Source organism: Lipotes vexillifer, unplaced genomic scaffold (assembly GCF_000442215.2).
Source record: "Lipotes vexillifer unplaced genomic scaffold, Lipotes_vexillifer_v1.1 scaffold1232, whole genome shotgun sequence".
Classification (NCBI taxonomy): Eukaryota; Metazoa; Chordata; class Mammalia; order Artiodactyla; family Lipotidae; genus Lipotes; species Lipotes vexillifer.
In genome coordinates, this window is record NW_006785089.1 from 527,513 (window position 1) to 599,601 (window position 72,089).

The window sequence follows — 72,089 nt, forward strand, 5'->3', positions numbered from 1 at the left end:
TGCGCCTGCGCCACCGCCCTCTCATAATGGTTTTGATTTTCATTTCCCTGATGATTAGTGATGTTGAGCATCTTCTCACCTGTTGGCTATCTGTATGTCTTCTTTGGAAAAATGTCTATTCAGATCCTCACCTGTTGGCTATCTGTAGGTCTTCTTGGGAAAAACGTCTATTCAGGTCCATTTTATACTTTTTAATTCATTTTTTCTTTTTGCTATTGAGTTGTAAAACTTCTTTATATATTTTGGATACTAATTCCTTAACAGACAAATGATTTGCAAATATTTTTTTCCCATTCCATAGAGAGCCTTCTCATTTTGTTGATGGTTATTGCTATTTTAATGTTCATTAAATTATTTTAATCATGCTTCTGCGTTTTTCAAAATAAGAACAAAACAATTGCTATAGCATTTATCAGAAAAGGAAGCAACTCCAGCCCCTTGAATACCTATCACCAGCTGATCGTTACCATCATTAATATTAAGGGACAGAAATGTAAAGGACCATGCAACACCTACTTTGCAATAATGAAGTAGAAAGTCAGGTAGGAACTTCCCAGGTGGTCCAGTGGTTAAGAATCCACCTTCTAGGAAAAAACCTACAATAACAAACCCAAAACAATTAAGAAAATGTTAATAAGAACACACATATCAATAATAACCTTAAATGTAAATGGATTAAATGCTCCCACCAAAAGACATAGACTGGCTGAATGGCTACAAAAACAAGACCCATATATATGCTGTCTACAAGAGACCCACTTCAGACCTAGGGACACATACAGACTGAAAGTGAGGGGATGGAAAAAGATACTCCATTCAAATGGAAATCAAAAGAGTAGCAATTCTCATATAAGACAAAATAAACTTTAAAATAAAGACTATTACAAGAGACACAGAAGGACACTACATAATGACCAAGGGATCAATCCAAGAAGAAGATATAACAATTGTAAATATTTATGCACCCAACGTAGGAGCACCTCAGGACATAAAGCAAATGCTAACAGCCATAAAACAGGAAATTGACAGTAACACAATCATAGTACGGGACTTTAACACCCCACTTTCACCAATGGACAGATCATCCAAAATGAAAATAAATAAGGAAACACAAGCTTTAAATGATACATTAAACAAGATGGACTTAACTGATATTTATAGGACATTCCATCCAAAAACAACAGAATACACTTTCTTCTCAAGTGCTCATGGAACATTCTCCAGGATAGATCATATCTTGGGTCACAAATCAAGCCATGGTAAATTGAAGAAAATTGAAATCATATTAAGTATCTTTTCAAACCACAACTCTATGAGACTAGGTATCAATTACAGGAAAAAATCTGTAAAAAATACAACCACATGGAGGCTAAACAATACACTACTTAATAACCAAGAGATCACTGAAGAAATCAAAGAGAAAATCAAAAAATACCTAGAAACAAATGACAAGGAAAACACAATGACCCAAACCTATGGGATGCAGCAAAAGCAGTTCTAAGAGGGAAGTTACAGCAATACAATCCTACCTCAAGAAACAAGAAACTTCTCAAATAAACAACCTAACCTTACACCTAAAGCAATTAGAGAAAGAAGAACAACAAAACCCCAAAGTTAGCAGAAGGAAAGAAATCATAAACATCAGATCAGAAATAAATGAAAAAGGAATGAAGGAAACAATAGCAAAGATCGATAAAACTAAAAGCTGATTCTTTGAGAAGATAAACAAAACTGATAAACCATTAGCCAGACTCATTAAGAAAAAAAGGGAGAAGACTCAAATCAATAGAATCAGAAATGAAAAAGGAGAAGTAACAACTGACACTGCAGAAACACAAAGGATCATGAGGGATTACTAGAAGCAACTCTATGCCAATAAAATGGAAAACCGGGAAGAAATGGACAAAGTCTTAGAAAAGCACAACCTCCCAAGACTGAACCAGGAAGAAATAGAAAATATAAACAGACCAATCACAAGCACTGAAATTGAGACTGTGATTAAAAATCTTCCAACAAACAAAAGCCCAGGACCAGATGGCTTCACAGGTGAATTCTATCAAACATTTAGAGAAGAGCTAACACCTATCCTTCTCAAACTCTTCCAAAATATAGCAGAGGGAGGAACACTCCCAAACTCATTCTATGAGGCCACCATCACCCTGATACCAAAACCAAAGATGTCACAAAGAAAGAAAACTACAGGCCAATATGCACTGATGAACACAGATGCAAAAATCCTCAACAAAATACCAGCAAACAGAATCCAACAGCACATTAAAAGGATTGTACACCATGATCAAGAGGGGTTTATCCCAGGAATGCAAAGATTCTTCAATATATGCAAATCAATCAGGGTGATACACCATATTAACAAACTGAAGGAGAAAAACCATATGATCATCTCAATAGATGCAGAAAAAGCTTTCAACAAAAATTTAACACCAATTTATGATAAAAATCCTCCAGAAAGTAGGCATAGAGGGAACTTACCTAAACGTAATAAAGGCCATATATGACAAACCCACAGCCAACATTGTTCCCAATGGTGAAAAACTGAAACCATTTCCACTAAGTTCAGGAACAAGACAAGGTTGCCCACTCTCACCACTATTATTCAACATAGTTTTGGGAGCTTTAGCCACAGCAATCAGAGAAGAAAAAGAAATAAAAGGAATCAAAATCAGAAAAGAAGTAAAGCTGTCACTGTTTGCACATGATATGATACTCTACATAGAGAATCCTAAAGATGCTACCAGAAAACTACTAGAGCTAATCAATGAATTTGGTAAAGTAGTAGGATACAAAATTAATACACAGAAATCTCTTATATTCCTATACACTAATGATGAAAAATATGAAAGAGAAATTAAGGAAACACTCCCATTTACCATTGCATCAAAAAGAATAAAATACCTAGGAATAAACCTATGTAAGTATACAAAAGTCCTATATGAAGAAAACTCTAAGACACTGATGAAAGAAATTAAAGATGATGCAAACAGATGGAGAGATATACCACGTTCTTGGATTCTAAGAATCAACAGTGTGAAAATGATTGTACTACCCAAAGCAATCTACAGTTTCAATGCAATCCCTATCACACAAAAACAGAAATATAGATCAATGGAACAGGATAGAAAGCCCAGAGATAAATCCACGCACATATGGTCACCCTATCTTTGATAAAGGAGGCAAGAATATACAATGGAGAAAAGACAGCCTCTTCAATAAGTGGTGCTGGGAAAACTGGGGAGCTACATGTAAAAGAATGAAGTTGGGACACTCCCTAACACCATACACAAAAATAAACTGACCTAAATGTAAGGCCAGACACTATAAAACTCTTAGATGAAAACATAGGCAGAACACTCTATGACATACATCACAGCAAGATCCTTTTCGACCCACCTCGTAGAGAAATGGAAATAAAAACAAAAATAAACAAATGGGACCTAATGAAACTTAAATGCTTTTGCAGAGCAAAGGAAAACATAAACAAGATGAAAAAACTTCCCTCAGAATGGGAGAAAATATTTGCAAATGAAGCAAGTGACAAATGATTAATCTCCAAAATTTACAAGCAGCTCATGCAGCTCAATATCAAGAAAACAACCCAATCCAAAAATGGGCAGAACACCTACATAGATGTTTCTCCAAAGACTATCTTCTTTGGAGAAGATTGCCAACAAACACTTGAAAGAATGCTCAACATCACTAGAGAAATGCAAATCAAAACTACAATGAGGTATCACCTCACACCAGTCAGAATGGCCATCATCAAAAAATCTAGAAACAATAAATGCTGGAGAGGGTGTGGAGAAAAGGGAACACTCTTGCACTGTTGGTGGGAATGTAAATTGTTACAGCCATTATGGAGAACAGTATGGAGGTTCCTTAAAAAACTAAAAATAGAACTACCATATGACCCAGCAATCCCACTACCGGGCATATACCCTGAGAAAACCATAATTCAGAAAGAGTCATATACCACAATGTTCATTGTAGCTCTATTTACAATAGCCAGGACATGGAAGCAACCTAAGTGTCCATCAACAGATGAATGGATAAAGAAGATGTGGCACATATATACAATGGAATATTACTCAGCCATAAAAAGAGACGAAATTGAGTTATTTGTAGTGAGGTGGATGGACCTAGAGTCTGTCATACAGAGTGAAGTAAGTCAGGAGAAAAACAAATACTGTATGCTAACACATATATACGGAATCTAAAAAAAAATGTTTATGAAGAACCTAGGAGCAGGACAGGAATAAAGATGCAGAAGTTGAGAATGAACTTGAGGATATGGGGAGGGGGAAGGGTAAGCTGGGACGAAGTGAGAGAGTGGCATGGACTTATGTATACTATCAAATGTATGATAGATAGGTAATGGGAAGCAGCTGCATAGCACAGGGACATCAGCTTGGTGCTTTGTGACCACCTAGAGGGGTGGGGTAGGGAGGGTGGGAGGAAGATGCAAGAGGGAGGAGATATGGGGATATATGTATATGTATAGCTGATTCACTTTGTTATAAAGCAGAAACTAGCACACCATTGTAAAGCAATTATACTCCAATTAAGATGTTTAAAAAAAAAAAAGATTCCGCCTTCCAATGCAGGGGACAAGGGTTTGATCTCTGGTCAGGTAACTAAAATCCCACATGCCACGGGGCAGCTAAGCCCATGCGCTGCAGCTACTGAGCCCTTGCTCTCTAGAGCCCACGTGCCACAACTAGAGAGAACCCTGCCCACCACAACAAAAGATCCCACATGCTGCAACGAAGATCCCATGTGCCGCAACTGACCCGATGCAGCCAAATAAATTAATAAATTTTTTTTTAAAAAAGAAAGTCAAGTAGAAAAATAGAGTTCTGGAAACATAACCTATAATGATATCAAATCATATTGTAGTTGTTTCCAAATCTAGAACAGTAAAACATTTATTAGAGTAAATCACTATTTTTTAAAAAGGGAGGTTGTTTTTACTTTGTTTTTGTTTTTCCCTTATCAAAAACCTGCCTCCAACTTATCTTAGTGTTTGAAATGTGGCCTTCATAGTTTCAGCTAAGACTGTATCACTAGCATACTGGATCATAAGTCTGCTGGTTTTGAAGGAAAAACTGAGTAAAAATGTTACATTGTTTCAGATGGCCTTTGTTTTGTTTTTTACTCTGGGGTTCAACAGTGACTGATTTAAATACTGGAACTTCACATGCTATTTTGCTGACTGTATATTCAATCACTTTTTTTGGGGTCAAATTGCCACTCTTATTTTTCCATCTGGTTTTCTTTGCACTGCCTGACCTTTTCACCCAATTAACAATTTTTTTTTTTTTGGTGGGGTAAAGGTTTAAAGATCAAAACATTGTTAGTAGCAGACTGTAAAGTTTGCTGGAACTTTTAAAAGACTCTGTCTCACTCACCAATATGATCGTATCATGTTTAAATTTTTGAATGGCTAAACAGAATGTGCCATTCTCCGGATGTAGATTTAGAATATGTGTAATTTGCTTTGTACGGTGGGCATATGACTTAGCCTGTGTAACATAATACTAGGTGAAACCATATTAACTAAGTAAGGGGGTCAGTAGGAACCCTAGGTTTGTGCATGTGTTAGCACGCGTTACAGTTTATTTGAATTCTATGTGCTAAAACATTATAAAACATCACAACCCTGATGTGTAGTTCAGAGAATAAATTGATGAGCATTCACCGTATGCAACTGAAGAAGTATTTATTCAGTGCAGCACTTTCTCAAACTTGAATGTTTATATGAATCACCTGGAGACCTCATTAAAATGAAAATTCTGATTCAGTTGTTGTGGTGCGACCTGAGATTCTGCATTTCTTACCAGCTCTCAGGAGATACCACTGCAGCTGGTCCATGGACCACACTTGGAGTAAGCAAGGGGTTAGAAACAAATTATCTATCGGGAATGCAGTAAAGAATTCACTAGAGAGCTCATGAAGCAGATTCCTGGCCCTACTCCCAGAGATTCTGATTTAACAGGTTTAAGGTGGGGCCTCAAGATTCCGTTTCCCTCACAAGCTTCTACGTGAAGATGATACTGCTGATCTTCTGACAGCAATTTGAGTAGCTCTGTTTTAGGACTCCCTGCATCTCTGAGATAAAGTAAAAGTTAGTTATAGTGGGATGGAACATGGCTTGGTGGAAAGTCTCTGAGATTGTATAGAAGGGAACTAGGTTCTCTGGCCTAAGCCTCCCCTATTGGTCTCAGTTTCCCTACCTGTAAAATGGAACTAATGATTACTTCCCCACCGGCCCCGTATATCTAGTATACAAAGCAGAAGGAACCCTTTTAATTCGACACATACACTTTAATTCTTTGGGCTGTGTCTCCCCTAACATTTGGGGACCCAGGAGAAGCGCACAAATGGAGACCTCTTGACATATGGGTCAACATTTAAAAGTTGTACGTCAAGCCGAAAAAACATGACACAATATATGAATTGTTTATTATTGGAATGTGTTCCGAAGCTGCCATGTGCAATTGTCACACATGCAACACAAATTCATGAACAGCACAATTTGATACGTGAAGAGAATTGGAATGGATATTTGTTTCTCCTAGGAAACAGCACTTCATTTTTTGAGAGTCTATTGCACTCATGCTAGTTTACAGGAATATTTTGAGAAGTTAATTATTTTTCCCTTACCTGAACACTTCTGCTAAATCCCCCTTCCACTCCAAGATGATGTCAATCTCTGTGGTCAGGGGTTGCACAGTCCACATCCCTTCATGATATTCAAATCCAGCCTTCGTTTATTTTGAGATAGATGATAAGCAATGTGGAGAATCCTTTCCCTGTGGTCTTAACAGTGTTAATTATGAGATCAGATGTTGAGGATGATACATCATACTCTACCAGTGCTAAATGCAGGATCCGAAGTGACAAAAGTAAATTGTCATGTGTGTTTGTGATGTGTGGGTACCTCTGAAGCACAGGATCCATGGAAGGGGCCCCTCTTGCCTGGATCTAGGATAGAATTGAAGTGACTGTCACTCAAAGATCATTCAATGTGCCTGATATTGGAGAGCGATGTTTGAAGGGCCAAACTAACAATTTATTTTTCTAGGTGCTCTAAAATATAACCATATAAAAATTAGATTATGCTGAAGTCATATCATTTTAGCTACATGGAGGAAAACTTGTGCCAAATCAAGACATAATCATATGCTCTCTGCTTCTTTGAAAACAATATAATGTCTCTATTCTGAATATTTCTGTATCACTTGCATGATTACTATTTAAGGCATCCACTGTGTCATACAATATCCCTCATATGAGAGTTAAACAAGGTAGTCTTCCTTAAATTCACTACTAGGTTAAGAGAAAGGAGATGGTCTCTTCAGACAAACTTGTGTATTTCTTGTTTTAGCTGCCTGGAAGCTCAGCACCAAATTTAATATTCACCTGCAATACTTGACCCAGCCCAAGGTCTATAGACATCACTGTTTCGTTTCTTCAGATGCCTTTGTTTTCTTTAAAATTATACTTTAAAGTTCATCTATTTTTTAATGCAATTGAAAATCATCAGTTAACTCAGGACAAAGCAGCAGCATATAAATGATTGAAAGAAAGAAGCAAATACTTGAGTGACCTACCTTGCAGAATTTCTAAAATGCAAGTGGAAAAATATTGTACATGGTAGAATTTTGTAAATTATAAAACTTCCTATAAAGGTATTATGATATTTTATACACCTCATGGCCCAAGATAACTGCTAGAGTTCCAGCCATCATCAAGTTTGTGTATATCAGTGCATAAAGAAAAAAGAAATGCAGAAGACCAAAATGATGCCATTCTAATCTTGCAGTTTTTCCAGAGGTCCTGCACAACACTTGGCCACATGACCACATCTATTGGCACAGACTGCTGGGAAATGTAATATTTTATTCCTGGTAGCAACAAACTTAACTATATATTAAGTTCTTGTTGTTGAGAAGGAAGATGAGCAAGGAGGTAGAGGTGGAGAATTTTAATTGCTGCCACATTTATTTTTTATTGAAGTGTGGAACTTTTAAACTTTTGCTATAGTAATAACACTAATTTTTAAAATTATCATGAAATTTTAAAATATCAGGTATCCTCTGGGGTTGATCTTTATTCAAATACTTTCTACAATTTAAACATTCACATCTTACATCTCAAATTAGGATAATTTTAAACCATAAAGTAAATAAGATTTTTTACTAGGATGCAGATAACAACTTCCAGAATAGTTCAAGTACAATTTGGCTTTGTTTGCGAATTGAATCAATGATTTATTTTCATAAATACTGATTTTCTTTCCTGGTTGTTTATGAACTGCGTGGGGAAGACTGTTGTACTTAGTCTTAATTTTGTGTCCGTGTGTTCACAGAGTGCAGCAGTGATGTGGAGATTTCCCCAACTATTTGTATTTTAGACTAGCTTTTCACTGGTAAATTGGGCATGAGAAATATGTTATTAAATTGACCTCATTGCAAAGTGGCATTTGACATTTTCTATTTATAAACACGGTGCCTTTTATCCAATATCCAGGAAATTTTTGACGAAAATGAATTTCCATTGACTTATGTGTTAAATGCCAAAGCCTATTATTTATGTCTGAGTTGTACTAAACTAAGATAATTTCATCTTCTTTCCCAAGGTCAAGTGCATGAAAAGAGAATGTGCATTATGAATAAACATTATTAAAAAACAGCCATTGCATAGTGGCTTTTCATAATTAACAAAAAAAAATTAAGATGACTAAGCATAATTTTTACTCATTGAACTTTTAAAAATTCCATATTGAATTAATAATCCCACTTCTAAATATATATACATTATCTGCTACATGAAGATAGCAATTAATAGATATTGATTCTCATGTGGGTTATGGATGAGTGAATATGTGTGTCTGTGTGTGTGTGTGTAAATAGTATGAAACACTGTGGTTCAGGAAAGTCAAAATTGGAAATGGATTTGATGTCTGGTTTATCAATCAACCATGATATCAATAATCCACTTACTGCTTATTCTGTCCTAAACAGTAGGTTCACTTTGTTAAGGGTAATTTCATGGGGTGGGGGGAGTACTGGAAATTTCCATCATCCAAGTTCCTCACCATGATCAGCAAACATCTATCACTGATGTTTTTAACTCCTCAACTAGTTTTCACAATTTGTTGTCCTGTAAAGTAATAAATGGCCCAAATTTTCTACACACTAATTAAAATTCCATTTCTCATGAATTCCTTAATTGAGTGCAAGTCATTATGTGCTTTGTTGACTCTTAAGTGCAAAGATAATTGCAATGGGCAGCATGAAAAGGGTTTGATTATTGCCTGTCGACTCTTGTGAATTCTAATAGGTCTAATTGTATAGCATCAATTCATCATCTCAGCATCACTTCTTTTTATTATTAGCTCTTCGAATTGTAATGTGCTCATAAAGAAGTGTTGTAGTATATCAGAGCTGACATGGTACCTGGCCTATTGTAATTTTCAGCCCTTACCTTGTGCAACTGTTGAAATTAAAAGTTTATTATGGATTGCCCTTTTTCTGAAACTAATTTTAAAATGCTCCCATACGATGAAATGAATACTATCCAAGAATCTGCATATGAATTTGCCTTTGTAATACTACCATTAAATGACTGCCAAGACCTTTTTTGCTCAGATTGTTCCTATAAATTCAGAACATAATGTGTTAGTTGGAAAACATTTATTAGGCTTTTTAACGGGAATTCTTGGTGGCATTTCTCAGGGAGTTTCTATACTATAGTGACTGTTTTAAAGGCTCTGGAAAGAGGGAGCTTTCACTGAATATTGATATGGAATCTTGCGGGAGCCCAATTATATGTATAGAGGACCCCCAGCAATTGAGATGCTGAACACCCTGTCATATGCACTAGGGAACAGAACAGCCCTAGTGTAGAGAAGGAATGTAAACCTTTAATCACTCTGCAGATAAACTAATGCTCCATATGTGTGAGAGAGCATATACCTAATATTAATGGCTGCAAATTTGCGGACTCAGACCCTGTGTCAAGCACTGTACTTTCACTGTTATTTCTATTAATCTCAAGGGTCCTTATGAATAAAGTATTAATGTGACAATTTTACAGATGAGGCTCAAAATTTCACTCAAGATCACCAGATGGTATATGGCAAAGCTAGAATTTAAACACCAAGACAGAGACTGCCATAGCTTGTATATGATTTTTGACATACATTATGGCATAATCCAGGTGGGTGAAAACCAGTCATAATCAGTGACAGTGAACTTTGGAAGATGGACTGTATCCTATTCTCAAGTCTGACTCCAAGTCAACCCCGAAGTTAAATCAAATGTAGAACCTCAGGTACTTCTACTTCCTTTAGGATAATGTAGTCGGAAGTGATTATAACCCATGTTAGGGAGTGAGTCAGTTTCATGTTATCACTTTCTGGAAAATAAGCAAACTGAACAAAAATGTCTCAGTTATTTACTGCTGTGCAACAAATCATCCCAAAACTAGGTGGGGTAAGTCAACAACTATTTTATTAGGCGTGCAGATCTTGTGTGACGGTAATTCAAATGGCCTGTCTCTGCTCCATATCGTGTGGTCCTTATTGGGAAAAATGTAAATGATTGGGGGCTGGAATCATCTGGAGGCTTCTTCACCCACATGTCTAGTGACTGGAATGGGATGGCTTATAGAACGGGCTCTGCTGGGACCGTCCACCAGAGTGTCTGCACGTACGGTTTTGGCTTCTCACAGCATGGCATTGAGTTCCTAGAGGGAGCATTCAGTTACCGAATATTGCAAGAGACCAAGGCTGTTTTGACAGGCTTCTTCTCACCTTTCCTTGGAAGTCCCATAGCATCACTTCAACACACTTTATCGGTGATAAGCAAGTCACTACAGCCATCTGAGGTTCATTGTGAGGGGATTTATGCTCCAATGAAGGAGTGGCAAGGCAAGGTCACACTGCAGAAGAACACATAGGATGGCAGATATTATTGTAGCCATATTTGGATAATATAGCCTGCTGCAGGGAATGAGTCAACTTTGTGTTATTTCTTGCTGGGCAGTAAAGCAATTTGGAGGAAAACAGTACCCTGGCAGGTATAAATTATTTTCTTAAACATCCCTCTGAAAACTACTTTAATAAGGAGATACCTCTTTGCTTCACCTGTGTATGTACCTGATGAAAAGCAAGAATAAAAATTATTTTTCTAAAGCAAATGTTTAGTTCTTTTAAAAAGACTCTTCAAATTTTATGGTTTAGATATAAATATTTTATTAAGTAAATGGGTTCATTTCCAAATATGAAGAATTAGAAGAGCAAATGTTTATCCTACATTTGCTGTACCCTGTGAAATGTGGAATATCACCTATATGAACAAGGAAATAAATGTTAAGTCACAAATATCCATTGCTTACATTCTGCTTTGAAAATCATAGATAGAGCAGTGACATAAATGGAACTTGTGCTTATTATATTACCATACTTTTTTCTTTTAATTGAGATAAAATATACATAGAGTGAAATGCACAGACCTTAATTAAGTATATAATTTGGTGAGTTTTGACAATGTATACACACACACCAATTAATATGGAAAATATTCCCCTCACACCAGAAGCTCCTCATGCCCAATACAGTGAGTCCCCATCTCTCAAAGGCAAACACTGTTCTGACTTCTTTCATGATGTATTAATTTTATCTGTTCTGTTTTTTAAAAAGTAATTATTTATTTTTAGCTGTGTTGGGTCTTTGTTGCTGCACGCAGGCTTTCTCTAGTTGCGGCAAACAGGGGCTACTCTTGGTTGTGGTGCGTGGGCTTCTCATCGCTGTGGCTTCTCTGTTGCGGAGCATGGGCTCTAGGCTCACAGGCTTCAGTAGTTGTGGCACGCAGGCTAAGTAGTTGTGGCTTGCGGGCTCTAGAGCACAGGCTCAGTAGTTGTGGCACACGGGCTTAGTTGCTCTGCGGCATGTGGGTTCTTCCTGGACCAGGGCTTGAACCCGTCCCCTGCATTGGCAGGCGGATTCTTAACCACTGAGCCACCGGGGAAGTCCAATTTCGTCTGTTCTTGATATAAATGGAACCACATAGAGTATATATGTAATCTTTTGTGTCAGCTTGATCTCGGATGGCCTCGGCCTGCAGCGGCTTGAAGCATGATTTTGGTTCCCCAGCCAGAGACTGAAGCCAGGCCACAGCAGTGAGAGCGCTGAATCCTAGCCACTAGACCTGTGGCCAGTGACAAGGCTCTGGCCCATCGGCTTTGTAGAAATGGATTCCCACAAAGAGGCGGAAAGTAGTGAAACAAAGTGTTTATTAGGAGGAAAAAGAGAATGTGTGAATAGGCTCACATGGGTGGGCTCAGAGAGAGTCAAGTCAATCAGAGAGATTCAGTTTGAATCACTTATGTGGGGCATTTCTTCCAGGTTTCCTTTGGCCAATCGTCTTGCTTTGCCTGGCTCTGACTTCGTATTTGGTTTATCTCAGGGTCCTCCCCTGTGTGCATTCACATCTCTTAGCCAAGATGGATTCTAGCGAAGAGGCCTATGGGTAGGTTGACGTCACCTACTGTGGGGTGGCGCCCCCTCACTTTTTGGCCCCTGAGGAGCCTTTCTACACATGTATAGTCGGGAAGGTCTCCTTGACCTCGAGGATGAGAAATATGTGGTCTCTTTATCTCTTATCTGGGCAGGGCTCAGCTCCTCTCTCACTCCTGCTATTTTGGAGTATCTGTCCACAGGCGACAGACTCCAGTGGCTCAGTCTGAGGCCCAACTATCTCCTGCCTCAAAATTTCTTTTGTTTAGTATGAAGGCTGTCACATCCATTCATGTTGCCACATGTAACAATAGTTTATTTGTCATTAGTTCAGGCACAGTTTACTTATCCATTCTTCCATATTTTTGCTCTTTTATTCTTTCCCCTTTCCTTATGCTCTAAAATTTCTTCCTTTATTATTTCCTCTGTCTCAAGAACTTCCTTTAGTCATTCTTGTAGGTTGGGTCTGGTCTGCTGGTGACAAATTCTCTCAGTTTACCTTTGCCTTAGAATGATTTATTTCCTCCTTCATTCCTGAAGGATAATTTTGCTAGAAATAGGATTCTATGTTTGATTGTTCTTTTCTTTCATCACTTCCTTCTGGCCTCCATGATTTCTGAGGAGAAACCCATAATCATTGAAATTGTTTTTCTCCTATGTAGTCAAGGTTTTGTCTCTGTCTTGTTGCTTTCAAGATTGTTTCTTTGTCTTTAGTTTTCAAAAGTTTGATTATGCTGGGTCTTCACATGAATTTTTTTGAGTTTATCTGGTTTGGAATTTACTAAACTTCTCGATCCTTTGGTTATATATTTTACCAAACTTGGAAAATTTTCAGCCATTATTTTTTGAATACTTTTTAAACCTCGTCTTCTTTCTATTCTCCCTCTGAGATGCCAATGATACAAATGTTAGATCTTTTCTAATAGTCCCACAGGTCCCTCAGGCTCTGTTCATTTTTTAAGTGTTTTCTCTCTGTTGTTTAGACTAATTTCTATTGTTCTGTCTTCAAGTTCATTGACTCTTTCCACTGTCCTCTCCATTATGCTACTGAGCCCAGTCACTGAGTTTTTTATTTCACCTATTGTATTTTCCAGTTCTAAAGTTTCCATGTGGTTCTTCTTTATATCTTCTACTCTTTGCTGAGAGGTTCTATGTATTCATTTGTTTCAAGCGTGTTCATCATTATTTATTGAAGTATTTTTATGATGGTTGTTTTAAAATCTTAGCTGTGTACTTCTAACATCTGTTGTCTCTGTTTTGAGCCTATTGATTATCTCTTCTAATTCAAGTTGAGATTTTCCTGGTTCTTGGTATAATGAGTGATTTTGCATTGTATCCTTTATGGTATGAGACTCTGGATCTTATTTAAACCTTTTGTCTTAGGAGACCTCCTCTGATACCCCAACAGGGAAGGGATGTGCTGCCTCATTACTGCCAGGTGAAGGCGAAAGTCCAGGTTCCCTTCTCAGCCTCCTTTGACACCCCAGGGAGGGAGATGTGCCTTGTTTCTGCTGGATAGAGTTGGGATTTCAGGCTGGGAGAAGGAGGATTGCCTTGTTACTGCTCCTCAGTTATCCTCCACTGACACAGCAGTGGTGGGGGCGGAGGGGGGGACTGCAGAATTATAGTAAAAGTTCCAGCTTTCCTCATGGTATCCCCTAAAACCACTGCAGGGCAAGTGAGGGTGGCAGCCCAGTATCTCCACATGATTTATACTGACATTATGTGGGGAGGGGTTTTGTTATCACCATTCAGGGATGAAAGTCCTGACTTCCTACTCACCAACCTCTGATACCACTTGGATGGGGAGTACCTCATGATAGCTGGGCAGGGGTGGAAATCAAGGCTCCTCAGTTGGCCTTTGCTGACAGGGGGTGGGATGGAGCCATCGTTTTGTCTGGAGTAGGACAGTTATTGTCTTTCTGTCTTATTAGGTTGGCCTTTCCTGGTTTTCTGACTAGAAAAAGCAGGCCATTCTTGGGGTTTTTTGGTCTCCTCTTGGTGGCATTTCCGGGTCCCTGGCTCCTCCAGCACCCAATCCAGGATATATGAAACACAAAGAAAACCCAGTGAATTCACCACCATGTCAGTCCTTAAGTCCCAATGCCTGCCTTTTCTCGCCACCTTTCAGAGTCTTCTTATATTTGTTTCACGTACAACTTCCAAGGTTTTAAGCTCCACTTAACCGGAGGAACAGGGAGAAGTCCATCTGCTCAATCTTCATCCAGAACAGGATCATCTTTGCTTTTTTATGCATGTTTTCAGTACTAGGTCTTGGTGAATACCAAAGGTATGGAGAGATTAAAATAGCCTTAGATTTAGAACAGTAGTTGCCACATGGTGAGAATTCAGTGAAGAATAGCTGTTATTTTCTTCGTATAATCTCAGTGTCTCTGAAAGTCCAATCTTCTCTTTTCATAGGACAGGCTATGCTCAGATTTGGAGGAGAGATGGGGAGGGAGATGTATCCAAACCCCTCACCTCACCAGTGAGTGCAGGAATCTTCACAACATTTTTTTCTGGCTGCACTGGGTCTTCTTTGTGACGTGTGGGCTCTTTGTGGCTGGCTTCTCTCTAGTTGTGGCACAGGGCTTCTCTAGTTGTGGCGTGCAGGCTCCAGAGCACATGGGCTCAGTAGTTGCAGCATGCAGGCTTCTCTCTAGTTGCGATGCGTGGGTTTAGTTGCCCTGTGGCATGTGGGATCTTAGTTCCCCAACCAGGGACCAAACCCATGTCCCCCAAATTGGGAGGCAGATTCTTAACCACTGGACCACCAGGGAAGTCCCCACAACATTTCTTAAGACACATAATGGAGTTATTTATTCTGGCCTGTCCATGAGGCTGACTGTACATGCATATGTATAAACGCACCTAAAAACCCTCTGACTTTTGCCTATTGACGAAGGCAAACAAAGCTAGGGCCAAAACATACAGACTCTGAAAATCTTGCTAGAAGGATATGGGAAGGATTCTTCTTCACTTCCTAAGAAGATGGTAACTTTTGCCTACAAATGCTTGAAGTGAAGTCTTCTCATGAAAAGATGGTTCTCCATAGAGTTTATTTGTGAAACAAAACATTATACTTTGCATGGAATCTTTGTAATTCTGGTGAAGGCCCTGTGATTGGATAACATGACCATGTCTAAAGACTTCAGATCTGATGGAGAACTGAATGTTTGTGATACCAAGCAGAGTTTATCTCTCTCTGCTTATTATTTATGACCTTCACATACATTTTATGTGCTTGGACAATTGACTAGTTTGCAATGAAATATTCAGGTAAGCTTTTTGAAAAATGGAAGTGGCTCTCAGTCCTTAGATTCATGGGCAGTTCTGAGTGGCAAGTAGTTCTCCTAATCTGTGTTTTGATAGTTGTTGGTAGGAGATGAAGTCATAGAGGGTCTGTGCTATGGGATACTAATCGAAAAGTTCAACCTGAGCCTTCCCAGTTGCACAATAAGTACCCCCATAGACAGATGTCATGGGGTGACAAACTCCATTTTCCAAGTCTCATTTTAGAGTGTTGCTTTTCATGATTTTGCATATTCTGGACACAGTCAATATTAATTAATTAGCCATTTCAGGTATTCAGACAGCAATTTACCAAATATGTATTAACTACCCCATGCCTGAATTTCCTGGCATGTTCCAAAACCATTTCTTTCTTTCTGTTTTTTTTTTTTTAAGTGTATAATTCGGTGATTTTGGTATATTTACAGAGTTGTACAACCATCACCACCACTATTTAATTTCAGAATATTTTCATCACCTTAAAAAGAAACCCTGTACTCCTTAGTGGTTACTGCCCACCCACCACCCAACCCTCCTCGGCAGCTTGGACATTTCCTATAAATGGGATTATACAATGCTTGGCCTACTGTGACTGGCTTCTTTCACTCAGCATAATATCTTCAAGATTCATCCATGTTATAACAGGTATCGGTACTTCATTCCTTTTTATGGCTGAATAGTATTTCATTCTTTAAGTATACATTTGGTTATTCATTCATTAATTGATAAACATTTGGGTTGTTTCCACTTAGGGGCTATTATAAATAACACTGCTATGAATATTTGTGTATGAGTTTTTATATGGGCATATGTTTTCAGTTGTTTTGGGTAGATTCCTAGGAGTGGAGTGACTGGGTCATATGGTAACTCTATATGTAACATTTTGAGGAACTGTCTGCTTTCCAAAGTGACATCTACATTCCCACCACCAATGTATGATGATTCTCATTGGTCCACATACTCACTAACACTTGTTATTGTCTGGCTTGATTATAGCCATCCTAGTGGGTGTGAAGTTGTATCTCATTATGGTTTTGATTTGCATTTCCTTAATGACTAAGGATGGTAAGCATCTTTTCATGTACTTATTGGCCATTTATATATCTTCTTTCCAACCATTTCTTTTTTTTTTTCCATCTCTGAAGAATTTATTCTTAAGAAATGCATGGAATCTCATGAGATAAATGGGAATTTACATATATTTCACATAAGTTTCTTTTTTTTTAATTGGGGTATAGTTGTTTTACAATGTTGTGTTAGTTTCTGCTGTACAGTGGAGTTCCCTGTGCTATACAGCAGGTTCTCATTAGTTATCTATTTTATACATATTAGTGTATATGTCAATCCCAGTCTCCCAATTCATCCCACCCACCCCCTTGGTGTCCATATGTTTGTTCTCTACGTCTGTATCTCTATTTCTGCCTTGCAAACAGGTTCATCTGTACCATTTTTCTACATTCCACGTATATGCTTTAATATATGATATTTGTTTTTTTCTTTCTGACTTACTTTACTCTGTATGACAGTCTCCATCCAACCATTACTTAATCCCTTCATTGACCCCTCTTTGAATCAATTCAAAGTCAAATTACTTACTTAACTAAACTTTTCTTCTTCAGTTTGGCCTGCTTGTTCTTTGGCTTAACTCAGAAGTATGCTTTCTTTAAACACTATTCTCAGTTACTGTGCACACACCCTGATCTTCTTATAATTTAAATAATTTCAATCAATGCCTCAATTAATGTTATTAATGTTCTGTTGACATTTAATCCAGAATGAGCTCTTTGTACTACAATATTTGTCCAAAATGTTCTTTCCTTTGTAGCTCTTTGCTATAATTTATGAGAGCTAGAGCTGAGATTGGACAAGTTTTGCTTTTGTATTATCTACATGCAAACATTCAAATCTGTAGATTGTCATTAGTGTGTGTAACACGTGAGCATGGCAGGTCAGGAGAGGCCATACAGGTCAACAGAACATGGTTATTAACACAATATATAAGCCAAAGATTATAGCTGGAGGTGCAGTTGGTATGTAAATCCATTTGGCACAAATCAAGGTCGGACCCTTGGGTGCCAAGTCAAAACTGAAGTAGCAGATCATGGGTAGAATTTTTGTAAGAGAGCTACAGGTTGCCACTATTGGTTTAGACTAATAACTGGTTCCTAGACCAATGTGGTTCCTAGACCAGCAGGACCAGGATCATCTGGAAACTTGTTAGAAATGCAAATTCTTTGTTCCCACCTCCACCTCATCCCAGACTTACTGAATCAGAAACTCTGGGAGTAGGACCCAGCAACCTGGGTTGTAACAATCACTCCAGATGATTCTGATGTACTCTCAAGTTTGAGAACCACTGCCCCAGATATCTTAGGAGGTGCAAAAGGAGAAGGTGGTTTGTTGACATAGCAAGAGTTTAGGATTAAGTGAGGGCACCCAACAAGGGCATGCCTGTAGCCAAAAGCAATATCTACAGGGAGGTCTTCCTGCCAAAGAACTGCCTTCAGAGGTCTCTTATTTTCAGTCAAGGGTTCTAATATAGACAGAGTTCACCCTGGGTAGGAAAATTCATGGTATGGGAAACCCAAAAAGTGAAGGTAAGCCAAAGCCTTGGCATAGGAGGGACTGTATGTCCAGGTGTGGGCTCCTCTGGTTCTAAGCCTTATTCCTTGAATGAAGGCATTCATGCAAGTTGGCAGGAGCATGTCATAAAGAATAATGAGGAAGATATCAGTAAAAGTTTGTGGTTTGTGAGAGGCCATATACCTCTGATGAGCCCATAGAGCCTTCACGGGAATGATATGATAAAGCCAGATTTATCAGAAGCTACAAATACAATCAGCCATGTCCTGGGAAGGAAGTTGCTCTTTCTAGCACAAGAAAAGTCCAAGGGAAATTTTCTCTTTCAACAACAGGAAAAACCTTTTATTTCCCCTTTAACCTTTTGTGTTTACTCCAGCTCCCAGGCCAAGACCAGATATGGCCTCATTCTTCTCTGGCTGTGTCCAGGACAGTGGTGACTTGAGCCATTTAGAGGAATGCCATCATTTGCTTCCAGCACGTGCAGACTTTGGCCTTTCACAAGCTTCTAGAACCTAAGTGAGGGCTCTGAGGGAATCCCAGGGATTCCTACCTCATGGATAGATTCTTAGGCCCAGAGTATACATTTGAAAAGGGACCAAAGTTGTCTTCGTGAAATTCTATAAATTGGTTGCATCTGTGTGTTCTTTATGACTTTTTCTCCATTTAATAAGAACATTAAAAGGCAAAAAATAACAAAAGATATTTGGTTCAATCCTATGGAAACTTCTGTACTATTTCATCAATAAAATTGTCAATGATAATTCCATTAGGTTAATTTTGTTGTTCTTTATTATACAGCAGTGTCTTGCAGTCCATTTACTGTAGTAGAGAGAACTAAGACATTAGTCTTTCAGAATGAAATAAGCAGTAAAATTGTTAAAACCCTATCAGAACATGCTATTGATGTTGTCTTCGTGTTTTTGAAATGCTGCACTGCAAGGATGCTTTAGAAAATAATTCAGCTGCTTGATATGTTTCTGCTTTAAATATCTCTGGACAGCTAAGTGTGTAACAAGGCATATAGGTCTACTAGTGAGGGCAAAAATAAATATTGCTTTTAGTTTAAGTAGTTTAAATAAGATTTGTAATTAATGCGTAATAATTAGTTATCTAAAAACAACTCTTCAAATTTGAACTATTCTCTTCTGGAAAACATGTAATCCATTTTTATTTAAAGTGTATAATATTTATTAAAAATGGGGTCTAAAATAGGTCTGGTTTGGAATGTTGTCATCATTTCTAAAAGAAGCACTATGAAATAGCTAGAATGATGTGGATGGATATGTTCTGAGTCATGAAAACACCGAATGTATTCCTTTTTTTTCTCTTTATTTTTTCCTGTGTGTTTTTGTGTGTGTGTATTTGCAGTTTGGAAGCATATGCTGTTTTATCATGTTGGGAAAATAAAATCATACCTTTTAACATTAAAAAAAACTGTGAAGATCTTAGCAATTTCTATAACCCTTTTGTTAGCTGCATGAGAAATACATTCCTTGTTAAAATGTCTACTTATATAATTCAGTCATCAATTACAACATTACAAATACTTTTCTTTCTTATTAGAGATGCCCTGACAAGGGATTAATTATTTGCATTATAAATAACAATGTGATGAAAATGCATATAATTTGTATGGGTCTCTAGAAGTATCAAGAAAAAAAGTGTGAAGGTGTATGTTAAGTGAATTCAGGTCCACTGAGAGAGAGCTATAACAGAGTATTAGCCTGGGCAACAAAAGGATTTATATACAGTAAAAAAGCTGTTAGAGAAAAGAATTATAGTCAATACATGTAGAAGTTAGAAAAAGATGTTCTAACAAGAGAGGGAGAAATAAAAATTCCAGGAAGTTAAAACAAGAACAGAAATTTCAAATGAAGGGATGCATAATGGAAAGGAAATAGCTGAAAACTTACTGATGCAAAGAATAAGTCAAAGAAATAGTCTAAAATGTGCAGCAGATAAAATATTATATTTAAGAGAAAGTAAAAACAATCGAGATTTACTCCCAGACATATACAGCCCATCTATTAAGACTTCTAGAATGAATGGAGAAAAGGAAAGAGTAGTAATAACTTCATAACTAAAAGAGAAAAAAGCATTCCTGTCCTAAAAGAACCTAGACAGAATTCAGAATTCCAAGTATAAATTGGAAGTTCCTAAAACTTCTGGGGAGGAAAAGAAATCCAACTCAACTTATGGAGGTGTAAAAATCAAACTAGCTTTTTCTCATGGTAGAAGGAAATGAAGCAAAATCATCAAAACTCTGAGAGAAAAATTAATTTGAACCTAGAGTCATATATGCTGGAAAACTAACATTCAGAAATGAGAATGAACTAAAAGCTTTTGAAAATCTAGTGACTGAGAAAATTCCCAGCTACAGACCACCTCTGAAAGAATTACCCAAATATTTGAGGAAAAAAGAGTTTAAGAAAGAGAAAACCAGGGATCCAAGAAATAGTAGAAGCAAAGAAGCCAGTAAAATATAAATTCTGACATAATCGGTTTCTATGAATAGTTATGAATTTTGAGAGTGTAATGATGAAATACTGATTAAATATGAAAGAGCTTATTGTTATCCTATTTATGCACACTGTGAATACAATTCACTACAAGTACTAACGATAATCAATCAAGTTGGAGTTCACCTACTACATGCCAGGTACTGTGCTTGATGCTTTCACATATAATGGCTAATTTATTCCCCATTATGAACCTGAAAAATAAATATTATTCTGTTTTTACAGAGAGGAGAGGAAAGGTAAAATCACTTTTCCCTGTAAAAACTTGCGGGTAAACTTCCCACAAGTTTACCCAGTTCATGAGTGGGATTTTCCATTGGGATGTGAAGACTTGTTTTCTTGCTCTTTCCTGATATCATTCTTTTTTTCTTTTCTTTTCTTTTCTTTTTTTTTTAACATCTTTATTGGAGTATAATTGCTTTACAGTGGTGTGTTAGTTTCTGCTTTATAACAAAATGAATCAGCTATACATATACCTATATCCCCCTATATCCTCCCTTTTGCGTCTCCCTACTACCCTCCCTATCGCACCCCTCTAGGTGGTCACAAAGCACCGAGCTGATCTCCCTGTGCTATGCAGCTGCTTCCCACTAGCTATCTATTTTACATTTGGTAGTGTATATCTGTCCATGCCACTCTCTCACTTTGTCCCAGCTTACCCTTCCCCCTCCCCGTGTCCTCAAGTCCATTCTCTACCTCTGCATCTTTATTCCTGTCCTGCCCCTGTTCTTCAGAACCTTTTTTTTTTTTTTTAGATTCCATATATATGTGTTAGCATACAGTATTTGTTTTCCTCTTTCTGACTTACTTAACTCTGTATGACAGACTCTAGGTCCATCCACCTCACTACAAATAACTCAATTTCGTTTCTTTTTATGGCTGAGTAATAGTCTCCTGATATCATTCTATCTGATTATAATTACACATTCTAGTGACCATCTTTAGACACTTCTCTATAATATAAAATATTTTCCTACTCATAATAAACTCCCCATTATTTTACTCTGCCTGTTTCTCTCATCATATTATCATATCACTCCAGCATGACCCCATTTCCAAATAAAAACTGGAATTTTTATTCATTGGCCTACACGATAGTATATTACTAGAGGATCAATCACCAGGTGTTATTTATTTATTTACATGTATTTCTTTCTTTTAAAATCTGGTATTCATTGCTTAATTATCAAAGCTTCCAGGCAAACATTCCATTGTTAGGATCTGAATTACTATGGAAAGAACTCTTGGTTTTCTTTGAGTGGTTTTACATTAATGGTTTCCACTAAATAATCTTGCAGAGGCACACCTTTGAATCTCAGCCTCACAATGAATCATGTTTGAAAGGCTCAGTGACATTTTGTCTTCCCCTGAGTGATTCTATGTCAGACCCAAAATAGGCAAGGAGGAAGGTAAAAACAAAGCACCTTGATACAGCAAAGTTAGTTACCTTCAACTGTACAAGTTTTGTTTGTCTTGCTAATTCTTCTCTTATTTTTGTCCCCTTTCTGCATTTTATTTTTATGTTAAGGATAGACTTTTAGAAGACTTGACAAGCACTATAATAAGTTGGACCTCAATTACTATATATTCTGATTTCCCCATTTCTGTCGTCCCCTCAGTCACCCAGAGTGGAGTTACTTTGGATGAATTTTGACTCTTCCCTTTCTTTTCTCCCACCCACCTTGAAAGCATCATCAAAATTGGCCAGAACCTTTAAGTTTCTTGAATTATCTGTGTCCTTTCTCATTCCTGCCAAGCTGGTTTAATGTTAGCTGGTCTCCTTCCCTTTAGTAGCTTCCAACTCATTCTATGAAGACGGAAACGTAAGGAAGGAAACCGTTGTCATGTTTTCTCTTGGGAATGCATGATCCTGAAGGATCTGTCTTTGCTTTATCCTGTGATGTCTGGTAGAATTCTTGTTTAAAAAGCTGTGCCTGCCATTTTCTTCTCTACTAGAATCAACTGATCTTGTAGCAGTCATCTTAGACTTTCTTCCTTGAGTCCTAGTTACTAGGACTGGATATTTATATTTAGGGGATATTTATATTTAGTTACTAGATCTGGACTAGTCTTAAGTAAGCAAACTGCTTACTTAAGAAGAGCATCTCTATTCTCAAGAAGCTGGCGAGTAGAAATGATCTGATCACTGTCTCACAGAAGTGGAAAGAGAAATTAAGTTCTAAAGATTGAGAATCTTTATATCCAAAAGACAAAAATTGCATTCAGTTAAGATTACTCTTTTAAAATCCCTTAACTCATACAAAAGTTGAAACAGAGAAATACCAATTCTTAACAAAACCAGTACGTCTGGTTTTCCCTATAGAGTTGAAAGAGATCACTGTTTCTTCAAACATGAGAACCAGATGAAATAGTTAATGGTGCCAATTTTCCATTAGAAGTGGGAATATTTATTTTTAGTTACTAGATCTGCACAGAAAGAAGCTCTAGTGTAGCAATTCTCAAAGTGTGATTTAGGGATACCTCTTTCAGGGGATTTATGAGGTCAATACCATGTTCAGAATAATATTCAGAGATTATTTGCATTTTTCACTTTCTTTCTCTCTTGAGTGTGCAGTGTGGTTTTCCAGAGGTTACGTGACATGTGATAGCATCATTTTCCTGATAGTTAATTGTATATGTGCTTTTGTTTTCTTGTGTGATAGATATGACCCACCAAAACAAAAGCTCTCACAGGTCCTCAGTTATTTTTGAGTATAAAGAGGTTCCAAAACCAAAAAGTTTGAAAACAGCTTCTATTTTGCACAAAGAGCCAGTCTTGTCTGAGAGGTAGGTGGGAATGCAGTCTGATCTCTTGGAGTCCAGCAGTGTAAGTTCATGTTCATGCTAGAGCAAACACTCATTGTGGAAGTGTTTAGTGAAATAGTCCTTATTATTTAAATATTTTGTCATTCTCACTCCTCCTAACCCCTTGTTCATATTGTTGAATTCGTATAAGTGAACTCATGAAAAATGCAACTTCATAGTATAGAAATTTCCATGTATTTTTTCTTTTAGAATCAATGTTAATCTCATTCTTAAAATGTTCTGTCCTTCTCAGTTGTCTTTTCTAAATAGAACTGTTCCTCTAGAAAATTAGATGTAGAACCTTGTGTGGATGTTTATACCATGAAAGTGCAACCCAGAAGAGAGTACAGGTGTAAATGTATGGAGTAGCTGTAGTCCAATGGAGTCTTATGAATGTACTGGTCTCAGGGAGAAATTAAACCTGGTTTGTTTTGATGGAGAGGTGGGTTCATTATACCCAAATGTCACTTTTTAAAGAAACGTGAAAAGTGATCCCATTAATTTTTTGAGAAGACGTAGAGAATCTGCAATTTTCCATTTTGTGATTTGAGAGCCAAAACCAATCTCTAGAACAAAGCCAATTTATTCTAAAATGAACCATGTGCAGATGAGGGAAGTGACACATTTTAAAAATGCATTTAATTATCTCTTGCAGAAAAAGGCAAAGGAGTCACTGCACACTTTTTTTTTTTCTGTTGGAAGTCTTGGGAAAGAATCTTATAACTTTTACTAAAAAGTGTGATGGTATTAGAATTGTGTGTGTGTGTGTGTGTGTGTGTGTGTTTAAATTGTAGTGCACTTATTAGGAAATCTTTGATCAGGCTTTGCTAAGTCTTTCTGTGAAGAAACAGATTCTTAGTTCTATAAAAATTTATGTTGAATGATCTGAACCAGTCAAACTACATTCCATTGCTTGCTCAGTCTAGTCTATCCATTTCACCTCATTGTTTCCTCTAATCCAGTTTATCATCTCTGATTAGATTGATTATATCAGGCCAACTTTTATTGAATCACTCACAAATTCACTAATTATCTATTAGGCAATTGTTCCCATAGAGTTCTTGGCTTTGCCAGGAGACTCAGACATAGATTGGTCATGTTTTCTGTGGTGGAAGCGTAGTCTCCACATGAAGACAGGAAACACAGAATAACATCACAGAGTTAGAAGGAATCTCGATGCATACATAGTCATATTTGATTGCCTCTGATGACAGGAAATTCCCTGCCTCCTCAGGCAGAATGCTGTGTCATTGGAGAGCTCTGACTGATGGAATCTTCTTAGTTGTGTGTACAGGAATGTTCATGTTAAAAGTCATGTAAATGGTCAAATGAAAGTGTTATTGGAGACCAGAAGAGGAGAATTGAGTTCAGTTTAGTTCATGTAGTGGGGTTCATGGATCATATCTTCAAGGAAGGTCAATTCTTTTTGAGTTTCATGGGATGGGAAGGATTTTGAGAGGCAAGGATGGAGGTGCTCTCTTGACACCAGGAAAGGCCTGTAGTCAGAAAAAACACAAGACCTGTTTGGTGTGAGTGAACAGAGCAATTACCTTATGTACCTGGCACTTAGTGGATTTATTTATTTAAAAAAGGAGAGAATTAATGACTAAGTGAATGATTGTAAAAAAGCCTTTCTAGTCCATACTTGTGGTGGCAAGGGAGCTATAAAGGAAGGTTGTTGACAAACAAGCACACTGACCCCTCTGCACACTTCAGTCCCAGCCTAGATTCCACATTTGTAGAGTTACCCTGTGGAGGGGACTGACGTTCATTTATTTTTACTCACTACATAGAATTTTTAAAGACTACTTTCCCCTTGTGTCTTCATAAAGTACTGGTTTTGCATCTCTCTGAAAAGGCTGCCAATTGCCATCCATCCCTTGAACCAGAACAAAGACCTTATTATTATTTTCCTTGAAAAAGTCACATTGTCTATCTGGACCTCCACCTCCTCTCACCCCTGCTATTGAAGTATTAAAAATGCCATGTATTTGACTCACTTCCTTCTAGGATGTGTTCTCTTTTGGTTCATTCTAAAATGATGGTGAAATGTTGGAATTTTGCAGAAAATTCAGCTTCCCACAGTCTCTCTGAGACCCCTCTCTGTTGGAAATAACACTATTGTAATGCAGATGCCCCCAATACCCTGTGGAATCTCCAAGATTCTATAAATGGCTGACCACAGGATATCCCTTTTATACAAATTTCAATCTATATTATTGCAAATAGACCCTTATGTGTAGGTGTCCAGTTGAAATAGGACACAGTCCCATCAATAGGACTGACCTAAAATAAACCTTTGGCAGAAGAGGTAGAGCTAGTAAAAAATTTTAAATGAACTTTGCCCCTTCCTTCTTTCTTTCTTTTCTTTCTTTCTTTCTTTTTTTAATATGGAGGATAACATTTTGGTAGAAATTGCTCAAGTATTATTTTAAAACTTGACCCTCACAACTTAAGTTTAAAACTTCACAACTTTGAAGTCAATGAAACATGAAACATATTGTCAGCACAAATGCCCGAAACGTGGCAACACTGTCACATTTTAATGTAAAAATGGGATTCAAACCTCAAACTGAGCTGGGTGTACTCCTTCAAGCTTTGACAGTGCGTTCAGTGTGCCTTTATCAGCTGTAAAATGCAAATGGTGTTTAGCTACTGTGTATTTAATCCTAGACGTAGACATAGGCGTAGACATTTTATTTAGGGAACCACAGCACCAAGGAGGCTAAGAGAGGTGATCTAGGGTGAACTAGAAGCCCTTTATAACCAAGAACACTGGAGGGAAATCTAACAAAACAGGCTCAACTCACAGACTCAAAGGAAAATGCACTAGAAAATAACATTGTTAAGTGCTGGTTTATCCCAAACTCATGCACAAAGCTGTATGACTAGTCTTTCTGAACATGGAAAGAAATCAAACATGCAGCTGAAGAAATGTATGAGAGAATAATCCAAATTTAGAAACATGCTGCAGCTGAAATACAATCTAACTGATGTCTGCTGTAGATTGAAAAGGAACATCTTATGGACAATTGATTGTTTCTTGAAATATAATAAAAACAAGCTCTGAAAATGTGTATCTGAAAACATTGACCTAAATGGAGAAAAAAGACAGCATTTACTTTGTAATGCTATCAGGTGGTAATTCAATTTCCTGTTAACCGAACTTCAAGTATTCTGTTTCAGGTTGCAGATTGGTGGTGCTCATCATATAAATTGGCCAATAAGATTTGCAAATAATACTTTTAGTGCTTGGTTTTGTGGTTGTAGCTCTAGAAAAGAAAATCAGTTTAATTCCATGCATTGGTTTTTCTCCTTAAAATTCATGCAATTTGAATATGATTGACAGGGCACAACATCATTATGCAGTCTGTTAGATGGACCGATTATGCTTATGAATACAAGAGTGGAGTGAATGAAAGCAACGTGTAATTGATTCTACTCCTGGTCTGACTCTTCATTAACAGTTTGAATGTAGCACAGTTGCTTCTCAGATGGAAAACGATGAGAGCAACCTATATGTGTTCCCTCAGTTGTTTTAAAATTCATTATGCTAATATTTTTTCGCAGAATGTTTTTGCTGCATTTGTTTTATCACGCGGAAGTCCGATCGAATCTTAGTAAATGATTCTCCTGCTTTCAATATTTAGTTGGCATTCCAATTGCACATTTTTCAATTTACACATTTGGAAGTGAAAGCATACTCCCTCCGGCACCCCCTTCAAAGACAACCTTCCATCCTACCCTCCTTTTCTATAGACTTCAGACTAATTTCCCAGGATAGAACGAGGTGGGGGGGAGCACAAGGTGGTGGTTATAGCTTCAAAACAAAAGAGCTGATTTATAGGCTGATTGATTTCAGAAATAGATGAACAAAATCAGGCTCGATTTGTCTTGCCACACTTTAGTCAGATAGAGTACTAAACGACCTGCCATCCCATTTTGCATACCTCTTCCAGGGCTTGCATTTGAGATGTTGATTAAATGTATAGACCGCATTTCTGTTTTCTTGGCTTTCCTCAGTTATGTAAGAAAGGGCTTCAAGTGCATGAAGGCTGCTCTTCCTTTCTGGAATGTGGAGCTGGACAATTCAGGGAAACAAGATTATTTTCATTGCTCACAGTGAGATACGATGCTGATTCTGTAGCAGCCATCCCTGCCCTTTCCTTTGCCTACAAGTTCCTGCCAGACTTTAAGACAGAAGAAACAACAAAATTAGTGCTGGGCCAGGCAGTTCTGTCTAGGAGCTACAATCGTACTGTGATCTCCAAATTAGATTGTATTTACAATTGATAAGCATATTAATTTCATATTCAGTCTTTCTCTAGCTGTGATTTTTTAATTAAATCAGCAGTTGACTTATTAAGATAATAGGTCTGAGAACTTCAAACTGGAAATAGATTTCTTTCTTCTGATGAGAACTTTTAAGATCTACTCTTTTAGCAACTTTCAAATATACAGTATAGTATTAGAAACTATAGTCACCATACAGTGCATTATATTTCCAGGACTTATTTATCTTATAACTGAAAGTTTGTGCCTTTTGACCTCCTTCATCCATTCACGCATCCCCTCCTGCCCCTAGCCTCTGGCAACCATCGATCTCTGTGTGTATGAGTTTGCTGGGTTTTTTTTTTTTTTTTTTTGGATTCTACATGTAAGTGAGATCATACAGTATTTGTCTTCCTCTCTCTGACTTATTTCACTTAGCATAATGCCCTCAAGTCCCATCCATCTTATCACAAGCGGCAGAATTTCCTTCACTTTTATGGCTGAATAATATTCCATTGTTTATATGTATAAAACGCATTTTTTTCTATCCATTCATCCATCAATGGACACTTAGGTTATATCCATATCTTGGCTGTTGTAAATAATGCTGCAGTGAACGTGGGGGTGCAGATATCTGTTTGAGGTGTTTTTCTTTCCTTTGAATAAACACCCAGAAGTGTAATTGTTGGATCATATGGTAGTTCTATTTTTAATTTTTTGAAGAACCTCCATACTGTTTTCATGAATGACTGCGTGGAAATAACCATATCAGTTTTTCCTATGATATCTTATTTATCTACCACAACACTTGGTATTTGATAAACATGCTAACCCCCAAAAAGCCCCAGGTGTCTGGGGAACCCTTCATTGTGCCCGTTTTAAACATGTCCACAGATGCTTTGCTACTTCTGCCATCAAGAGGTGAAGTCTGCATGATTCCACTTGAAATGGATGGAATTTTGTGACAGTTGCAACCAATCAGGGTACAGTGGTGGTAACACTGTGTCACTCCCAAGGCTGGGATAGAAAGGATAACACAGCTTCCACCTCTGGCGCACTTGGTCTTGGAGCCCTGAGCTGTCATGTGAGCAAGCTGACTGTTCTGAGGCTTCTGTAAGGAAACCCAAACTGGCCTCCATGGAAAGTCCCTGAGACCACAGGAAGAGGGAGAGATGTCTGGCCGGCCGACCCTTAGCTGCTGGAATCCACGCTATTCCACTGCCAGCCACTACCCAACTACAACCGTATGAGAGGCTCCATGCCAGACCCCCTAGTTGAGCCATTTCAGAATTGTTGATCCAGAAAAGCCATAAAAAATAATAAAGCGTTGTTGTTATCTTAAGTTATCATGTTTTGGGGTAATTTCTTACACAGCAATAGCCAATCAGAATTTGCATGTATACAAAGTATGAGGCTAAGGTAATGGAATTCATGATAAGCATGACAAACTTTATATATACAAATGTACGCCATTTCCTTCAATAAGTAGCCACACTGGGAAAAGTTTATTCATAATCATATTGTCTCTGTGATAGTGTGTCTCCCCACACTGATCTGTGACTTTGGGCATAGTTCTTTCTCCTGTGTATCCACTGAGCAAGGGAAAATAGATTAAGTTTTCTCTACTGTCCTTTTCATCTCTAAAAATTCTTGACCATTATACAAAATTCTTTGGTAACTGAGATACCTGAGAAGTATGTTCCTGTCCTACATATTCACTGTAAGGTATCTAGGACTCAGTTTGCATATTAAAATTATAGTAAAACTTTAAATATAGATATAAGCCATATAGGTAAAAAATGCCACTTTTCCTACCATTTAAACCCTGAAAATAATTGTTTTATATAAAGAGATTATTGAGAGTAGCAAAATAAAAGAAAAATATACCTAGTGGAGTTATTATTTTAAATCCCTTGAAATTATGTAAATATTTTTAAGTGTATTATTTATAGTGATATAAGATCATCTTTAGAAAGCACATTAACAGTCTTTATATGTTGTAGGAATATGGTAGATGGAATTCAGGAACTTGGTTTAACCATATGATCTTTGTTTTAATACTTAATTTAATTTTTGTATAGGTAACACATTCACATAATTTGAACATCAAAAATGTTAGTAAACAGTGAAGTGTCTTCTTCCCATATTTGGCCCTATCCTTGTAGTTTTCTTAGGTTAACCACTGCTGTTAATTACTTGTTTATCCTCCCAGAGATATTTTATGCATATATTAACTAAAACAGATATGCAGTCTTTTCTACACCTGTGGAGGTATTTTTACACTAATGGTACCATGCTTAACATTTCTGCATCTCTTTTCTTCCCTCTCTCCTTCCCTCCCTCCTTCCCTCCCTCCCTCCCTTCCTTCCTTCCTTCCTTCCTTCTCTCTCTTTCTCTCTATTTCTTTGTTTCTTTCTTTTTCTTCCATAGTAATATATCCTGAATATCTTTCCATATTCATACATAAATACCTTCATTGTCCTTTTTACAGAACCATAATGTTTCATTGTATAAATGTACAATTATTTCACTAGTCCCCTATTGATGGACATTTAGGTTGTCTCCAAGCATATCATCCACAGAATATATTCCTAGAAATAGAATTATTATACCAAAAGGAGTCCACATTTGTAATTTGGAAAGATATGGTTAACCACTCTCTCTGGGAGTGGTGCCAGTTTGCATTTCATTGTATAGGCATGTTGGAGAAAATTGAACCATGACTGATGTTCATTTGTCTGGAAAATAGTGAATTAGACTACTCAGAACCTATAGCTTAATTCTTCATAGACATGTAGAAGAGGGATTGTATTTGAGAGCTGCAAAGAATCTTAGAGGCCATCTTATTCAACTCCTTTTAGGTTTTAAGACCAAAGCCCAAAGAGAAGAATGACTTGCCCAAGGTCAACAGCTGGTTAGTGACAGATCTGGGACTTCTGACAATTATAATCAGATCTTAGGGCTTACAGTCTGGTGCTCTTTCCACACCAGAAGAAAGGTAACTTCCCTTCCTGCCTGTATGCTCAGGATGCCTGGGATGCCGCTGCTGCTGATAATTAGCATTTCCTGAGTGTCTGCGTGTACCAGGCATCAGATGAAACACCTCTATTTACATTATCTTATTTATACCATGGAATCCACAAATTCATGTGCAAGATAATTGCATAAATTGAATGCATGTGTCTCGTGTATCTCACATGCATATGTCCGCTCTGAAGATTGTATTGTGTTTAATAAAATATAAATTAATACAAAGCATCATTGAAGTTTTAATAGCTGTTTTTCTCTAACTTGTTCTCAATCAGTGGATTTTGAAACTACTACTGTGAAAGGGTAGACCATAAGACTTTTGATATGAAAAAGAGGATCCTTATACTGAAAACGCTTGAGAGCCACTTAACAGTGTTTAAAGTCCTTTTAACTGCCCAGACATCATTCTGTACTCCATCTGTCTCCATTACGAGGTTAAATACTAATGATGCCACAAGCACAGAAGAGACCACAGAGATCATCTAAGCAGCTGATTCATTTTGTGGATAAGGAAACCAAGGCAGGGACCAATGAAAGGATGGCTTCATCTGGGTTACTCCACTAGTCAGGGCTGGAGCTGGAATCAGAAAGCAGGCCTCCTGACTGAATTTTATAACAGGAAAAGGGGGAACTCCTTGGTGTGTCAGAGTCACCCATAAGTACTATAAACAATTAAAATAATGAAGAAAATTTCCTTTCGAGCCTTGCAGGTTTGTGGATCTGAGAGGTCGTGATATCGGTCGATAATAACACTTGATCTTGGATGCTGTAAATTTAATACAGAGCATAACCAACAGAGATCAATATTTTGATGTTGAGGATGCTCTTTTATTGGCTGTTTGTCCTCAGCCTTAAATTAAATGGAGAAGTGAAGAAATGCAAGGAATAATCTTTCAAAAATTCCATGTAAGTTTTGTGGAGAAAGATGGCTAAGGGAGAAAGCAAAGGAAACATTTATTTATTATGTCATTATTCCCTGCCCTTATGGACTTCTCTCTCTCTCTCTCTTTTCTTCCCATTAATGCCCCTAAGCCCTGTCTTCACTTGGCAAAAGTAGACACATCTTTATGACCTGGATAAGAGACATTTATTCTTGACCTTCTCCATCCACAAAATAAGGAAACCAAGGTCATATCCTGTTGCTCTTTTATATGGTATTTGATGGACAGAGGCACTGGGAATGAGGTTTAAGAAAACAAATAAAACAAAAGAAACAAAAAACATAGATTTCACCTTCAACAATGGCAAGGGGGGGTGCCAAAATTGCCCTGGAATAACAGGGCACAGGGTTAATTTGTGGAAACTTAGGCCCATGAGGGACTCTGCAAACCTTAAGTTTAGTCAAATGTATTTTGGAAACAGAGCATTCTGTGTTCATCACCCCACTCCCTTTGTGGAGACTCACAATTCATTGTAGCATCCTAAGTGTCCAGAGGAACCCTACACTAAGGTAACTGATTGACTTAATCTCACCTGGTGATCCCCAAATTTAATTGACCTTTAAACCCATATCTTACTGAACCTGCTTTGGGACATCCTGTTGCAATTCTTATTTGTTATTACAAAAAAAATGTGTGTGTGTGTGTGTGTGTGTGTGTGTGTGTGTGTGTGTGTCTGTGTGGTTTTGTTTTGTTTTGTTTTTTGCTAAATACAACCTAATCTCCCTTTATTCTCTCCTTCTATTAATATGCCGTAGCGGTTCTCACTTTAAAGCTAGGTTTGTCTGTGAAATAACATCTGCATAAACTCACTAATGAGGTTTCTGCCTATTTTGATCACAAGATATCATCTTCAACATTATCTGACAAGGGTTTAAATACTGTTTAAAGTCTTTAAAAGTTGAAATCAACATTTGGGGATTTTCTCAACATTAAATAATACTCTCGACATTTAGCAGACAATTAACAAAGATCTTTCTCTTAGTGATTTATTTTCTGCTATTTAAATTTCATATGCAATTTAAAACTATTCCATAGTCGCATTTTGGTAAAGCGTTCTTATTCTCTTATTACTGTTTTTGAAATTAAGTGGTACTGATTAGCCAAAGCAAGTCATTTATTTTCATTATAATATTCTAATGACCGAATTTCTTTTTTGATCAAAATTAATTAGTTATTGTTACTCACATCATTTAAATAAGTTTATAATCCAGATTAACAGATAAGACTGAGAAGCAGGAGTTACAAAGCATTTTCAAGTAATTTGGATTAAAATTTGGTCTATTTCTTACAACCTTTATTGACTTAAAATGAGGACAGTTCTATTTAATTAAGTTCCTAAACTTAAATGTTTATGTATACCACAATGGCTGGTTTTATATGCCAAAACAAAAATTTTAATTTTGTGTTTTAAATATAAATAGAGGATGAAAAGTACAGATTGATTTTTGAAAATTTTAATATAGTGAAAAATAGAAATTAAGTAATTATTAGGATCCATTATCCCCAGCATACCTCACGTGTGTGAGGATAAGTAGATTGCATTATAAATTGGTAGGGATGTTTAAAAATTATTCCTTTTATAACACATATATGTGGAATCTAGAAAAATGGTACAGATGAACTGCTTTGTAAGGCAGAAATAGAGACACAGATGTAGAGAACAAACATACAGACACCAAGGGGGGAAAGGGGTGGTGGTGGTGGTGTGATGAATTGGGAGATTGGGATTGACATGTGTACACTAATATGTATAAAACAGATTACTAATAAGAACCTGCTGTATTAAAAAATAAATTAAATTTAAAAATAACCCTTTTAGTGTTATTACTGATTATTATAAATTCTTTTGACATATTTCCAGAAACTTGCCCTTCTTTATTGTGTACAATGCCTGATACATTGTCTTATTTATAAGTAAGGTGATGTGTAACATTGGTACTTCCTTCCCATGTCAATTCAGAATGTTCATTTTGTAGGCAACTATTTCTCAGTTTATTTCCCACTGAGGATTTGTCTTCTGCCAGCGTGCTGATTATTCACACCTTATATTATAATCTGTTATGCTGGGATCTGACCAGTAGCGATGGAACAATTTACTGGTAGGGGATTCCTTTTCACATTATCACCTTCCTGGAAATTTGCCTCCTTTAAAAAACTGTGCTATCTAAAATCTTTTACCAGAGAAGCATTTGCATCATCAGTATTTCTTAGCTTGCTTGTCTCCAAGCTCCAATACAAATACCTAAAATAAATAAAGCACCAATTATGTGAAAAGTGAAAAATATCTTGCTTATCCTATTTTTCCTTCCTTCTGCATTTACAGATGTTATCCATACCGTAGGACCAATAGCCAGAGGCCATATTAATGGTTCCCACAAGGAAGACCTTGCAAATTGCTATAAATCATCTCTGAAACTGGTGAAAGAAAATAACATCCGATCAGTTGTAAGTACTTTTATGCTTCTTATTTCTTATTCTTTTTCAGCCTTTTTATACTGGAAAATCAATCTTGTCCAAAATGAGGGTAGAATATCATTTCTATAATTCTAAAAGCTAAGTTTAACGACCTTAGTACGTGATGTAGTTTATCAGTTATCGTGACTCCACTCGTTTGTATGCCCTAAATATTTGCCTAATTGTTTTAGAATTTAAAAGTATAGAGTCCCAAAACTGGAACCATCACATCTAATTTATTTTCTCCCTGTTGCCCTTATCTTTTGAAGAAAATGTTTTTGAGTATGTGTGTGTGTGTGTGTGTGTGTGTGTGTGTGTGTGTGTGTGTTTTAACTTGAAAGATGTTATTCTTTTAGATTGATTTTGGTCTTCCTAAACTAATACTCTGTAGTTGGGTGTGCCACATCCCTTCTTAGTTCTATCAATTTAGATGGGAGAGTTCAGAAAATGTGCATCTAATCTATTTCCTTAGCAGTAGGCTGAGATGAAAGGAGGTCTCCTCTAGCTGGATTTGGAGGTATTTATTCACCTGCTTTTCTTTTGCAACATGCCCTACATTTGTTACATCTCAATTACACCAGTAAAATAAAACTATGAGAAAAATGAGAGTGTAAATACCCAATCGTAAGTTAATTTGGGCAGAATCCCTTGGGTTTTTCAGATAGATGTTAACCTTGCTGAAATCATGGAACAGGAAGATAGTTAAACACTTGACTTCTTAGCAGACTGAATGGATCAGCATTGCTTGCGAGTTCACAGAAGTGGTGGTTTTATTATTTGCATGAAGGAGCATTGAGAGTCAGACACATTTAGATAACCCTGAATGGTTGCTGTACTTTTCATGCATGATTATAATTATGAAGTGCCTTTTCCAATGTGAGTTTGCTTAAAATAAGACAACTTTTTTTTCAAGCCAATTATACCGCCTTTTACATCTTTGCCTACTTGTTAACAGAGCAAGATATTTCATTTCACTCTTTGATTTTTAAAAATTTTCTCTTTGCAAATGAATCAATAAGTTAGACACTATTTTGTCTTAGAGGAGAAAGCTGAAGTTCAAAGAGGGAGCAAAGTAAGCTACTAAACCAGTTGACTCACTTTGTTCTCTAAAGGAAAATAGGAAAAATCAAAACAGGTGTGCACTCTCTGGGAATAATTAAAATTTTGTCAACATAGCTTATTGATTAAAAGAAGCAGATGGGGCTGAAGTGCTAAGAAAAATGGGTATGTATAGAAGTTTCCAACTTGGGAAATATGGACCTTGCGACATGAAGAGAATATGCTAACAAATTCACTGGCATCTCTAATGATTTTCTTGAAGTCAGTAAAAAGTAAGAAGAGACTAGCCCATTAGAAACAGTGTAAAAACATCACCCATCCTTTTAACAGAAAAAATAAACATCCCTAACTATGATGACCTTAAAATAATCATATCTGCTGTTACTGTACTTGCTACCATGAGGTAAAGAGTGGAAGAATTATCGACTAAGTTAAATTAACTTTTATCAGATGCCCTACAATGTGATACTCTAGTCATCCTGAGATTGGAATTAGGGTCTACTCTATGTTAGCATGTTTGATGATGATTTTGAGGGGTTAATTACATGTTACTTGGATAAAATTAGCACGTGGTGGCACTAAACTGAAGTCATTGCAATATTAGTAAATAAAAATGGAGATGGAAAATATCTGCAAAATATGAAGGAAAATGTCCAGCTAAATTAATCACCACGTTCTTACATGGTTGACTGGAGTTGCCATCGAATATCTTATCTCATATTCTTTAAAAAAATCTGCCTTCCTTGCTTCTTTATTTCTTTTCTTTTTTTTATCGAACAATATTGATTTACAGTGTTGTATTGAATATAGTTCCCTGTGCTATACAGTAGGACCTTGTTGTTTATCTTGTTTATATACAGTGGTGTATATCTGCTAATACCAAGCTCCTAATTTATCCTGCCCCTTTGGTAACCATAAGTTTGTTTTCTGTGTCTGTGAGTCTGTTTCTGTTTTATAAATAAGTTCATTTGTATCATTTTTTTATACTCCACATATAAGTGATATCATATGGTATTTGTCTTTCTCTGTCTGACTTACTTCACTTAGTATGATAATCTCTAGGTCCATCCATGTTGCTGCAAATGGCATCATTTCATTCTTTTTATGGCTTCCCATTTTGTATATGTACCACATCTTCTTTATCCATTCATGTTGATGGACATTTAGGTTGCTTCCATGTCTTGGCTATTGTAAATAGTGCTGCTATGAACACTGGGGTGTGTGTATATTTTCAAATTATAGTTTTCTCCAGCAATATGTCCAGGAGTGGGATTGTTGGATCATATGGTAACTCTATTTTTTTTTTTTTTTTCTTGCGTTATGCGGGCCTCTCACTGTTGTGGCCTCTCCCATTTGCGGAGCACAGGCTCCGGACGCGCAGGCTCAGCAGCCATGGCTCACGGGCCCAGCCGCTCCGCGGCATGTGGGATCTTCCCGAAACGGGGCACGAACCCGCGTCTCCTGCATCGGCAGGCGGACTCTCAAGCACTGCGCCACCAGGGAAGCCCGGTAACTCTATTTTTAAAGGAAGCTTCCTACTGTTCCCCATGGTGGCTGCCTTTCTTTCATTTCTTGCAGGAGGAAATGGGGCTTTCTACTTTATGTGGAATGTCATGTTCTTGACCAACATTAAAAAAAATAATGATGCTAATGTCATCAAATCCTTGTCATATGGTGGGAAATGGAAAATTCTTAGAAATGTTATCATGACTGGATACATCTTTTATTGTACAGGCTTCCACTTTATAGACATTACTATAGATGGGGAGAGATGTCTGATACCAAAATCCTGGTTAGTAAGATGGAAAATAAAGTTAACTTGAGCTCATGTATATGCATGTCAAAGAAAATTTCTCATAAACCTTTTTATCAGATCAGCTTAGTGTAACCATGGAAAAGTCATGTCAGTATTTTGTAGCCTCAGTTTCCATATACAAAGAATCAGTAAATTATTACTGTCTAAATCATGAGGCTATTATGGGGATCAGTTGAAATAATGGATGTAAAATAACTGGAAAATGTATTCTCTGTAAAAGTACTTGATAATATTACTTCAAGTGTAAGATATTTTCACAGTTTATGATTTGGCAAATTTAGGAGATTGAGATCATTCTTGCTTTGATATTCTGAAACCCAGACCTCTAGACATTATCATATCATTTTTTGATGTTTTTATACAGAAATAAATTATCATGAAGTACCCAGTTAGTATATTTGTAAAGGAAAACCTCAATTTTTTCTTCCTCCTATATAGGGAAAAATCTCATTCTTCCCTAGTGTGTGTTCCTTCCCTGTGAGTCTCCTTTACTACTCACACAGAACAGTTCACTCATGACATTTCTGGTCACCAAATGTGTGGAGGTTTTTCCCACACTAAGCAATTCTCTGCAACCCCACGTAGGTGTCCTATAATTTAACTCGGTTGTGACACTGTGTACCTGGAGATAGTGTCAGACCCCATAGATTCAGGGCTCAGTCCCACAAGACTGCCACCCCTCCCCCGCCCTTCACACACACCATTAAGATGCCAGTTGCAAGCTCAGGTCGTCACCTATGCTTCTGACCTACTAGCTATAGATTGGAATGTCCAACGACCCTCTGCTTGGGTTCAATTAACTTGCTAGAGCAGGTCACAGAACTCAGGGAAACACTTACATACATGTGCCAGTTTATCAAAGGATGTGATAAAGGATTCAGATGAGCAGCCAGATGAAGGGATACATAGGACGAGGTCTGGGTGGGTCCGGAGCACAGGAGCTTCTGTCCCCGTGCAGTTGGGGTGGGTTTTTATCCTCCTGGTGTGGATGTGTGCACCCACTGGAAGCTCTCCAAACCCCAAACTATTGAGGTATTACGGAGACTTACTCACATAGGCATGATCAATCATTAACTCCATTGCCAGCCCCTCTCCCTTGTCTGGAGGATGAGGGATGGGAATGAAAATTCCAAGCTTCTAATCATGTCTCAGGTCATCCAGAAGCCCACTCAGAGTCAATTCATTAGGACAAAAGATTCTTCTAGTGCTCTGATCACTTAGAAATTTACAAGAGTTTTAGGAGCCCTGTGTCAGGCATGGGATCAAAGACAAATACTAAAACAAAAGATGCTCCCAGTGTTATCACTTGAGAAATTACAAAGGTTTCAGGAGCTCTGTGCCAGTAACTAGGGACAGAAACCAACATATATTTTCTATTATCTCATACTACTGTGTTTATTTAGGCAGTTAAAACTATTAATGTTGCTAATAATGATTAATATCATCTTATTCATAATCATTAACAATATCATTGTTAATATTACCAACTCATGTGTGTATTGACAGCACAGAACATGCCACAAACCTTTATTGCTCAGTAGATGCACTGAATTGAATTAAATTATACTAATCTTGTCACCACATGCAGCTGTCTTAAATTTGTAGTCTAATTTTTAACTTAAAAAAATACTCTTACGTTATCATGGTTTCTTCCACTATGTATTGTTTTATAATAACGCTACAAAAATAAATAAGGAGTAACTAGCTAAGGTGGGGTAGCAGATGTGTAACATAGTGGCTATAAGGCAGTGTGGTAAATGCCATAAAGGGAATGTATTACTCTATTGGTCTGGATCAGCTAGGCTGTGCTACACCTACAAATAACCTCAAAATCTTAGTGGCCTACATTCAGAGACCCTGGCGTATAGGCATCGCATTGTCTCTGGGCTCTGCTATTTGGAGCTGACAACCTCCTCAGCCGTGGAACTTTGCAAAATCATGCATAAACCTTTTACTGTCTCAGATTAGAAGTGACACACATAATTTCCGCTTCCATTTAATTGGCCAGAACTATTCACATAGTCCTGCCTACCTGCAAGTGGGCCAGGGAAATGTCTGTGAATAAGTGAAATATTTGATGGTATGACTTTTCTGCCAAAATGAAGCCAAAGGCTTTGTTGTCACAGCAGAGGGGTCAGAGATGTCTGCTTTACTCTAATTTCTCTGAAGGAATATATTCTTCAAAATTTTGCTGGCGGTAAACCAAATAATATGATCGTGTATTTACTTAATAAATAATAAGACCTACTGTGTTCCAAGACATTTTTAGATATCTCCTAAGACCTAGAGGATATAATGTTTACCTTCAAGTATATAATTTATCTCAATCTCCTGACCATCCAGACAAATAAATAGACCAGATCGTCATGTCCATTTTATGATTTGAGAGTACTCTCTTGTTCTGTCATCACTTTTAAATATCTTCCCATGGAAGCCTGAAATTCTGTAATTAATGAGTAATTTATGATGGTCAGGAATTGTTCTTTCTCTGCAATTTTCCTTTAAAATGCAAATACTCAGGAGATCAGCAGATGATTAATTTCCTAATACCTTAATTTGAAGAAATTTATCAAATTACTTTTCACTTTGGCAGGATAAATTAGAGGACAATAAAAGTACCAAGCACCTCAGCCTGAGGGAGAATTGGAAGGGAGGTTGGGAGAAACAGGAAACAAAGTGGGGTACAAAGAAATTTCACTGACCTTCCAGTTGTGCTAAAAGGAGATACTTTTTAAATAGAGAAGAAGGAAAAGCAAATCACATAATTATCTAGAAATAAGGTAGTTATTTGGTTACTGGATGTGACATTTGTGGATACAATATTTTGCTATGAAAAAAATATTATTCTTTTTATTAATTTAGAAGAAAAAATTTCCTTAAATTTTTCTCCTGTATCCATTCTTTTTGGTAACTTTTTTCAATATGTACCCACATGTTTGCTTTAGGTTGTAAAAGAATAAAAATAAATTAATCAATAAATGTAATGGTTCATTTTACAGTGGCAGCTCTCTTCTGTGAATTATTAAGTAGAACAGCTTTATTAATACCAAGGATGTTTAAATTTAGGGTTTTAATCATGCAATCTTACCATAGAGTTTCAGGTGAAAAATCTGACCAATCTTTCATGCATCCTAGATGTGGTTTGTGCAAGTACTTATTCCGTCCAACTTACTTCAAACATTGATTCAGTTATTTTCCTCCAACCATGAGTTCCCCTTGGGCAAAATTCAAATGTATGCAAATTTACTTTGGTATACATTCTTGACAACCTTGAGAATGTTGATTCCAGTGTAAGCAAAAAGCATAAGTCACCATGTAGGGGATAACTAGAAATAGAATGAACTGGAAATGGGCATGGGAAAAAAATGAAAGAAAAGTCAAGGAGGGTGCAGATTTTCTCAGTAAAACATTGGAAAAGATAAAGGTAGATGTCAAAAAATAGATCCAGGTCTTAGAACCACAGTATTCTAATGCACGTAACTTGAGAAATGAATAATCAGTTGCTCATGAAGTCAAGCAACTGAATGATTTTGATTTCTAGGACAATGTTATGTCCTGAGAAAATGAAAAGGGTGTTGTGGCACTGGAGGAGGACTGAACATATACAGAATATCCTTTTGAATGTATATTAGCTAAAATATGCAAATGAAAATTGTTTATATTGGTGAAACCTCAGGGGCAGAGGTAGGGTTGAAGACAGGAAGGAAAAATTTCTATGGAGAAAGGGCTGGTAAATAGAGGTTAATAATACTGTATCCATTATCACTAGATGCTGATGTAGAGTTATTAAAATAGCATAGATATTATCTTATATGTCATGCTGCTTTTATCGTTTTTTGTTTAAGTGAACATAGAAATATAAGGATTTTTGTGTTATTATTGACTTCTATTTCTCACTTTTTTTTTTTTTTTTTTTTTTTTTTAACAGTATGATTTAAAATTTTTCAATGTCAAATTCTTTTACCACCAGGTTCAATTTTAGGAACCTAATCCATGCTGTTCAAAGTGATCTCTTCTCTCAGCATCAGTTAAAAGGCATAAATTCATGTTTGTCAGTGATATTAGGTATTCAAGAAAACTCCTTTTAACTGACAAAATATAGTGTACCCAGTCTGACATTCTTTGAGTGAAAACATGCAATAAAAAATAGATGTTTTGGGCTTCCCTGGTGGCGCAGTGCTTGAGAGTCCGCCTGCCGATGCAGGAGACGCGGGTTCGTGCCCCGTTTCGGGAGGATCCCACGTGCCGCGGAGCGGCTGGGCCCGTGGGCCATGGCCGCTGAGCCTGCGCGTCCGGAGCCTGTGCTCCGCAAATGGGAGAGGCCACAACAGTGAGAGGCCCGCATAACGCAAGAAAAAAAAAAAAAAAAAGATGTTTTTATTAAAATGATTAGGACGTGAAAATAAACCAGATTTTACGTAGGTTAAAAAATGATTTTCCCATGAAGTATAAGTAATAATTGATATATGAATTTGGTAGTTTTCTGTGATTATGGGCAGATTAAAAGATAGTTGTTTGTTTGAATGGTGTATACCACTGTGGTTTCCATATGAGTGTGATGCTAGGTGATTTATGGACTGAAAACAATTGTAAATCTTCACTGGTAGGAAACATCCAATGCCCATAGAGATGCCTCAAAGCTAAATGATGTTCCCTCCATGAGTCATAAGTTTTGAGAAGTAATACTTTCCAATGGAAGAGATGCTGGACCTACAGTACCTCTAGGCACTGTGGCATTAAGCAATTTTGGAATTCTGCATTTAATTGTTTCACTGTAGTGTAGGTTTTCATTTTAAGACATAGTCAAGTGAAACTTATTTTCTTATACAAGTTCCCTTCTGAGAGGGTTGCCATGGCAATGAGTTCTCAGCCTGAAATTCTTAAATGCTGGTTTTATTTCCTTATCTGAGTTTCCATTACAGGCCACATCAATCAATGCAATCCTCTTCTACAAGAAGACTTCTGCAGCCTTAAAAAGCTGACCCTTTAATTTGTTACCTCTGCTCCTCCGACTAACTTGATATCAGAGTTTTTTTTTTTTTTGTAGTCAATGTGTATATCATATTATTTTATTTTATTTATTTTTTTTGACATTGTTTGAGATTTTATTTTAATTTGAAGACAAACTGAAGTCATATTTTCAGCACTTTAAAATGGGATTAAATACTATAATTTTGTTATACCATGTAGCTTCCATGCAAAATAGTGTATCTGACTCCATGTATGTATATTTGTGTGTTTTTGTGTCTATATCTCTATCTATATATATATCTATATATATATATCCTACTGGTTCTATTTCCCTGGTAGAACTCTAACCAGTACAGATTTTGGTATCCTTATATCTTTTTACTTTGTTTGTTTGTTTTCACATGTTTATTGGAAACTTGGTGTGTTAAGTTTCTAATTTATAACAAAGTGAATCAGGTATACATATACATATGTTCCCATATCTCTTCCCTCTTGCATCTCCCTCCCTCCCACCCGTGCTATCCCACCCCTCTAGGTGGTCACAAACCACCTAGCTGATCTCCCTGTGCTATGCAGCTGCCTCCCACTAGCTATCAATTTTACGTTTGGTAGTATATGTATGTCCATGCCACTCTCTCACTTTGTCACAGCTTACCCTTCCCCCTCCCCATTTCCTCAAGTCCATGCTCTAGTAGGTCTGTGTCTTTATTCCCGTCTTACCCCTAGGTACTTCATGACCTTTTTCTTTTTTTTCCTTAGATTCCATATATATGTGTTAGCATATGGTATTTGTTTTTCTCTTTCTGACTTACTTCACTCTGTATGACAGACTCTAGGTTCATCCACCTCACTACAAATAACTCAATTGCGTTTCTTTTTAGGGCTGAGTAATATTCCATTGTATATATGTGCCACATCTTCTTTATACATTCATCTGTTGATGGACACTTAGGTTGTTCCATGCCCTGGCTATTGTAAATAGAGCTGCAATGAACATTTTGGTACATGACTCTTTGAATTATGGTTTGCTCAGGGTATATGCCCAGCCCAGTAATTTCTGGGTTGTATGGTAGTTCTATTTTTAGTTTTTTAAGGAACCTCCATACTGTTCTCCATAGTGGCTGTATCAATTTACATTCCCACCAACAGTGCAAGAGTGTTCCATTTTCTCCACACCCTCTGCAGCATTTATTGTTTCTAGATTTTTTGATGATGGCCATTCTGACCGGTGTGAGATGATATCTCATTGTAGTTTTGATTTGCATTTCTCTAGTGATTAATGATGTTGAGCATTCTTTAATGTGTTTGTTGCAATCTGTATATCTTCTTTGGAGAAATGTCTATTTAGGTCTTCTGCCCATTTTTGGATTGGGTTGTCTGTTTTTTGGATATTGAGCTGCATGAGCTGCTTGTAAATTTTGGAGATTAATCATTTCTCAGTTGCTTCATTTGCAAATATTTTCTCCCATTCTGAGGGTTGTCTTTTGGTCTTGTTTACAGTTTCCTATGCTGTGCAAAAGTTTTTAAGTTTAATTAGGTCCCATTTGTTTACTTTTGTTTTTTATTTCCATTTCTCTAGGAGGTGGGTCAAAAAGGATCTTGCTGTGATTTGTGTCATTTTTTTTTTTTTTTTTTTTTTTTTTACGGTACACAGGCCTCTCACTGTTGTGGCCTCTCCTGTTGTGGAGCACAGGCTCCGGATGTGCAGGCTCAGCAGCCATGGCTCACGGGCCTAGCCACTCTGCTGCATGTGGGATCTTCCCAGACCGGGGCATGAACCCGTGTCCTCTTCATCGGCAGGCAGACTCTCAACCACTACGCCACCAGGGAAGCACTAATTTCATACTTTTACATGTAACTGTCCAGTTTTCCCACCACCACTTATGAAAGAGGCTGTCTTTTCTCCACTGTATATTCTTGCCTCCTTTATCAAAGATAAGGTGACCATATGTGCGTGGGTTTATCTCTGGGCTTTCTATCCTGTTCCATTGATCTATCTTTCTGTTTTTGTGCCAGTACCATACTGTCTTGATTACTGTTGCTTTGTAGTATAGTCTGAAATCAGGGAGCCTGATTCCTCCAGCTACGTTTTTCTTTCTCAAAATTGCTTTGGCTATTTGGGATCTTTTGTGTTTCCATACAAATTGTGAAATTTTTTGTTCTAGTTCTGTGAAAAATGCCAGTGGTAGTTTGATAGGGATTGCATTGTATCTGTAGATTGCTTTAGGTAGTAGAGTCATTTTCACAATGTGGATTCTTCCAATCCAAGAACATTGTATATCTCTCCATCTATTTGTATCATCTTTAATTTCTTTCATCAGTGTCTTATAATTTTCTGCATACAGGTCTTTTGTCTCCTTAGGTAGGTTTATTCCTAGGTATTTTATTCTTTTTGTTGCAGTAGTACATGGGAGTTTTTTCTTAATTTCACTTTCAGATTTTTCATCATTAGTGTATAAGAATGCCAGAGATTTCTGTGCATCAATTTTGTATCCTGCTACTTTACCAAATTCATTGATTAGCTCTAGTAGTTTTCTGGTAGCATTTTTTAGGATTCTCTATGTAGAGTATCATGTCATCTGCAAACAGTGACAGCTTTACTTCTTCTTTTCCGATTTGGATTCTTTTTATTTCTTTTTCTTCTCCGATTGCTGTGGCTAAAACTTCCAAAACTATGTTGAATAAGAGTGGTGAGAGTGGGCAACCTTGTCTTGTTCCTGATCTTACTGGAGATGTTTTCAGTGTTTCACCATTGAGGATGATGTTGGCTGTGGGTTTGCCATATATGGCCTTTATTATGTCGAGGAACGTTCCTCCTATGCCTACTTTTTGCAGGGCTTTTATCATAATCGGGTGTTGAATTTTGTCAAAACCTTTCTCTGCATCTATTGAGATGATCATATTGTTTTTCTCCTTCAATTTGTTAATATGGTGTATCACGTTGATTTTTTGCATATATTGAAGACCCTTGCATTCCTGGAATAAACCCCACTTGATCATGGTGGATGATCCTTTTGATGTGCTGTTGGATTCTGTTTGCTAGTATTTTGTTGAGGATTTTTGCATCTATGTTCATCAGTGATATTGGCCTGTAGTTTTCTTTATTTGTGAGACCTTTGTCTGTTTTTGGTATCAGGGTGATGGTGGCTTTGTAGAATGAGTTTTGGAGTGATCCTCCCTCTGCTATATCTTGGAAGAGTTTGAGAAGGATAAGTGTTAGCTCTTCTCTGAATGTTTGATAGAATTCACCTGTGAAGCCATCTGGTCCTGGGCTTTTGTTTGTTGGAAGATTTTTAATCACAGTCTCAATTTCAGTGCTTGTGATTGGTCTGTTCACATTTTCTATTTCTTCCTGATTCAGTCTTGGCATGTTGTGCATTTTTAAGAATTTGTCCATTTCTTCCAGGTTGTCCAATTTATTGGCATAGAGTTGCTTGTAGTAATCTCTCATGATCCTTTGTATTTCTGCAGTGTCAGTTGTTACTTCTCCTTTTTCATTTCTAATTCTATTGATTTGAGTCTTTTCCCTTTTTTTCTTGATGAGTCTGGCTAATGGTTTATCAAGTTTGTTTATCTTCTCAAAGAACCACCTTTTAGTTTTATTGATCTTTGCTATCATTTCCTTCATTTCTTTTTCATTTATTTCTGATCTGATCTTTCTGATTTCTTTCCTTCTGCTAACTTTGGGGTTTTGTTGTCCTTCTTTCTCTAATTGCTTTAGGTGCAAGGTTAGGTTGTTTATTTGAGATGTTACCTGTTTCTTAATGTAGGATTGTATTGCTATAAACTTCCCTCTTAGAACTGCTTTTGCTGCATCCCATAGGTTTTGAGTTGTCGTGTCTCCATTGTCATTTGTTTCTAGGTATTTTTTGATTTCCTCTTCGATTTCTTCAGTGATCACTTTGTTATTAAGTAGTGTATTGTTTAGCCTCCATGTGTTTGTATTTTTTACAGATCTTTTCCTGTAATTGAAATCTAGTGTCATAGCGTTGTGGCTGGAAAAGATACTTGATACGATTTCAATTTTCTTAAATTTACCAAGGCTAGATTTGTGACCCAAGATATGATCTATCCTGGAGAATGTTCCATGAGCACTTGAGAAAAATGTGTATTCTGTTGTTTTTGGATGGAATGTCCTATAAATATCAATTAAGTCCATCTTGTTTAATGTGTCATTTAAAGCTTGTGTTTCCTTATTTATTTTCATTTTGGATGATCTGTCCGTTGATGAAAGTGGGGTGTTAAAGTCCCCTATTATGCTTGTGTTACTGTCAATTTCCCCTTTTATGGCTGTTAGTATTTGCCTTATGTATTGAGGTGCTCCTATGTTGGGTGCATAAATATTTACAATTGTTATATCTTCTTCCTGGATCGATCCCTTAATCATTATGTAGTGTCCTTTTGTGTCTCTTATAATAGTCTTTATTTTAAAGTCTATTTTGTCTGATATGAGAATTGCTACTCCAGCTTTCTTTTGATTTCCATTTGCATGAAATATCTTTTTCTATCCCCTCACTTTCAGTCTGTATTTGTCCCTAGGTCTGAAGTGGGTCTCTTGTAGACAGCATATATATGGGTCTTGTTTTTGTATCCATTCAGCCAGTCTGTGTCTTTTGGTGGGAGCATTTAATCCATTTACATTTAAAGTAATTATCGATATGTATGTTCCTATTCCCATTTTCTCAATTGTTTGGGGTTTGTTATTGTAGGTCTTTTCCTTCTCTTGTGTTTCTTCCCTAGAGAAATTCCTTTAGCATTTGCTGTAAAGCTGGTTTGGTGGTGCTGATCTCTCACAGCTTTTGCTTGTCTGTAAAGGTTTTAATTTCTCCATCAAATCTGAATGAGATCCTTGCTGGGTAGAGTACTCTTGGTTGTAGGTTTTTCTCCTTCATCACTTTAAATATGTCCTGCCAGTCCCTTCTGGCTTGCAGAGTTTCTGCTGAAAGATCTGCTCTTAACCTTATGGGGATTCCCTTGTGTGTTATTTGTTGTTTTTCCCTTGCTGCTTTTAATATGTTTTCTTTGTATTTAATTTTTGACAGTTTGATTAATATGTGTCTTGGAGTATTTCTCCTTGGATTTATCCTGTATGGGACTCTCTGTGCTTCCTGGACTTGATTAACTATTTCCTTTCCCATATTAGGGAAGCTTTCAACTATAATCTCTTCAAATATTTTCTCAGTCCCTTTCTTTTTCTCCTTTTCTTCTGGGACCCCTATAATTCGAATGTTGGTGCATTTAATGTAGTCCCTGAGGTCTCTGAGACTGTCCTCAGTTCTTTTCATTTTTTTTTTCCTTTATTCTGCTCTGCTGTAGTTATTTCCACTATTCTATCTTCCAGGTCACTTATCTGTTCTTCTGCCTCAGTTATTCTGCTATTGATCCCTTCTAGAGTATTTTTAATTTCATTTAATGTGTTGTTCATCATTGCTTGTTTCCTCTTTAGTTCTTCTAGGTCCTTGTTAAATGTTTCTTGCATTTTCTCTATTCTGTTTCCAAGATTTGGGATCATCTTTACTATCATTATTCTGAATTTTTTTTCAGGTAGACTGCATATTTCCTCTTCAATTGTTAGGTCGGGTGGGTTTTTACCTTGCTCCTTCATCTGCTGTGTGGTTTTCTGTCTTCTCATTTTGCTTATCTTACTGTGTTTGGGGTCTCCTTTTTGCAGGCTGCAGGTTCGTAGTTCCCACTGTTTTTGGTGTCTGTCCCCAGTGGCTAAATTTGGTTCAGTGAGTTGTGTAGGCTTCCTGGTGGAGGGGACTAGTGCCTGTGTTCTGGTGGATGAGGCTGGATCTTGTCTTTCTGGTGGGCAGGTCCACGTCTGGTGGTGTGTTTTGGGGTGTCTGTGGCCTTATTATGATTTTTGGCAGCCTCTCTGATAATGGGTGGAGTTGTGTTCCTGTCTTGCTAGTTGTTTGGCATACGGTGTCCAGCACTGTAGCTTGCTGGTCCATGAGTGAAGCTGGGTCTTGGTGTTGAGATCGAGATCTCTTGGAGATTTTCTCCATTTGATATTATGTGGAGCTGGGAGGTCTCTTGTGGACCAGGGTCCTGAATTTGGCTCTCCCACCTCAGAGGCACAGCACTGACTCCTGGCTGTAGCACCGAGAGCCTTTCATCCACAGGGCTCAGAATAAAAGGGAGAAAAAGTAGAAAGAAAGAGGATAAAATAAAATAAAGATGAAATAAAGTAAAGTTATTAAAATGAAAAATAAATAATTATTAAGATAAAAAAATTTTTAAGTAAAGAAAAACAAAAACGGATGGACAGAACCCTAGGACAAATGGTGAAAGCAAAGCTTTACAGACAAAATCTCACACAGAAGCATATACATACACACTCACAAAAAGAGGAAAAGGGGAAAAAATAATATATCTTGCTGTCAAAATCCACCTCTTCAATTTGGGATGATTTGTTGTCTGTTCAGGTAGTCCACCAATGCAGGGTACATCAAGTTGATGTTGGAGGTTTAATCCGCTGCTCCTGAGGCTGCTGGGAGGGATTTCCCTTTCTCTTCTTTGTTCGCATAGCTCCCGGGACTTAGCTTTGGATTTGGCCCTGCCTCTGCGTGTAGGTCACCGGACGGCATCTTTTCTTCGCTCAGACAGGACGGGGTTAAAGGAGCTGCTGATTCGGGGGCTCTGGCTCACTCAGGCTGGGGGGAGGGAGAGGCATGGAGTGCAGGGCGAGCCCGCGGGGCAGAGGCTGGCATGATGTTTCACCAGCCTGAGGTGCGCCATGCGTTCTCCCGCGGAAGTTGTCCCTGGATCCCGGGACCCTCGCAGTGGCGGGCTGCACAGGCTCCTCGGAAGGGGGGGTGTGGATAGTCACCTGTGCTCGCTCACAGGCTTCTTGGCTGTGGCAGCAACAGCCTTAGCATCTCATTCCCGTCTCTTGTGTCTGCGCTGTTAGCCGCGGCTCGCGCCCGTCTCTGGAGCTCCTTTAAGCAGCGCTCTTAAACCCCTCTCCTCGCGCACCAGGAAACAAAGAGGGAAGAAAATGTCTCTTGCCTCTTCGGCAGCTCCAGACTTTTCCCCGGACTCCCTCCCGGCCAGCCGTGACGCACTAACCCGCTGCAGGCTGTGTTCACGCCGCCAACCCCAGTCCTCTCCCTGCGCTCCGACCGAAGCCCGAGCCTCAGCTCGCAGCCCCGCCCGCCCCGGCGGGTGAGCAGACAAGCCTCTCGGGCTGGTGAGTGCCGGTCGGCGCCGATCCTCTGTGCGGGAATCTCCCCGCTTTGCCCTCCGCACCCCCGTTGCTGCGCTCTGCTCCGCGGCTCCGAAGCTCCCCGCTCCGCCTCCCGCAATCTCTGCCCACGAAGGGGCTTCCTAGTGTGTGGAAATCTTTCCTCCTTCACGGCTCCCTCTCACTGGTGCAGGTCCCGTCCCTATTCTTTTGTCCCTCTTTTTTCTCTTTTCTTTTGCCGTACCCAGGTACGTGGGGGAGTTTCTTGCCTTTTGGGAGGTCTGAGGTCTTCTGCCGGCATTCAGTGGGTGTTTTGAAGGAGCAGTTCCACGTGTAGACGTATTTCTGATGTATCTGTGGGGAGGAAGGTGATCTCCGCGTCTTACTCTTCCGCCATCTTCCTGGAGACCCCTGATATCACAGTTTTCGCAGCCCACTCTTCATCTCCAAGTACCCTTTTCTGCAGAGCCGTCAGTGTGATCTTCTCTTCGATTTTTTGTAAGCAACATCTAGTTTTGGTTTTCAGTTCTCTCATTTGAAAAGGATGATGCTAAGTCTCTGTGTCTTTCCTAGCTGGGGTTCTCACAGCTGTGTGACTAATGGTACTATTAATAAATAACAAGAACGAAAGCATCTTTACATTTGTGCTTCACTTTACAGTTTACAGCAGTGTGTTTCTCTATACATCACCTTGTTTGTTATTCAGATTCTCTAGCTAGCTCCCTGCATTTCTTTGATTTTGCCAAGGAGGGGAGAAAAGGCTAAATGAATACTTTTCCCTCCTCTTTCTTCCCTATCTTCACCTTTTATGAGATCTCCTAATTGGGCAGAGGGGTACAAAATACGTAATAATACTCTCATCAGGTTATTATTGCTGGGAATGACAAGTGATCAAGGATGGACAGAAGAGATGAGGAGGAAGGAAAGCATGGAATGATGCTAAATTCACAGATCATGCTTGGGAAACTTATACTTCTAAACTCATATTTTCATATATGGCACAATTTGTGTCTTCCAGTGGCCACATCAGAGAGAGGATTTGAGTTAGAAGAAATCAGTCATTTAGCCATGAAATATAGTAATAAGAATAGCTAGTAATTTTTCACTTTGTGACAGGCACTGTATTTCACTCATTTAATCTCAGAGAGATCCTGAGACTGTGGTTTTTTCCACTTTACAGATAGGGAATGTGAGCCCTAAGGACAATAAGTAAATTGCCTAAGGTCTCACCTCTAAGAAAAACTGGAGGTGAGATTTAAACTGAAGACGTCTAAATCCAGTGGCTTTACCCACTGTACTGTTCCTTTTTCCTTTTCTCTGCTGTTTTACATCTCTCTCTCTGTTTTTTTTTTTTTTTTTTTTTGGTCTAAATGGTTCTCAATAGTATTACCTTGTAGGGAGCATTTTGTGAGAGTAGTTTTGGGCAATCACAATTGGGGGGTGCAAGTTCAAGGATGCTGCAACGTGTGGGCTGACCAGGCACACGTTGAGATGTTTTGCTGGACAGTCATGTAAGTAAAAACCTATTTATAAACAATAGTGTACATAAAAACTGTCTTTTTGCTCTTAATATATTCCTAAATGACCATGAAAGTTGAGGGAAGTTTGCACTTAGCTTGCTCAGAATTTTCCAAGAGTGCCTGAGAAAATCAGCCAATCGTGATGACCGTGCCATTTACAGTAGCTGACAATGCATCCCACCTGTTTTAGTCTGCGTTTGCAGATGTTCTCTTGAGGCTGATTCCAGGTAGGGAAACAACTAGTTGACTGCTTCATCATGTGCTGCTTTATTCATTATGTGTGGCATTAGGCACACCTCATCATACCTGAGCCTTTACACGTTGAAAAACAGAATTTTACTATGTCACTTTCCTTTTATATCTCTTTCATGTTACTCATGGCATTATGTTGATTTTGAAAATTGACGTATTTTCTTGATTTGGGTTACCCCCGGAAGCAGACCCTGAGAGAAAGATTTGCATACAAAAACTTCATTTAGGAGAAAAACAGGAAGCACTGGCAGAGAGTAGGGAATGAGAAAGCAAAGGGAAGGCAACCAAAAGTCACATTTTCAGGCAAGTTTCCTCTGTGGGTAGCTGAGGTTCCTTCCTGCTGGGGGGTTCCAGGAGACCAAGTAGAACATGCCTAGGAGTTGTCCCATCTGAGGGATGAGAAGAACTGGGCTATTTATCTTCCACTTCCACCTCTGGTTGGCTGAGGACTGGTCCTGGGACATGAACTCCTCCCTCACTTCTTGCGTGCTTCTTGACCAGAGTGAGAGAAAGACCTGAGGCAGAGTCACAGGAAGGGTGTTTGCTGGAGGATGCTGTGGGTGGGCATGTACTGGGATGATGAACTCTTGGAAGATGTGAGTGGGGCACTGATACCCTCTGCCTCCTGCTTGTGGGTGAGTTATACTACTTGTAGATGTCACCTCAGCAGAGTCAAGAGGGCTTTACAGAATATTTATTATAAAAAGGGCATGTTGGGTCTGATTGAATTGAGAACCATTGGCTTAAGTTAAACTGAGTTTCTGATAGAACAGTTTGCTAGACACAAGTTGTCTAAAGATTTTTGTTCTTGAACTCAGCCATCCAAATTTTCTGCTTCTTTAAGTATGTGTGATATAAATGTCATAAAGATGGTGATTAATGAGACTAGTGTCACATTCTATGGAATGCCTGGAGTTATGAAAGTGAGTGTAATGCTTAGATAGTGGAGGAATAGTATCACAATATTATGTCACCTTGGTTAATTTTTTTCCCAACATTTCATAATAATAAAGTTTGATTCATCATGCAAACTCCAAAAGAGTTGGCCACCTAAGGTTGGCTGTGTGTAAAATCATTCATCAATTAGGAGACTCATACTGGCAGAGATTAGCAGGTTACCTTTGATTTTATTTCAATATAAGGAGTCTTTCAAATTATCTTGCTTAAAAATTTTAGAAAATACATTATCTTATATTTTCTTCAAGAGTCTTACAATATGATCAGTTCTTTCTGTAAGAGTTTGAAAAATTTTGCTTCACCTCATCTAATGTTGAAAGAATTATTTTTAGTCACTTGTACATTCTGCAGATGTACATCTACTAGCAAAAACCAAGGAAAATATGTTTAAAGTGAAAGTATAAAATAATTTGGCTAGATTTGTCAACTTGATTACTTTTAGTTCCTTTATCAGACTAGGGAACATTCCCAGGAAAATCATTACTGGTTTCTACAACACGGTCTTTCAGAGGAAATACTAGCCCAGGACACTGTCAAAGAAAGTATATTACAGTGATATTTGTATGGAAACTGTAAACAGATTTGCAATGCAAGCTTTCATCTTGAGTGTTTTATTTTTCCCTGAACTGAGCAACAGTTATTAGATCACTGTATCATGAGGAAATAGTCAATTCAAAACACGGACCACAGAATTTGGTTTGAACAACGGGGCAATTTTGGCATATATCTAGAGGGTTAATAGTCTAGAGCAAAGGCAATGGCTTTAAACTGTCCATTTTTTCTTGCAACCGTTCAGATATGGTTTTTTATAGACGAGCAATTTCAATGAATGGAATCTAAGCTATTCTTAAGCTGTTGAACTGAGACACTAAAAGAGCAAAACAAATAAAACCAATAAAAATTTTAAAATAGAAATAAATCTGTCTGTATCAAGAAAGCTCTCTAGGCTTGTTTATGTACAATTCAATAGAGTTGCAAAGAGGACTTATTTATTTATTTTTAATGGAAGCATCATGGTTTATTCAGTCAAGGGGAAAGAAACTAGGGGAAAGAGAGGGGATAGTTTAACATATTTGGGCTGGGTGACAAAGAGTGGAAGAACCACCTATATTACTCCTGGTCACACAGTGTTTCCATGCCTTCTCTCTCTGTCGTCTCAGCCTTTTCTATTACAGTGTGGATATGAAGACCAGAGTTGAGGTATGAGCCAGGCAATATGGCAGATGGTATCTGGGGCCAACAACACACACCTACTCTATCATCAAGACACAGGGGCAAGAGTGCCTGGCTAGTAGCTCATCAATTAGGTGATGAACAGCATCTGTATTTCTAAGTCAAAGCAGATGTAGGGCCAAATGAGACCATGATGGATATCATGAATAGAAAGTCACTTTAGAGCTCACATTGCTGTCACCCTAGAGGTGGCCCTTATCTCTTTGTATTTCGAGATAACACTTTTGTTTGTTTCATACATTTTATCATGGATCATACCTTAGAGGTTATTAACTTATAAATGTATTTGACATTCTATGAATCCTACCTATATCTCACAATCTACCTTCTTAGTTTTTATCATTACTCAGCACGTATCCCATTTGTTTTTCTACTGTAGAAGAATTGAATATTCTCAAATAACACAATAAATACATTACACTTTTTGGATTAAAAGAGATGACATATGAATTTTGTAATGGGGATGGATGGGTATGTGGGTATTTATTACAGCCATCCCTCTATATCCTCAAGGGATTGGTTACAGGACCCGCACAGATACCAAAATTCAAGGATGCTCCAGTCCCTTATATAAAATGAGTACTGTCAGCCCACCATGTCCACCCATCATGTCTGTGGGTTCTGTACCCACAGACATGGATGGCCGACTGTGCACTGTTTCCTGTATTTTTTGTGCATGTTTGAAATTTCCCATAATAAAGCAAACTTGAATGTTTAAAAATATAAAAGGCAGTGATAAATATTAGTATGGGGCTTACCTGGTGGTGCAGTGGTTGAGAGTCCACCTGCCAATGCAGGGGACATGGCTTCGTGCCCCGGTCCGGGAAGATCCCACATGCCGCGGAGTGGCTGGGCCCGTGAACCGTGGCCACCGAGCCTGCACGTCCGGAGCCTGTGCTCCGCAACAGGAGAGGCCACAACAGTGAGAGGCCTGTGTACCACAAAAAAAAAAAAAAAATTAGTATTTACATCCAAGGATTTTCATGAAGCTAAAATAAAACAATACTTGTGAAGTGCTTAGGAGACTGCATAGTAAGGTTTATTAATGGTAGCTTATCCACCATATATGTATTGAGCAACTAACACGTTCCAGTCACTGTTCCAAGTTCTTGGGATATGTTGGCCCTTGTGGAGCTTACATTCTACTGGTAGTAATTTTCACTCTTACTATTAGATGGTTTCACAACATTTCTAGATGCTGTGACTTTTATTGTTATTGTACTCCTGGGGAATTATCTCACCATCTTTGTATTTTTTACTTTATTTTTGTGATTCCTGAATCTTTGAGAAGCTAGGAAGGTGAGACAGCTGAGTATAGATCCAACAAATGGCAATTCTATGAAGTGGTAATAGCATAGCTCTCAGCTAGTACACACTTATAAAGATACATGGTTATGTGACTAGTCCTGTAAAGAAGAAGGCACAAGAGCTATTTCTGAAGATCAGATTTTATTGGGCATCTGATAATTGATCAGAAAGCTGTCTGGAGGAACATTGGAAGCAAACTACTACAGAAGGTCTTCAAAACAGTGAAAATCCAGAAATAACTTTTCAAACATTTGATATTCTTTTTTATGCAAAAGTTAGATGCTAAGGGCATTTCCCTACTAAAGAGGAATAGCAAGAATCCATGCTAAATGCTTTCACTTTCTTGGGATGTTTGGATACCCTGGGGAGATGGGGTTCTCATATGAGAGTGGGGCCAGCAGCATGAGTAAAGAATAAGTGCCATGTTCGACAACTTAAAGTAGAACCATTTCTCCATCAGGTCCATGCTTTATGCAAGAAGCTAAGCTATGGATGGGCCTAGAGACTGTCATACAGATTGAAGTAAGTCAGAAAGAGAAAAACAAATACCGTATGGTAACACATATATATGGAATCTAAAAAAAAAAAAAAAATGGTTCTGAAGAACCCAGGGACAGGACAGGAATAAAGACCCAGACGTAGAGAATGGACTTGAGAACACGGAGAGGGGGAAGGGTAAGCTGGGACGAAGTGAGAGTGGCATGGACATATATACACTACCAAATGTAAAATAGCTAGCTAGTGGGAAGAAGCCACATAGCACAGGGAGATGAGCTCGGTGCTTTGTGTCCACCTAGAGGGGTGGGATAGGGTGGGTGGGAGGGAGACACATGACGGGGGAGATATGGGGATATATGTATACATATAGCTGATTCACTTAGTTATACAGTAGCAACTAACACACCATTGTAAAGCAATTATACTCCAATAAAGATGTTAAAAAAAAAAAGCTAAGCTATATTATTTTTACCATCAACAAAACTGTAATTAGATCCCTCAAGGCATGTATTAAACATTAAGGAAAAATATTAACTTTATAGTGGAGAAATCCAGCAGATACCACCTTAAGCAGATTAGCCACCAGTAATAAGACATATCAAAATCATGAGCCTCTTGATGTGATGGAATAAGAAGGGTACTTCATCATTGCTGTGGTATTTTTGCCAAAAAGGTATGACCTCAGTCCAAATATGAGAAACCATCAGGCAAACATCAGGTCAATATAGGTGTATCTTAAATTATCCATATATATGCAGTAGGACCAGCTTATACTGACCTGTAAGAACTGATACAATTTCATGAATTTTGTAAGCCAATTGTTAAAACATAGCTTTTATTAAAAATCAAATTATATAAAAATTAAATTATATATATCTTGACACTCATCACTTCCCAATTAGTTTATTACATTTTACTATTATGTATGCTCTTGGGTTTATTTATATCTATGATAACTGAATGGTAGAAATGCTCTGTGCTGGTGGCTACTGTACATCTCTTCCTAATTCCATGTTCAGTGACATCACATAGGTAGCTTTAAATTGGCCATGGTGAGAGTATTTACACCACAGAAATCAACAAATGCTGTAAATCAGGGCTTGGTTTATTGTTTTGCTGATTGTCTTGACTTAAGGAAATGATGAAAAATGTTAATAAAGCAGATTAAATGTGTTGTGTCCATAGCTGTTATATTGTGAAAACCACAAGAAATTGCAGAAATATTCCTCCAGTATTTGAAAGCTATTATTCTATTCAGCAAAGAGGCTGCTCACTTATTAACAAATGAGTGAAATTCTGATATATGTCTTTGTTATTTTGTTTTTGTCTTATTTGTTAATGTAAATGAAAATATTAACCAGCATTGATATTGGAACTACACTCATTTGTTAACTGCTACAGTGATATGGTTATGTGTGTATTTTAATACTACATATAGTATATATATGTACACTGTATATATATTATATGTCTTTATATATAAAATTCTGTGTATATAGCATATATAGTATGTATATATATACATATATATAGTATATACATATATGTTTTTTGTTTTTGTTTTGTTTTGTTTTTGTTTTTGCGGTACGCGGGCCTCTTACTGTTGTGGCCTCTCCCGTCGCGGACCACAGGCTCCAGACGCGCAGGCTCAGCGGCCATGGCTCACGGGCCCAGCCGCTCCGCGGCATGTGGGATCTTCCCGGACCAGGGCACAAACCCGTGTCCCCTGCATCGGCAGGTGGACTCCCAACCACTAGCGCCACCAGGGAAGCCCTACATATATGTTTTTTAAGGAGTCATAGATTGCTAAAAATTATTTTAAAATTTTCAAGTGCTCCCAACTTTAGAAACAAAGTTTCACGGATAATGCCTTTAAAGGTTCTAAACATAGTCAGTGTATTTCAAAATAAAAACTATGCTGAAGAGTGAAAAAAGTACAAGGAAGCCCAATAATACCCTGTTTTTCCCCCAATAATAACTATTTTTTTCTCTTTCAGTTGAGCTCTCAAAAAGCAAACTGTTTCATACAGATGCACTAATAGCAAATGCACAATTTCTGGTGCCCCTGCTTTGCAGCATGTGCTTCACACGTGTTTCTCTGCCCACAGGCTGATCCAGAACTAAGGGTATAGGCAGAGGGGACAATGAGATGACCTCTCAAACCTCATAGAAACGACCACAACTGCTTGTAGATCAGTTACATTCTTTTAAAAGGAGTGTGAATCTCCATGCCTCAGAGTCTAACGCACATGAGCCTAGCAGAGCACTGCAAACTACATGCAAGTGTGCGAGCTAAATTTGAATTTAACTTCCTCTTGCAAAAGGCGAAGAAATGGCTCTGCCCCGTTTGCATAAACTAAGGGTTCCTCGTTATGCCTTTCAGGGAAGAGTAACTGCTCTGTGAATATTTTCTGCTCCCAGTCTTATAAAAACTTGCTTACCTGATTAACTATAATTGCCACTATTACAATCATATATATTCATGGGTATTTGTGGGTCAAAGTTGGAGAGACAGAAAGCCTAGCTCACCTCCAGTGTCATACAGTATTTATCCTCTGGAGTAAAACTTATCTCTTTCCTTCTATTTTCTCCTGGTTTAGCATCTATGATTTATCTTATTCATGCTATAAACATTAGAACAAAGATGCATTAGTAATATTAAGTTGGTCTTATTACTGCTTATTTAACAGCAACACAAAGGCAGAATCTGGTAATTCTATAGTAAGCGGTGGTTTTTGTGTCTGGCAAGCCAGGATACTGAAGGAGGGTTTTCCGTTGGATCTTAAGGCATGGAAGGCTTCGAGGTGTGGAGTGTTTGTTGGTTCGACGCCTCACTGATGCCCAGATTGATCTTACGTGGCTGAATAGGCGGACACTTCCTCCCCTTCGTACCACTTCATGTGCATCCTTCCAAAAGTTAGCATTTCTGGACAAAAAAGCATAACATTCCTAGAGAAAGGAGTTCTGACAGTTTTCCTTTGCTAAAAAATCTAAATAAATCTGAGGTTCTGATTTTACTTTCATTATTAGGAATTGTAACTACCTCAACTGCAGTATAACATATTTTTAAAATTATAGGTAATTAGAAACCTTCTTTCTTTTGTTTCTGTTTTTGTTTTTTTGTGGTACGCGGGTCTCTCACTGTTGTGGCCTCTCCCGTTGCGGAGCACAGGCTCCGGACGCGCAGGCTCAGCGGCCATGGCTCACGGGCCCAGCCACTCCGCGGCATGTGGGATCTTCCTGGACCGGGGCACGAACCCGTGTCCCCTGCATCGGCAGGCGGACTCTCAACTGCTGCGCCACCAGGGAAGCCCAACCTTCTTTCTTTCAAACAGTGGTAAAGAAAACTCTGCCAACATTTCTTTGTCTGTGTTACTAAAAAATCTAATGCATCAGGCAAGAGATACAAAGTAAGCACACACTTGCCAATATTTCCAATTAGCACACATTTGAATACAGTAAGCCATTAGTTAGGAGAATTATTCCAAATTCAAGCTCAACAGAACTCTCCGTAATATATACCTGTGACATTATCACCAAAATATAACATCATAGACTTGCTGTTAATAACTCAGGGATGTGTTCTGTTCACTGTGATAGTGTTAATGTGAAACATGGGGAATAAGCATCTGAAGGGGACAATTCCATATTTAATGCATGCCTTTATTTATTTTCCACATTTTACTACTTTGACTTTAATAAAACGGGAAAAACTTTCTCACAATGCAGTCTTAACTGCCTTCTTGTGAAGTTGACTTCTTCCAGACTAGAAATTTTCATTCGGTGTGAGGATTCTGACATATTGCATCAACACCCTTCTACTGCTTTAAACAAGAAAATATATTTAGTCCATTTCCTATGACAAGTGAGGGGATGCTGGTATGACGCTCAGAATGTAGTTATATTATTTCTGTTAGAAAAATTAATGTCAGAGACTAATTTAGGGGCCAGACACTGTCGATTTTATTGTTCTGTTCACACAACCTGTATGACAGCATCTCCGATTTTTGACAATTTTGGCTTAAATAATAATCAAATGAAGGTCCACACTTCAAGGACCTATACTATAGGGAAAATTTAAAAAGACTGTGCTTTGGGACAATTTAAGAAGTGTGAAGACTTGGATACTTCAGTTTTAGGCAATCTGTACCTCCTTCTAAAATAATCCTGATCTGATGGCACGAGTAAAATGTCCAGATCTTGGGGACCACAGGCTAAAATCACATCATAAATCTGAAGAACTACAAAGACATACTTTTAATGCTAACAAATCATCTTCTCTCATCATCAAAGTTATTACTGTAATTTATGTTCAGCTTTTTTGAAAGCTTCTCATTGGTATATTGGTATTCTGTTGAGTACATCGTTAAACCAGTAACATAATGAATGGAGTGCACGTACGTGGATGTGAATGTGCGTGTAGTGTGCACACACACGTGTGTGTATGTGCATGTTGTAAAATTCACATCATTCCCTGAGTTATCACACCTGAGTTTTTTTTGTTTTTTTTTTGTTTTTTTTTAATTTTTTTATTTTTTAACATCTTTATTGGGGTATAATTGCTTTACAATGGTCACACCTGAGTTTTTTTAAGAGCATCACTATGCCTTGATAACATCTTAATGTTTATATGGTTTCAAAATGACTGTGGTATCACAGGAAGAAAGCTGGCCTAAGAATTTGAAAACTAATATTTGAGTCCTGGCTTTTCTAATTAATTGCTGTGTAGTCCCATCCTTCTTTATCTGTGAAGTGGGGATAATAAAATCTGCCTTTAATCATATCAATGGAAAATAATAAGTGTTAGGACGTGGAGAAATTGGAAACCTCATACATTGCAGTGGGAATGTAAAATGGTACATTTGACATGGAAAACAGTCTGGCAGTTCCCAAAAGTTAAACATAGAGTTGCTGTATGACCCAGCCATTCCACTCCTGGCTATCTACCCAAGAAAGTTGGAAGCGTATGTCCACATAAAAACTTGTACACTAGGGGCTTCCCTGGTGGCGCAGTGGTTGAGAGTCCGCCTGCCGATGCAGGGGACGCAGGGTTGTGCCCCGGTCCGGGAGGATCTCACATGCTGCGGAGCGGCTGGGCCCGTGAGCCATGGCTGCTGAGCCTGCGCGTCTGGAGCCTGTGCTCCGCAACGGGAGAAGCCACAACAGTGAGAGACCCGCGTACCACAAAAAAACAAAAACAAAAACAAAACTTGTACACTAATGTTCATAGTGACATTATTTAAATAGCCCCAAAGTGGAAACAACCCAAATGCCCATCAATTAATGAATGGATAAACAATTATGGTCCATCCATACAATGGAATATTATTCAACAATAAAACGAATGAAATACTGTTACAGACCTGGCTGAACCTTGAAAATGCTGTGCTAAATGAAAGAAGCCAGTCACAAAAGGCCATGTCTTGTGATTCCATTTAAACGAAATGTCCAGAACAGGCAAATCCACAGAGACGGAAAGAAGATTAATGGCTTCCAAGGGTTGGGGATAGAGGATGAGGGAGGAATGAGAAGTAACTTCTAATGGGCATGGAGCTTCCTTTTGGAGTGATGAAAATGTTCTGGAATTAGATGATGATGATGATGATGCTTGCACAACTCTGTGAAAATGATTTAAAAAAAAAAAAACACTGAATTGCATACTTTAAAATGGTGAATTTTATGGTATAGGAATAAAAAATTAATTAAAAGAAAAACCCTGCCCTGACTATATCAGAGGATTGTTGTAAGAACCAAATAAAACTGGAAAATGCTATAGAATCTAAATCACATACAGGAATCCACTGCATAGAGAAGAACACAGGCCTCAGTGTTTGTAACTGGAAAAAGAAGGTTTGCATGAAAATCATCTTTATGTCCAGTCGTGGGAAAAGTCACAGGGACAGTTAATGCCTCTCAGGACGCTCGCTGTGAAGAGCTTTATGGAAGAGTTATAAACTCACAAAAAAGAATTCATTTTAAAGAATGGAAAGCACAGGAGAGATGCAGAGAAATGGAGCTTTTTGCTGGAATCTGCCACTATCTACTTTACATGTTAGTACCAGTTGTATAATAACTGCCCTACTGGGCTGAAAAGCCCTGATGGGCAGAAGCTTCATTTGGTTCTTCTCTATTTCTTTGTACCCCTGCCTGTGTGACTGCTCACCTGATACCAGAAGAGCTTTGTGGAGACTTAAAAAAACAGAACAACAGGGCTTCTCTGGTGGCGCGGTGGTTGAGAGTCCGCCTGCCGATGCAGGGGACGCGGGTTCGTGCCCCGGTCCGGGAAGACCCCACGTGCCGCGGAGCGGCTGGGCCCGTGAGCCATGGCCGCTGGGCCTGCGCGTCCGGAGCCTGTGCTCCGCAACGGGAGAGGCCACAGCAGTGAGAGGCCCGCGTACCGCAAAAAAAAAAAAAGAAAAAAAAAAAAATAAACAGAACAACAACAAAACAAAAACAATATTCTCTTTGGAACCTTTGTAGCAAAGTCTACAGCTACTGAATGGACTGCAAGCACCACCCTCTGAGGGGTTCACAGGCTGTCGCTTGCTTGTTTAAATGAGGAAGGACGTGAGCTCACCCTAGCGCTCCAGGCAGAGCCAGAATTGAGGTCAGTTCATTCCCCTAGGCCACCATGGTGTGTCTCCTCCAAACTCTCCCTCAGGGCTGCTCTCAGCAACTTCCCAGGTGTGATTATCACACAGTCTTCCCCGCCCTTTTTGCGCGTATGTAACTTGAGCTCACTGCAGTACTTGCCCCCGGCACCGTTCCTTTAGGACTCTTGCCTTTCTTAGCTTCCAGAACAACTTTCTCCTCTCCTGTCTTCCTTCCTACTTGGCCGTTCCTTCTTAGGAGTCTTTGTGACCACCTCTCTGGCTTACGCCCTCTAAGGCTTTACTAATTCACCCTCTGCTCTTCATGGACAGCAATATGTCTTTCCTTACCTGCATCAGTCAAACCCTAACACTTTGCTGGTGATTGGGCTTCAACTACTGCTTACATGTCCCTGATTCCCAAATCACAGTTCCAGCTAAGACCTTTCTCTTGATCTCCGTAACCAAGTATCCAACTACGAAAAGAAAATTCCATTGCGTGTCTCACAGCCCACTCAGTCTCAGTGTGTTTAGGATAAGCTTCTTGAACTTCTCTAGCCGATGCCTTTGTGAGTGTCACTGACATGAGCCCTGAGATGCAGCCAGAAATCCAGGAACCGTTCTAGATTTTTCTCTCCTTCTCTTCTGTCCTTCCAGTGAGTCATCGATTGCAGCATGTTTGACCTCCCTAATGTCTCTCATATCCTTCTGTCTTAGATTGTGTTCTCTCTAAAGCAGACTCTGAGACAAGTATCTGGGTTCAAGGAATTTATTGGGGAGTTCATATTTCCCAGAAAGCACCCTGAGGGAGCAGGGAAATGAGATGGGAAGGGAGAAAACCTATAAAGGGTGTGTCAATAAGCAGTCTAGCTTTGGAATCTCTGAGAAACCATGTAGAACCCACCAATGACAAGGAAGAATTGTCCCACCAATGACAAGGAAGCTGGGGTATTTATCTACCAAACCTGCCACCCCTTCTTGTTTGAGGTTGCCCCTTTAGGGGAAGAAAATTACCCTTCTGAGTTCTTGGCTGAGACCCCTGTAATAAAAAACATATTAACAAAAGAAAAATAAACAAAAGTTTATTAACACATATACTCCATATATACATGGGAATTACCCAGAGAGTGACTCAAAGAAGTGGCTTAGAATTCAAGCGTAAGTACCATCTTAATAGAGGAAGAAGTGGGTGTACATATGTCTCTTAGGGGAGAGTAACCGATTTGGGGGAAAGATTAACAGACCTTAGAAGACTAGGTGTGAGAGATAATAGTTTGTGACAGAGTTTGTCTGCCAGTGGTGTCAATTTCAGGTCTTGTCCTGTGATAAGGATCAATCCTCACTGGTTGATGACACTCCCAGGGAGAGGATGGATGACACTTGAGTTTCTTTGGAGGATCTCTCTTTAGGCAGATAAGGAATGTCAGAGAAAGGCTCTCCCTGCATTTGCTGTTTTTAAAGTGCAGACAACTCAAAACAATCAGTATACCAAAGTGACGTATTTTGGGCTGGTGTGCCCTGAGCTCCTGTCGTCTTATTTTGGGGTGGCATATTCTGCTACCCTTTACCCCTCGCACAGTGAGTACCTCCTATAGCCAGAGACCAGCGTCAGACGGAGACTCAGAAGCCATCAGGGTGGATGGAAATGATCTTCAGAGGATGTCTGAGAGAGCCAGGGGCAGGGAGGCATCCGAGAGCCTGTGCTGCACTGTCCACTCTGCTCCATCCCAGCTGCCATTTCCCATCACTTCTCAGCTGAACCACTGAGCTGTCTCCTTGAAGTTTTAATTTTTTTAAGTTTTACTTTAGATTTTTACATATCCTGCCAGAGTCATCTTTAATGCACACACACGCGCGCACACACGCACACACACGCACGTGCACACACACACACACACACCCCTGACCATTGCATACCTCCCTTCCCTTTAATTAGAAACCCTTAAGAGTCCCCATAGTTTCCAGGCTGAAGCCCAAGTCCCTTAGCCTGTGCTTCCTAAACTATAGGCAAGTTTGATGCCCCAGGCACCCAGGACAGCATAGAAAATTCACAGGGGTGGGGCAGGATACTTTAAAACTTGGAAAGAAATACAGATAATCAACATCTATTGGACACCATGTAGACTATTAGGTTCAAGATAATGCACAGTTTCAAAATTATGCAACATTCCTTTCTATGATGCTGTGTTACTCCCAAGCTGTTTATTTTTTAAAGTAAATTTTATTTTTTAAATTTTTAAAATTAAAAAAATTTTTTTTTGAAATATAGTTGATTTACAATGTGGTGTTAGCTTCAGGTGTACGTAGAAAACCAGCTTATGGTTACCAAGCTGGGTTTTTGACTATTATTGTGATTTAAAAGGAAACACTGAGTGAAACATCATGTGGAAAGGAAATGTGGGTGGCAGAGTCCAAACCATTTCCACAGTTTAAGGACTTGTGCCGTACCAACAGGAGCCCCATTCCATTAGCAAATAATTATGGTTATTTAAGAGTGAAAGTATTACGTTTCCTTTCACTTTATGCGTATTACTTTTTCAAATGGCTACTGAGTTGTTAGTACCCAAATACTTACATTGTTTGCACCCAGCTATTGAAGAAAGGAAACCCTTAGGCATTTCTTTTTGCCTAAGGGAAGCGTGAAGAAATGACTGAAACACTTGGGAACCCCTACCTTAGGCTTTTCTCATAAGGCTCTTGCCAACCTCTTACTCATCTACCCCTACTTCATATTCAAAATTTTCACACCATAGAAGGTCTGAGAAGGTCATCAGGCCTCTATGCCATAGCATGAACTATTCCTTCTGCCAAGATTACCTTTCTTAATCCCCCACCCGCTTCAACTAGCCCTCCACACCTCAGCTTCAGGAACACCTCGGCTAGGACAAGAGTCCCCTGACTGGTGCTTTCTGCCCCAGGCAGGATTTAGATGCCCATGTGTCCCCATAGCACCCTATGCACAGAATGTGGGGCACCATTTGTGCTGTCTCCCATCAGTGATTCCCCTGTGTGTCTGCCACACTAGTCCATGATTTCAGTGAGCTCCATCGGCATCGACTTTTTGTTTACTCTGACCTTCATGGTGTTTTTATTGGGATCATGTTAATTTAATTTATGGTTGATTATCATGAATGCCTAACATGGTATTATAGTTTCTTCCGAAACAGTAAGTTAATGAATCAAAGGATGAAGGTAAATGTAAGAATGAATGTAAGAATATAAGAAGGGGGCTTCCCTGGTGGCCCAGTGGTTGAGAGTCCGCCTGCCGATGCAGGGGACATGGGTTTGTGCCCTGGTCTGGGAAGATCCCACATGCCGCGGAGCAGCTGGACCCGTGAACCATGGCCGCTGAGCCTGTGCGTCCAGAGCCTGTGCTCCGCAACGGGAGAGGCCACAACAGTGAGAGGCCTGTGTACCGTAAAAAAAATAAATAAAAAGAAGAGGACTATAAGAAGGAACCTTTACTCTTTTCCTTCTTATTTATATTTTAAACATTTTATGTCATGATGCCTTTGCATATGCCACAGGACCTTTGCATATGCCACCCTCTCTGTCTTGAAAGTTCTTCCCTCCCGCGTCACCTGGGTTACCTACCCTCTTCATCTAGTCATCTTCCTCAGGGAAAAGTTTTACATTGATCTTTGTATGATTATTTGAATATTTCTTTCTTCTTCCCTGGACCACAAGCTCCATGAGGGTAGGGACAGGGTCTGTCTCACTCACCACTGTAGCAAGCAGTCAGTAAATGTAGAATGAGTGTGGGATGAATAAATGAATGATTAATCTATAAAAGCTTCGTTTGTAAGTATCAAGACCTGATGATTATTTTAAAGAGATTGTGAGAAACAGTTTTCCCCACAGAAAGTGAGAAAATTTCCCACTTTGTGAGAACTGAAGGCATTTAGGTGAGGGAGGGCAGAGATTGGAATTTTAATTTTCAGTTGGAAAGAAATCAGGAACTATTTTAGGTTTCTGGAATAAGGAGTAGGGGTCAAAACAGGGCTGAGTACAATATCCAAAGTTATGTTTACTTAACCACCTCAAAATAGATTCCCCTGCCATTTAAAAGCTGCCATGTTTTCATTTGCTGGAAATTGACGAAGTTAGATCAACAATAATGCCATGTCTTTGTTCATTCCTTGGTTAGAAAACCTCAGACTTAAACGTTTCCTAGTGCGAACTCTCACTGAATATACATGAAGTGCAATAGTAGCACACTTGGCACTACTGAGCATTTTAGGATGAGAAGAGAGAAAACAACAAGAAAGAACATAAAACAAACTGTCTTCTGTAACCCTTAATGAAGGTCTTTGGAGTAAAATGGAATGTCAACACCAACTTTAGAGGAGACGTTCTTTGCGAAGGTTGGGAAAAGTTGGATTTGCACATAGTTTTCTTATTCTCAGTGATATTTTAAGCATTTCATCCTTTTCCCTCCCTTCCTCCTCTCTTGATTTCTTTTTTACCATCTTTATTTCCAAGCGACTATTTAAAAAAAAAAAAAAGGTAGTGCTAATCTGCTATTTTTTTCAATTTAATAGATTGAGTCTTAGGTATCAAGATACTACTCTAAATTTTTAAATTAAGAACATTACAGGTAACAACCTAAAAAATACAACTACCCAGTACACAGTTAATTAAATGTCTCTGAATTGTTACTGTTTGAGGTTGATAAGCCCCAAGTATGAATTCTTCAGCTCAAAGCAGGAAGTGATATTAAGAAGACAGTAGAAAGGAAAAATAATTAGCTAGTCTTTTGTAAGAGGTTGCATTAATGGTGTCTGGGCAACCCTGACTAACTTTGTCAATTCAGTCTCTTATTTCAAGATTCAGTCATTTGAAGTATTATGTAGATTTCTATATTACGTAGATTTCAGGCACCATGTAAATAAAGGACTAATGTAAAGATTATTTTATTGTATATATTTCTGTGAATTAATTTTAAGCAGTTATACTAGGCTTCTGTTTTATGTCTATGGGCATTTTGAAAAGTGAAATTACATATATATTGCTAATCTAAAAACTTATCTTGAAGTTTGCTACAAATCAGAGTGTTTGAGATCACCTAGAAGGAACATCTAGTTCAGTCCTGAGACAGTCAGGATTGCCTGGGTCATGGTTAGGTGACTCCCAGCATGTCGGTGTATTACAGCCACACGTGTTTAGTTCTCATCCAGTCTGCGTGTTCATCATGGGTGGCTGCAGCTCCCCTGAAAGCTCACCTTCCCTCTGGGACCTGGCTGACATGGGTGCCTGTCACCACAGCAGAAGTGAAAGAGAGAAGACAGTTCTTAAAGCTTCTGCACATCACTTACCCTCACATTTCATTAACTAGAACCAGTCATATGGCCTTACCTACGTTTACTAGGAACAAGGAAGTATGATCTTTCCTCAGGGAAAAGGTACCAAATATTTGTGAAGAGTCTACCACTCACTCCTTCGTTTTTTGGACATGCACACATCATTGGAACAATTAAGGAACTTGCCCAGGATCCCTGGTAGAGCTGAGATTGGATCCAGATCCCTGTTTCCCCTTCCTCCCAATGCTCTTGCATGTGAACTTGTAGACCTGTACAATGGCTACAGGCTACAGGCCATACAGGGAAGGATGCTATCTGGAGAGGCTGGCTGCTCCCCAGGGCCTGTCTCACACATGGTCAACACATTTTTTCTCTGGATCTGTGGGTCCAACATTTGCTCTTGTTAAGGTATCTTGTACCAGTCAGGAATCAGTCATGGAAGCAGAGCCATTATACATTTTGGTGTAAGGGATTTATATAGGAATTAGAACTTAAACCATGTGGGAGGATCTGGGAAAATGAAGGTCCCTGAGGGAAGTTGAAGGCTCAGAGGAGTCACAAACCAGTTACTCTGATAAGCCAAGCATGTCTGGTCACCAAAATAGGATGGTGAAGAGGTTTGTAGGAATCCCATGGGAAGCTGGGCTTCTATGTGACTGTCACCCCTGTAGGACCACCATTAAGCATCTGTGGTTATCCTGGGGCCATGATGGGTCAACTGGCTCAGAAACTGATGGAGAGTGACAGCAACCTGGAACTTATGGGCCCCTCTGTGCTAGTTCGTAACTGCATCTCACCATTACAACCTTCAGATTGTCATGGCTACTACCTGACCTCTGCGGTTCAAACCTAACTTGTAAACAACACAGGGCAAAGATTCTAGAAACATAGCTACAGCTTAACCAAGCAGACGTAGACAACCTCTCACACATTCCGAGTTTGCAGAGGCCTAGTCAGACCCATGCTAACCCAATGTATTAGTTTCCTCCTGCTGCTGTGACTAATTACTACAAACTTTGTGGCTTACAACCACAGGAATTCATTACCTTACAGATCTGGAGTTCTGAAGTTTAAAATGGGTCTAACTAGGCTATAATCAAAGTGTTGGCAGGGTTCGAGTTCCTTCTGGGGGCTCTAGAGGGGAATCTATCTGTTGCCTTTTCCAGCTTCTAAAGGCCTCATCACTCTAACTTGTGCTTCTATCCTCATGTCTCCTTCTCTCAATCTAACTTTCCTGCCTCCGTCTTTTCTGTTAGGACCTTTGTGATTGCATTAGGCCCACCCGAATAATCTAGGATAATCTTCCTGTCTCCAAATCATTGACTTAATCACATCAGCAAAGCCCTTTTTGCCATGTAAGGTGACATATTCACAGGTTCTGGGGGCTGGACATAAATGTCTTTGGGAGGCCAGTATTCTGCCAACCTCACTGTCACAAGATCCTGATGGTTTGTAGCAGAGCTTGGCCAAATACTAGCCTGTGGGTCAAGTCTGGCCCATTGCCTGTTTGTATAAATAAAGTTTTCTCAGAAAACAGCCATGCCCATTTGTTCATGTATTGTTTTTGGCTGCTTTTGTACCGCGATAGCAAAATTGAGTAGTTGGAACTGAGACTGCAAGATCCACAAGCCTATCTGATCTTTCTTAGTGAAAGTTTCTTGACCCCTGGTCTGTAGGCCAGAAGATTGATGTGTTGAATTATAATAAGAAACTTGGCTATACAGCAGCTCCAGCAACTTTAGGTTTGTGAGATAATATTTCACAATGTCTAATCTGTGTGCAAAGCTAAATTATGATAAGGTTAACTACAATGCAAGAAAGTGCTTCCAACTGTTTGTAAGCCAGCAAACACTCACATGAGTTGTGAGCATGGAGGTTACCGCCTGAACTGTAACCGCGGACGTCCCCTGGGCTGGACACTCGTGACCATGGGTGAGACCATGCCTTCCCCTGGGACAACACTGTAGAATTCTGTACAAAACTGATGCAGTCTTACACTCTAGATTCCTTTTTCATGCTGAAGGTTGCAATCTTTATTCCCACAGAGTAAAAAAAAAAAAATTGCTGAGGCTATAGCCACACTCTATTCACCATAATTAGAATTTGATTATTCCCTCAAATTCCTTAGCCACCCAGGCAAACGCTATAGCTTAGTTTGGATTGTTTTGTTTTATCAAGGGCTAATTTCATTTATTTTAGGTTTGTTTTATGTGATTTTATTCACAAAGGTAATCTTATCTTCAAATTTTATTGATCACTCTATCCTCCATCCTGTACCATCCACAGATAAATTTTCCTTGATATGACTTACAGGACTCTAACCGTATTCTTCTTTCAATCATACTCCCATTCCGTTAGTTCCAACATGGGGGAATGCTTTTTTTAAAAATGTTTCTTCCACCTGCAAGGAAACAAGATAATTAACGCAGACATCAATGTACAGTTTTAACCTGGTTATATGGTTTATCTCTCTGTGTCTTGTGAAGCAAAAGCATGGGATTTTGCCAGGTTAAGAGGTAATTGATTACATTTTTCCTTCAGTTCAAAACAGCGGTAAACAGTACAGATTCCATTAACTATCTCCAGGACTTTTCATCATAAAGAAAAATCAAGATGCGTCAGGTAGAATCATTAATAACTTGGTGGATATTCAAATGCAATGTGATTTCTTGAAACTTTCATTCTCTACAGTTTTGACATCATTCATTGCTTAGCAGCACGTTTGGGACGAGTGGGACTGTGGAGCAAACTGCCTGTATTTGAGTCTCAGCTCTCCATTTGCTGACTGTGTCACTGCAGCAAGTGATTTCATATCCTGAGCCCCATTCTTCTCATCTGTAGACCAGGGAAATTAATAGATTTTTACCACAAGTAGAATCGCAGTAGTTAAATTAGTTCATACATGTCAGATACTTAAGATAGTACCTGCTAATACATGTATTAATAAGTTTCTTGGGACTTCCCTGGTGGCTCAGTGGTTAAGAATCCTTCTGTCAATGAAGGGGACACGGGTTCAAGCCCTGGTCCGGGAAGATCCCACATGCCATGGAGCAACTAAGCCCGTGTGCCACAACTACTGAGCCTTCACTCTAGAGCCCGCGAGCTACAATTACTGAAGCCCACGCACCTGGAGCCCGTGCTCCTCAACAAGAGAAGCCACCGCAATGTGCACCTGTGCACTGCAACGAAGAGTAGCCCCTGCTCGCTGCAACTAGAGAAAGCCCACACACAGCAACGAAGACCCAATGCAGCCAAACATAAATAAATAAAAATAAATAAATTTATTTTAAAAAAAGTTTCTTCATCATCAACAAACAAGGTGCTAAGTACTCTACATTGTAATCGTCACAATAGCTCTGTGAGGTTGGTATTTTTTTTTTAAATTATAGTTGATATACAATATTATATTAGTTTCGGGTGTATAACATTGTTAATCTATATTTGTATATATTATGAATTGATCACCATTGTAAGTCTAGTTAGTAAACATCTGTCACCATATAAAGTTATTACAATATTATTACAATATTATTGACTATATTCATTGTATCCCTGTGACTTAATTATTTTACAACTGAAAGTCTGTAGCTCTTAATCCCCTTCACCTATTTTGCCCAACACTCCATTGCCCACCCCTCTGGTGACTACCAATTTGTTCTCTGTATCTATGAGTCTGTTGCAGTTTTGTTATATTTGTTCATTTTGTTTTTTAGATTCCACATATAAGTGAAATCATACAATATTTGAATTTCTCTTTCTGCCTTGTTCCACTTAGCATAATACCCTCTAGGTCCACCCATGTTGTCAAAAGTGGCAAGATATCATTTTGTATGACTGAGTAGTATTCCACTGTGTGTGTATGTGTGTGTGTATGTGTATGTGTATGTATGTGTGTATGTATATATATATATATATGTATACACACGTATATATGTGTGTGTGTGTGTGTGTGTGTGTATATATGTGTGTGTATATATATATATATATATATATATATATATATATATATATATATATATACACACCACATCTTCTTTACCCATTTATCAATCAATGGACACTTAGTTTGCTTCCATATGTTAGATGTTGTAAACAGTGCTACAATGAACACAGGAGTGGATATATCTTTTCAAATTAGTGTTTCTGTTTTCTTTGTATAAATACCCAGAAGTGGCATTGATGGATCTTATGGTAGTTCTATTTTTAAATTTTTTAGAAATCTCCTTACTGTTTTGCATTGGGGCTGCATCAATATACATTCCCACCAATAACACACAAGGGTTCCCTTTTCTCCACGTCCTCATCAACACTTGTTATTTGTTGTCATTTTGATGATAACATTTTGATGACAGACATGAGATGGTATCACGCTTTGGTTTTGATTCACATTTTCCTGATGATTAGTGATATTGAACTTCTTTTCATGTGTCCGTTGGCCGTCTGTACATCTTCTTTGGAAAAATGTCTATTCAGGGCCTTTGTCCATTTTTTAATCCGATTGCTTTTTTCTAATGTTGAGTTGTATGAGCTCTTTATATATTTTGGATATTAACTTCTCATCAGATATATCATTTGCATTCAGTAGATTGCCTTTTGTTTTGTTGATTGTTTCCTTGATTGTGCAGAATCTTTTAGTTTGATGTAGTCCCTCCTAGCACATAAGATATCTGCTAAAAAATCAGCAGATTGGGGGTTCTCATGTATGTAACTAGTTGTTTTTTTTATTCTTGCTGCTTCTAAGATTCTCTCTTTAACTTTTGACATTTTAATCACAGTATGTCTTGGTGTGGGTCTCTTGGATTCACCTTACTCGGGACTCTTTGTGTTCCTGGACTTGGAAGTCTGTTTCTTTCACTAGGTTAGGGAAGTTTTCAGGTATTATTTCCTCAAATAGATTTTCTGTCCCTTTCTCTCTCTCCCCCCTCCTTCTGGAAACCCTATAATGTGAATGTTAGTTCACTTG